The 61,178-nt window shown below is 34.2% G+C and overlaps 2 protein-coding genes across 4 annotated transcripts; both read right to left on the minus strand.

Annotated features, from left to right (window-relative positions):
• Window positions 1–8,017: 8,017 nt before the first annotated feature.
• On the minus strand, window positions 8,018–30,959 carry LOC112010638 (uncharacterized). The gene is made up of 15 exons (XM_065778284.1): window positions 30,595–30,959; window positions 29,620–29,693; window positions 23,524–23,601; window positions 18,429–18,504; window positions 15,958–15,965; window positions 15,717–15,818; window positions 10,924–11,013; window positions 10,758–10,832; window positions 10,603–10,635; window positions 10,392–10,472; window positions 10,030–10,092; window positions 9,804–9,866; window positions 9,277–9,345; window positions 8,680–8,718; window positions 8,018–8,597 (listed from the first exon to the last, which is right to left on the minus strand). Exons 1-15 carry the CDS (start codon window positions 30,635–30,637, stop codon window positions 8,388–8,390), a joined length of 1,104 nt encoding a protein of 367 aa, XP_065634356.1. The 5' UTR covers window positions 30,638–30,959; the 3' UTR covers window positions 8,018–8,387.
• Window positions 30,960–33,297: 2,338 nt separating this feature from the next.
• Window positions 33,298–42,733, minus strand: LOC112010643 (bifunctional TH2 protein, mitochondrial). Of its 3 annotated transcripts, none has more exons than XM_024042989.2 (7): window positions 42,333–42,730; window positions 39,840–39,948; window positions 37,823–38,113; window positions 37,260–37,674; window positions 36,525–36,791; window positions 33,628–34,241; window positions 33,298–33,514 (listed from the first exon to the last, which is right to left on the minus strand). In XM_024042989.2, the coding sequence occupies exons 1-6, from the start codon at window positions 42,647–42,649 to the stop codon at window positions 33,829–33,831; spliced, it is 1,812 nt and encodes a 603-aa protein (XP_023898757.1). In that variant the 5' UTR covers window positions 42,650–42,730; the 3' UTR covers window positions 33,298–33,514; window positions 33,628–33,828. The 3 variants fall into 3 exon arrangements, with proteins under 3 accessions (XP_023898757.1, XP_023898756.1, XP_023898758.2); XM_024042988.2 differs by having other exon boundaries at window positions 33,628–34,244; window positions 42,333–42,726; XM_024042990.2 differs by lacking the exons at window positions 33,298–33,514; window positions 33,628–34,241 and adding an exon at window positions 35,589–36,184 and having other exon boundaries at window positions 42,333–42,733.
• Window positions 42,734–61,178: the final 18,445 nt, after the last annotated feature.

Genomic DNA, 61,178 nt, shown 5'->3' on the forward strand with positions numbered 1-61,178 from the left:
CCTAGTCTACCTAATGTACTTGCGCCCTCCAAGCTCCTACTACTAATGAACTTCTCGGAGTCATGTCTTCTCTAACTTTCCAAATCCCACAATACCCTTGATTGCATCCGCCAAGTCTCACCAGCTTCTTTTGGCAAATCCCCCAAACTTCCTAAACTCCAAAACACTTTCTACACTCAGAAAAGGAGAAGAGGCTACAATGATTTCTTACTAAAGATGAGTAGCTCTCTCTCTCTAAAAGATGGGTGTGTGTGTTGTAGAAAATCTATTTAGGATTTTTCTCTCTGAATGACCTCTTATATTTTTGTTGGTAATAAGGGTATATATAGTATGGGTGAAAGACAAGAAAGTCACACTTAAAAAACCTCCAAGCAGAATGTTTCGCGAGTACCTCGCAGGAAAGCCTTACTCACGAGACACTCACAAAAACGATAGTTTGGCATGACTCTTCAGCTTCTGGCATGTGCATCTCACATGGCTCTTTCGCGGGTTAGCTTCTCACGAGCTTCTCACGAAATCGACTTGTTCTTCAATTCATGCTCGATTCTTCACTAACTGAATACTAAACCCAATACAATAAAATCTCACAAAATACAAGGAACAAAATTAAAGCAAATACAACACTTTTTGTCATAGAATAATGCCAACATAAAACATAGTTGTAAATCACAACTTTACATTAACAAACTAGGGTACAACATGTCTGCGGTACTAAAATTAATTGATTCATAAATATATTTTTTAGGTATATTTTAAATATCTTTGGAAATAATTTATATTTATTTAGGTTTTAAAATTAGGAAAAGTTTTTTCTCCAAACTAGAGTTTGGAGAAAAACCCTTCAAATTCCTCTTATATCTTTTTATTGGATGTGAATTTTGAAAATCTAACCGTTGGGTTGTATATTCTTATTATATTCTCCATTATTGCAAAATTTCATCAAGAAGATCAAAGATCAATAGCTATGCTATCAATCAAATATTTAAATTTCAAGTTTTTGTGATCTTATTATGCATAAAAAATAATTTTATCGATTGAATAGTAAATAACATCCGATTTAAATGAAATTTGACATATATGTTAAGAACAAAAAGATCATGCAATTTAACTGTTAGATTTTAAAAATTCACATCAAATAAAAAATATATGAGGAATTTGAAAGATTTCTTTCTAAATTAGTTTAGAGAGAATCATTGTTCATAAAATTAAGTAACAACAACAAAATGCTTGAAAACATATATGAACATATATATTATTTTTATTTCAATTTAATAAATAAAAGATTACCATATAATAATGTCATTCATCAAAAACAAAAACATTGAGTATAAGGCTAACCAAATAAATTACCAAATACTAGAGAAGAAAATAAATAAATGAATGTTATATATATAGATAGATTAAATGCATTTTTTCTACTTTAATATAAAAAATTTGCATTCTTAAGTTTTTTTTTTTTTAAAGGATAATGAATGCTTTCTTTAAAGATAAATAAATAAAAACAGAGGGATGGTTAAGACTCTGGCCACGCGGCGTGTTGGATAGGTGGGAGGTTTGAAAAGCTATTTTCAAACTTATTAAACTTATAAAAAACTCGTGGTGGAGGCTGACAAAATGTAAAGGTGAATCCAACTCAGGGTTTTACTGGATACTTGCGTAAGCTTAAACTTATAACTTCTTGTTATGGAGGTAACGTTACTTTATTTTTGTTGAATCCAACGTCGTGATATTCTTAAGTTAGGGTATTTAGTAACTTTTTGTTGGGTATGCAAAACAAGTCAGTTTAAAATTAATTATATATTTGCAAGTATATTTCTTTTTGTAAGTCAGGTTGTTGAATACCCAGAGTTGCATGTGGCACAGTCATGGTTGCTCCAAATACAATTTACAAGTGAATTCTCTATTCTTTTGAATCCTTTAAACATTGGTGAAATCATCATTACCCAAAAATTGATCCATCGCTTCTAGAACACTTTAATATAATTCTGTTTTAAGTTATGGACACACAAATTAGTAAACAGACAGTGGCAGTGGTTGAATGTATCCTATTGTTTAAATAATAGATCAAGCATGCAAATTAAGGTTACTTTTATTAACTGGTGCGAAGTGATTGGATTTGATTTACAAAGTAGGGGATTCTCAGAAATATATATATAAATATATTTACAAAGTAGGGGTGGTCCCTAACAAAATTTAGGTCACATCCATTAATATTCCAAGTGCGGACCCAACTGAGTTTTGATTCACGTCCGTTTCTTTAATCTTTAAATTTAGACTATAAACGATATTCCGCATCTCAACTCTCAAGGGATTGGGGGGGGAATTAAATTGGATCCAAAATCAACCTAAACTCAGTAACATCGTTGTAAATTGTAATCAAGTTTTCCAGTATTTAATTCCAACCATAGCAGAATGACATTTCTCTGCCTTATTAACAATGGGTGCGGCCTCTCTCTCTCTCTCTCTCTCTCTCTCTCTCTCTCTCTCTCTCTCTATATATATATATATATATATGTGTGTGTGTGTGTGTGTGTGTGGGCATGCGTGCATATGCACGCACTTATTGCCATCTTGAATTGTATGGTTAACGATTCTGTAAGTCTCATGTGGTGTTACACACACACACGTGAAATAGTTTATTGTAGAGATAGGTTAATTGAAGCACACCTCTGATAAAAGATGTGATTGAAGTGACACTGGTGTGGTGTTGACTAAAACCTCTTTAATGCTAAAGTTAAAAAAAAAATTCAAAAAAAAAATCTAAAAATAAAAGCTTTTATTTTAAGGTAAACTCACATATTTTGAAAGAATTCACTTCCATACGTCAATTTATGCATGTGATCTAATTTATTTTAGGCTTTGGTGGCATTATGATGCCCCAAATTGATTGGATATTGAATTGAATTAATTGAGTGTGTGTTATGTGGGTGTGTGTTAAGTCCCATGTTGAACGAATACTGAGTTGATCTAGGATTTACAAACAACTATAACAAGCTTAGATTGTTTCTAAATTAGTCATTTTGGAGTACTATAGTGTAGATGTGACTAGTGTTTTTTCTTCAATCATTACAAATGGCATCAAAGCCATCTTGGTAACCCCGTGTCATCTTGGAAACATTACCCCACATCATGAGCCTTAAAAAGGGTGTTAGAGATTTAAGTGGGAGAAATCGTGATGCCTTGCATTGTTTGGATATTGAATTGAATTAATTAGTTGAGTGTGTGCTAAGTCCCACATCGGGCATGTACTAGTTCAATTTGGAAGTTATAAGCAACTATAAGCAACCTCAATTATGACTCAATTAGTCCTTTTGCGATATAGTATAGATGTAGCTAGTGTTTTTTCTTGAGTCATTACAAGCATGATTTTTTAAGTCAACATTTTGAAATTATGTAAAATTAAAGGAAAAATAGAAATGAGTGACCATAATATATGCCACAAATTTTTTAATTATAACGGCTAGAATTTTCTAAAATGCCAAAATTTACAAAACTCATACTGTGAGTTTGAGTTCGTATCAGAGACATACTTTGTGGCAAAAATAAAGAACTTTGTTATAATAGTTTGAAGACTTACAAGAGTATGAAAACATTAACTTTTATGATGTTTTACCATTCAATTAGATTTGGAAACATGTACGAGCTCATTGAGGATGAACAAATGAGAACCAAAATCTAAACCCCATCAAAAAAATGTTCAGTGCTTATTACAATGATTTAAAAAACCTTTAAAGATCATAATGGTAACACCGTGCTCCTAAAGCTATAGAAATATAATGGATCTTGTACAAACACACAAAAGTCCACACATATCATGGTTTCCACCAAACAAGATTTTCTTTTACACCTAACACTAACAATTTTCAAGAAATTTGTTTCAAGACAAAGAACTTTAATTTACCACAAATCACTATAAAGTTTGAAAGTAGGAATGGTTGTTATAAAAAATTTAAAAAAAAAAAAACAAAAAAAAAAAGCTTTACTTTTGCTCATTTTTGTCCATGTTTACTTTGGCTTTTAGCGGGCACTAAAGACGTAATGTGGGACACAACTCAGAAGTAAAAAATCCATGTCTGAATGAACGCACAAATTGGTAGTCAACAGGGCATGCCTACTGGTTTATCCATTAATTAAATTACGACTTTATATTCTAGTTTTAGTGCATGTAATCTGTAAGCTAAATTTTCTTGAAGACAAACTTATGATGGCTTAAGAAAGTGACTCTTATTCTAATGACTTGACAATGATGTTGCACTAAGACTGGCTGCTCGATAACATTGACAAAAAAAGCTTTACTTTTGCTCATTTTTGTCCATGTTTACTTTGGCTTTTAGCGGGCACTAAAGACGTAATGTGGGACACAACTCAGAAGTAAAAAATCCATGTCTGAATGAACGCACAAATTGGTAGTCAACAGGGCATGCCTACTGGTTTATCCATTAATTAAATTACGACTTTATATTCTAGTTTTAGTGCATGTAATCTGTAAGCTAAATTTTCTTGAAGACAAACTTATGATGGCTTAAGAAAGTGACTCTTATTCTAATGACTTGACAATGATGTTGCACTAAGACTGGCTGCTCGATAACATTGATCTGGGACACACTATATGTCAAGCCACCTCTGGGATTAGATAAAAGTGTTTGCTCTTTTTTGGGGTAAGCGAATGAATTTTACGCAAGAACCGGAACAATTAATCACATCAAGAAGACAAACACCTGAAGCAACTTTATGTCTCTAATGGGTAGTTTTTAAAGGGATTATTATTAGAATCCTTAGTATAAAATTTCTAAAATCTTATCAATCTATTTTAAAATAAGTAGATTAGATTTTATCATATCTTCAATAATTTATATAAATGGTGATAATAATAATTTTTTTTTTTTTTTTAATGTTGATGACAAGTAAAATCTCTAGTCATTTCAAAATAAATGAATAAGATTTAAGAATTTTACTATTGGAGTTACCTAAGAACTCTAGAGGCTTAATCCTTTTTAAAGTGATTTTAGCTAATGAGTAGTTTTTACATTAGGTAAGAGTTTCTAAAATTTTATCCATCCAATTTGAAATGAGTGGATTATAATTTTTTTACATCATCAGTAATTTATAGATATCAAAATGAGAATGGTTAGCATTTAATTTAAATGTAAATGATGTGGCAAAATCCAATCTACTCATTTTAAATTGGATGGATAGAATTTTAGAAACTTTATAATAGAAAAAACCCTAATAACTATAGAGGATCATAGTTTAATAGGTAATGAAGAAAAACATTAATCCCACTTGTAATAATTTTTTATTACTTATGGAACATTGGTTGTGCTTTTCTCAGTGCTGTTTATCTACTCCCCCTTGAACTGTTATGTGATACTATGGCATTTGAAGACATCATTTATAGAAAGTTAAAACCTACCCCAGCTCTATACTTCTAGCTATCCCACTTCTTTACTGCGTCGGCTGTTGGCACAATTACATATGGTTTTACATATCCAACAATGAAAACTAGACTAAAAAATTTCATCATGATGTATGTGAAAAGGCATGCAAAACAATTGAATATTTGGGGAGCAAGAGGCGTGCACGGTGCACTGATGTGGACTTAGAAACGTAATCAAACTCAGTAGCTCATCAGCATTATCATTGGAAGAATTTGGCAGTGGCGTCTATAACATCAAACATGTTCAACTTTTTTGGTTTCCCTTTTGTATCGGATAATTCTACATGAACGACACCAGACAAAGCTTATCCCACTATTAATAAACTTTATATGAACCAAGCTTATGCTTGATATTTTAAACCCATGATGACTATGTATCAAGCTGGACCTTTAAGTTTTTAGTTTTAACCTCAAAAATCTAGAAAAAAACTAATGGTCTAAGGAAAGAATAACTTGCCCTGGAACCTGTTCTATTATTCCTGGGAGAAGATGAATTAAAGCTTTTGACCAATACTAGAGGGCTTAGTTCTGAATATTTTGGTCTAAGAGAAAGGTACTGTACCTCCAATTGGGTCATGGAGCCAATGCATATTTAAAAGCGGAAGTGCAATGCTTTCACAAGCAGTTAGGTTTAAGGTTTACTTCAACTCAAACCACATTGTTTATGTCTCTGCTTGCCAAAGTATACTCGTTCGAATCATTGATAAGAAAAGTAGTCCAAAAGAAAACTGCAATAAATCAAAATAATATCTTTTTTTTTTCTTTTTTTGTTGAGGAAGATCAATATAATATTTAAAAACTATAACTTAACATTTATTGCTATTACGCTCATGTTAAGCCACAATATTAGCATAGCCTTTCAGTCAATTTGGTCCATTTTGGACTAATTGGGCCCTAAATTAATTCTTTTTAAAGGTTGTCTTTTCAATTTAGAACTAAAAAAAAATCTCTTAATTTTTGGGGTTGAAAAATATGAAATTTTATTTTATTTGGGCGAAACTTTTTAGTTTTGGGCTCAAAAAATACAAACAAAATAGATATTAGAAATTTGAGATAAGGTATCTCAAAAAAACAAAATTAAAGGTATGGTATCTCAAAAAAACAAAAAACAAAATTAGAGATATGGGTCTAAAAAAGCACTAAAAATGATAAATATTCACAATTACCTTAAAATTAAAGTTTCGATAATATATGCATTAAACTTATATTTGGAAATTATAAAAAAAAAATTAAAAAAATTAAAAAAAAAAACTACAAGTCTAAACTTATTTAATAATTTAAATTTAATGTAACATGTTACATGTGTTCCATGGGATAGTGATATACATTTTTTTTTAATATTCTTTTATATGTTCAAACTAATCAACTGATTATGGTATAGTTAAAAAAAATGTCCTTTTAATAACATCTTCTTCATTTATAATTTTATATAAAACAATATTATAATTTTGTGATTTAAATATTTTTATTAAATTACGTTTTTCATGTATATATTACTATGTATTGTTGTTGAATGCAATATATTATATGTTTCATTACATAAAACTTATAAAATTAGAAAATTATTTTAAATAACACATGTTGTGAAGGACCAAAGGGAAAAGCAATCCTGGAGTCCCACATCACTTGGAAAAGCACATAGAGATGTGCTTATAAGGAGCAATCTCCGTTTAATGTATAGCAACCTTGGGAGGAGAATAAAACTATGAGGGTCTAGGACTTAATGGATAATATCTATTACTAGTTACATGTACTATTTAGGCAACAATTTTAATGAAAATACGTATTTTCTTTTTAATGTTTATGTGGACAAATGTACAACGAATTGGTCAAATTATGTAAGGTTGAATTTAGTTTGTGATCTCCAATCCGTCTCTAATTTCACTCAATCAATTTTTCTAATTGTTGTAAGTGTTGGTGCAGATATCTTCACATGAACGCTTGACCTTCAGTGAACCGAAAGCAGCTCAGTACAAAACCTTAAGGGGCACAAGGTCACAATAGCTTCACGAAATGTACAATGTTCTTCCATTTTGATGAAGGCAATAAAATAAGGTTTTTAAACCTTTTAGGAACCTAAGTGCACAAATTCCAATTTCCAAGTCTGCCAAGTATTCGTGGACTGCAGTCAAATATTCCAAAAACTTCTCTCCTGGTCAATTCAGCGGTGAGATTCATTGGAATCAAGTGTTAAGTATGACAAAATTTAGCATTGAAAGACTTACCCATGTTGTTTGTTTTAAAAGGCAAGTAAATTGGCCATTCAATGATAAATTTCATCATACTTAAAACTAAAACAAACAGCTAGGAAGACATTGAAACAAAATAATAACTTTGAAGGATCATTTGTGCATTTGACTAGTACAAGGGATTAAATGTTGTCGAGGTGAAATATTACAGTGAAAGTATATTTTGCCCTTTAATTCCTTTTCAAAAAAGGTTTAATTGACTACACACCTAAATTATAGAATTTAAATTTAATTTTCCCTTTAATATTTTAAAATATCTCATCATTTTGACGTGACTTAAGCCGTCCACGTAGTTAACAATTTGCATACATATTCACATCAAGCTGAGACGAACGATAACAAACAATTATCTTTATCACGGGGTCGAAGCTACATAAACAGAAAAGTAATATACTAAATTTTGGAAGCCTCTCTTTGTTTGCCGGACCCTCTCTCTCCAGTAGCCACCATTCTTTAGACCAAAAAGGGAACTGTATAATTTTAGTTACACATCAAGAACCCTAATTAAACGTTAAAATGTAAACAGCTCTACAAAATTCAGTACCCAGTCCTGTTTCCATTAATTTGGCATGGGCACAACCTATATTTAATGGGGGTCTCAGGCCAGCCACAAGTAACCCCTGAAATCTTCTCCACAAGCAGAGTCCAATGGTAAATCTTTATATAGATGTTCTAATTGGGATCAACACAATAGATCCTGATTATTGTTGACTACTTGAACGAGTTTGTTGTAACATTGCATTTGTCGCACTACGTGTTCTTGATAGAAATGAAGTACTAATGCTAGGAAACCTCAGCCCGAACCGACCATAACTTGAAGCCCCACCATTGGTGTCTTCTAAAGCTTGATTCCCATTAGAAACCTCGTGATTTCTTGAGGCCTCAACCACTTCTGAAATTCCACTAATGTCCTGAAAACAGATTGAAAACATTCAAGATGGTGGACGCACAAGAAAAAAGAATGCAAATCCAAAAGTAGAAGTGCATGTTAACCTGGAGACCGGAGACAGCATTCTGCAGTGGCCGTTTAACCTGAAAAGGAACACATCAGGAAAGAGGAACAGAAACTGAAAGCCATGAAAAAGGAATAATTCACTTTATGATGTTCAAGTTGCTCTAAAGGAGGGGCAAAAGTTCCAAAGTCATTCTTTGAAGAACACTTGGGAATTTCACATCAGTGATAGGAAACAAGAGCCATAAGGGGAAGGAAAAACTATAAATGGGTTCGAAAATTATATACATATATACATCTTCAACAAATTAAAAAAATCCACCTTGCTAATGATCAAATCCAGACCTTTTTAGTAGTACTTTTTAAGCTTTCAAAACCAAATATACACATTCATCTAGGCAAATTTACTCACACACTTAAGGGACATGAACCCCCAAATCTTAGCCACCACCACAGACTTATGGGGGTGAAGGTGTCCTATGGACAAAAGAAACTTAACAATGATGGCCAAAATTCTAATTTGATGAGAATCTTCGCCATCATTGCCCATAAGAATGGAGATATGTGGTGTAAACCAGAACTGAAAGGCTGCTCTTTCAGCCTTTACTCAACCCAAAGGAATAGAAAAGTTTTGGAACCTGGTGAGATCCATTGGAACCTGAGGAAGGCAGAGGTTCAGCAGATAAAACAGGGGGCAAAGATGCGCTCTGCTCAAGCACAAGAAGTAGAATAAAGTTAGGACATCATTTCAAGAACATAACAAGCACATTAAGGGTGGAACAGAATCGGGGCAAGACAAGTGAACAATGTATTTGACATCATTTTAATACTTTTCTATCTGTTGAGATGATTTTCTTCATCATTACTGTTATGTCCAGAACAGAGGAAAAGATTAAAGGTCATCAATCAACCTCTTGCATTTTCAAATTCAAGCAAAGACAGATTATAAAACAGCTAAATCAAAATGAAAAACCAAAAAGGAGACCTTCCCAGATGTGCCCAAGAAAGTTGGGGTTTCTTACATCCAGAAACGCTAGAGGAGGTTAACACTCCCATATACATATACAAGTGGTTGTGGATGTGTGTCAGAGATAAGTATTAAACAATAAGCTCTGATGACTTAATTTTAAATGTTATCTAATCGAGTGAGTGGACAAATTTTTACCCTTGATGAGGGCGAAATTGGTGGTAGTTCAAGAGCTGGCCTGTAGGAACTGGATGGTGCCACCTACATAATTTAAAAATAAATAGTTCATATGGGAGAGAAGAACTATACAATCTATAAGAAATTAATGAGATAAATACCCAAGCTTTATGCGTTTGTGTGTGTATAATATACAGATGAATATACTTACAGAGAATGCATAATCAAACCAATGTATATATCATACCTTTGAAGAGGGAGTAGTAGGTGGCTGTTCAAGAGCTAGCTTGGAGGAACTGGAAGGCAATGCCTACAGATTTTAGAGATCACAATTAATATGAGGCAGAAACACAAACTGAAAAGAAAATCTGATATTGAGATGTGCCAAAACCAGATGAGTAAAGATATTTCGGTTAACAATAATAAAATTCAGATACTGACTATTAAGTGAAGGACATAGTTTTTTTTTTATAAGTGAAGGACATAGTTGACTTAGTGTAATATGAGATAGTACAAATAAGCAACAGAAGTCTTGACATATAATCATTAAAGCAACAGACATGTGAAAACAGATCTGTAAATATCATATGGAAGGGGTTCAGTTCATGCCTGAGCACTTTCTGGGGTTCTGCTATTTTCCAGGTTCCGGGCATAATGACACAACCTCCTTACTCCTTCATTTGTAAGATCCTAAGCAGATAATCAGAAGCAATGACCATCAGCACAAAACATATTCGTGGGCAGAAAATAACACCATATGGAAAAGTTAACACATTATTTTTAAAGGGAATCTAAATAATGTTGGCCGCATAATAGCTACCTGTTTCCCTTCTATTCTACTAATCTTAGTTTCCTGAGGCACCAAAAGAAAAAATATTAGACTTAAATATCACATCCAGGAGAACACTTACAAACATGATTGAGCTACAAAAACAAACCCTGAAAAAATAAAATAAAATCTTGAAGAGGACTCACCAGAGTCTGTACTGCATCATGGATATTTATAACATCCACGCCGACAAAATCCGTTCTTTTTCGTAGTTCAGAAACCTAAACAGCTTAATAAATGCTGTGTAAATAAAGTTGAAACAGAAAACATAGGACTACCTAAACTAATAGCTAATGTCTGACTTGGACCCACCTCCTGTTGTGTTTCAGAAGTAATTTCTGCACACTCATCCAAGGTAGAATCCATGACGTCCATTCTTGAAGATAGTCCCCTCTTGGTGGCCTAGGAAAATTAAAATCACCACTATGTAAGAAATCAGGCATGTCTCTATTTCTCATATTAGATAAAATAAACAAGATATTCCAAATTCAAGACAAGAAAATCAGTTTTGGGGAATTTGTTCAAGTAAATTGCAAAGTATAGAATAGCAGTTATTAGAATGTTTAAGAAAGTTATGCGCTACTTAGATGACAATGATAAGGATCTCCACCAGCATATCAAGTTCACCATTAATACACTTAATCCTTTTGACAGGTTACACTTGGTTTTGGAATATTGTTTAGCTTAAGTATTGTTTTAAGATGTGTTTGAACCAAGTGCACAAACAATTCCAAGCCCCAAAAAACAAAATAAATTTTCTTGCAGAGAAACTTATAAAATAAAAATAACCATTTGATAATCATTTGGCAGAGGTCAGGCCTTGGTGTAATGACAAGTGTCTTCCACCAAAAGCAACAACTCATAGGTTTGAGTCAGGGAATCAGCCTCTCCAAAACAAATTAAGGGTAAAGCTTCCTACCATGACCTCTCCCAGACCCTGCAAAAAGTGGGAACTTTGTGCACTTGATACGACCATTTTTTTTAATTTGATAGTCTTCTGCATCAAAGTATCATCAAAGGAGGAAAAGGTGGATGACATGTGTTTGTTACCATGTGACATTATCCAAATTCAAACACCAAATTGTAAAAAATACAAGTGGTTGTTATCCCCTACAATTTTTGTTCTTTATCACCATAATAATGTTTTTCCAATTTTACCCTTTTTATCTCACTTTGAATATTGACCCATACCTTTCAAATTTTACCCTCTTTATCTCACAAATATATTCTATCTAACCCATTTAACATATATATTTAACTATTTAAAAGCAATCACTTGCATCTTTTCCAATCTCTCATTATAGTTTCATGTTTTATATTTATCCTGACATATCCTTTTCTTTTAGATAAATACATCTATCATTGTACATCCTTTTAGATTTATCCTTTTCAATTGACTTTCCTCAAAATGATACCTAATATTTTTAAAGGAAATTTATTGACATGATAAAAATAATAGCATAAGATTTTGGCATGATTGTTAGAATGGACTCCTTCCTCCAAAGAATGTATACCCTAATTTGTTTGAATGGAAGCTTTAGTTTCTAATGCGTTGGACTCTCAATTGGATGGGGCGGTTAGGAGTTGGAATTTGAAGTTTCACAGAGATTTTCATTATTGGGAGATGGGGGGTGTGTTTTCTTTCCTTGATCATATCCATTCTCATGTGCCTGCGCGTGGGGCAGGGGGGGAGGTCACGGGTAATTGAATGGGAGTCATAATTTTGATGTATGGTCTTACTATAAGGCTATTTGTGGAATCATTGCCCATTCTTTCCCATGGAAGGGTATTTGGTGTGTTAAAGTGCCAAAGAGAGTATTGTTCTTTTGTGACAGCAGCATTGGGTAAGATTCTTACTATTGACAACCACGTCAAGAGGGGTGTCACTAGTAAGTTGTTGTATGTGTCATCATAGTGGGAAATGGTGAACCGTCTTTTACTTCATTGTAATACTGCTTGTGCTTTGTGGAGCAAAGTGTTTATAGGATGTTTGGGATTCATTAGGTGATGTTGGGGACCGTTGCAACTCTATTATTTGGTTGGCGAAAATGGTTTTGGAGGCATTCCTTGAATGTATGGAACCGCGAGCTCGCATGCTTGACATGGATTGTGTGAAAGGAACAGAATACTCATACATTTGAGGATGTTCACAGACCTTTGGATCAATTGAAATCCTGGCTAATTATACTCTTTGATTGGTTTCGGGAATGGGGTTTTACTCATTGCTCTTTCTTTTTAAGGTTCCAAAATTCTTTTAGATCTTCCATTTGATCTTCTTGTAATTTTAAGATAGATTTTTCATTTTCAATAAAATTTTCATTACTTATCAAAAAAAGAAAATAAATGGTCTGAACAGCATAATGCAATTTTTTTTAAATATAATTTATATAATTTACAGAAATTGAATCACTAACAACCTGGTGAAGAATTTAGGATACCATACCATAGCAAATTCACTCCCCATAATTACTGAGACCCTAATCCCAAGGGTAGCACAATCAACTAAAACCATGCTTATTGAAGCAAAGGTCACAAGTTTGAATCTCCGCTTCCCCCTCCCATTGGGGCAAACTTAGTTATCAAAAAATATATATTATTTTGAGATCCTGTATAATAAGTTAGAATTACAATGACAAGACTATAGTACAATCTGCAAAATCACATACTATACAATAAAAGTTGTGACCTACACTGGGTAGTTGCAACAAATAGATGTTCTCTTTTTTTCTTTATACCTTTTTCCTCCTAATTCCACATGGACAGTTTGTTGCCCCTTTATTTTATTTTATTTTTTTATAGGAAAGAAAATTTGTTGCCCCTTTATTTGACACACTTAAAACTACATGCTTTCATCATGTGGTGCTTTATATGTATAATTATTAACATAGATTGCTCTAAGCAAAATTCTATTGCCAAGAAATTTAAAAAAACTATTAAGTTAACAAGAAATTTATGAGACCAATTGCACCTGGGAATGAGTATAAATTGCCATCAGGAGTGAATGCCCCTAGATTACCCAACAACTGGTTATAGCAGGTGAGGTCAGTTGCTCATAAGTTTTACTGGCTAGAGGTGAGTCTAAATAAAATGTGCGTACTTGAATTGAAAACATTAAGATGGATAAGTGGAAATACATGAAAAGATAGGATTCGAAATGGGGAAATTCATTTAAAGATAAGGGTGACCCGATGAAAGATGAGGGAGAGTCACTTGAGATGGTTTGGTCTTATTCAGAGGAGATCAATTAATGCACCAACAAGAAAGAGAGACGTTAAGGGAACATAAAAAGAAAGAGGAAAACGAAAAATAATTTTAGTATTAGTTAAAAAGAACATGTCAATTAAGAAACTAAAGAATATGACTTTGGATAGAATAGAATGGACAAAAAGAATACATTGGGCCAACCTTTTTTGAAAATCATTCGCTGACACCAAAAATTTGAAACTAAGGCAGTAAGGCTTGGTTGCTATTCCTCTATTAACAAAAGTTCCTAAAAGTTTAACTGAAGTTTCAATATTTATTTAAAATTATTTTTATATAAGTAATATTTACTTTAAATTATTTGAATCAGCGACCATAAATTTCTTTTTAATAAAATAGTTCAGTCTTAAACATCATGCTTGCACTTTTAAATCAACTTAAATGTTATATTGTCATGCAACATGCTTTCACCACACACTATAGGTACGTGAAAATATTAAATCTATTTCAGTATTTTCAAGTAATTTAAATATTATTCAATTACCAAATTTCTTCAGAAATTTATAATAAGTTAAGTTTCATTATTTATTTTAAAATTTTAATAATCTATTATACTTCTCGGTTTCGATAAAACTTGGTATTACATGTTCTTTTGCCATGTAACTTAAAACAAATTTTGTTCTTTTACTTTTACTATCTATTTTATTGTTCAATTTCACTATGGTATTGAAATATAATACTTCATTTTGTCATTCAAAGCTAAGATACAAACCTATTTGATGGCATTGGTGGTAAAAGAGAACTGCCAACAAGGTTGACCAGAATGGAATAATAAAGAACAATCACAAGCAAAGTCATAATAAAGAACAATCTCAAGTTTTTCATGGTATTATGAACAGCAGCTTTCATTAAAATAAAATAAAATTGACAAAAGTAGTATAGAGTATCGCATTTTTACAACTTTTTTGTTGTAAAAATTTGGTCAACTGTAAAACTCAAGCAAAAATAGGTAAAATGTTTTACGCTCAAACAAAGGGTAAAACATTTTACATATTTCTCTCAGCCTGCTCTCTCACCCATCTGCTACAAACCACCCATCTCGCACAGCCACACAAGAGACCACCCATCGACACCACCCACCATCATCAGCGTCGACACTACCAAGTACCAACCATCATCACCAGATTTCAGGAGAGAAAGAAAGTGGGTTAATGAGCCAAGAAGTGGCGACTCAAATTTCAGGCAAGAAAGAAAGTGGGTAAGTGGGTTTGGGATATGAGTGATTGCTTTGGTGAAGTTTAGCTCTGGGTTTTGGTGGATGAGGGAGCATTTGTTGCGGGATTATTGCGACCAGGTTCAAATTTGGTTTGGATCAAATAATGGAACTGGGTCTTTGATGGGTCAAACCAGCGGCTTGTGAGGTTGATCGACGCAAACACCTCTACCACCCATTGTGATACAACGCCAATCTGGGTTCATGGGTGGCAGGGTTTCTGATATGGGTTTTGGGTTCGTGGGTTTTTTTTTTTCCTTTTTTTAGGCATTCTGATTTGAATTTTTGGATGGTTGGTAGAGTGGATTTGGTCGGATTTGTGCTAATCTGGTGGTGATTGTGGTGGTTAGATTTGTGGTTGACTCTGGTGGCTGGGTTTGCAGCGGCTGGATTGTGCTTTCATTTTTAAGAATTTTGGTTATGCCAAACACTTGAAATTGTCTTCATTGAAAATGTTTTACATGTAAAATATTTTACTTCAAAACAAACGAGTGTAAAACTAGAAAAATTGATGTATTTTTATCGTTGAGATAATATAATTTGGTGATTCTTTCACACTCATAATGTTGATTGAACAAGTTTAGATGTTATTATAAAGGCCAAACAAAAGGATCAGAAGCACAAAACTTACTGAGATTGATGAATATACACTCTCAAGCTGTTTAGCTATACTATTGCAAGCATCATTTAAACCACGCTTTGACGCAAACATCAAATCAGGGAGTTTCCAGCCCTGCAATCATACAACAGATGCACTCAAATGTTCATCAGTAACTAAAAGGAAGACGTGCTACTAAAGATACAAATTAAAGTACATCAAATATTTTTTATGAGAACAGGGAGGATGGAGAAGGGGGGGAGGGCATGATTACATCATATACTAGGAAATAGGAATGACAAAGATACAGAATATGGGTACAACACTAAACACATTTTAATACAAAAATCTTTAAAAATTAAGGTTTTTTTTTTTTTTTTTTTTTTGATAATTTGATAGTTACAATATGATAGTTACAATAATTTGAGTTTCTTTTTGCTTCACCTATTATTATATATATAGATATATAGATTATTAATATATATATATATATAGATTAGTGATGGGGACAAATTTTTTCAGGTATCGAAGCTATACACAAAGTATTCCTATGACAAGATCCAAAATATATTATTTTCTTTTATATATGTATAACACAAATATTTCGGTCGTTTTAGTCTTTACAAAACTTAAAATAATTTTTTTTCTTCATTGAGTTAGTTTGTAAACTGTGAATTATCTTTTAAATAATATTAATTAAAATTAGTATTTTTAAACATTTTATATCAAGATATTTCGTTGAATGATTTATCTATTACACGATTAATTTGTATACACTAAAAATTTTAAAAAGTAAGAAACATATCAAATTTAATCAATTTAAATAATAAACATCATTTTAAGTTCCTCAACATATACAGGTCAACATATATAAAACAATAGTACAGCCTAAAGAAAAAACAATTTTTTTTTCCTATAGATAACAAATGCAATATGTATAGGTAACTCCTAACAAAGAAATTCCCAATTTTCATTTCTTATTAAAAAGTAGTGTCTATATCTCTAATTCTCCAATTAAAAAATAAAATAAAAGTTTTTAATTTTTGAAAAACAAAGAGGACAATCCAAAATCATTATAATAATAATTGTTTCTAAAAAAAATCATTCTAATTCATCGTTTTAGGAAATAGCCTTGTAAAGGACAGATAGTCATGGGCCTTGCTTTCTCCTTTTGTGGGCTTGGAATTTTTTGTTTCTTACCTTAGCAGCTTGGGCTAACTGCTTATTGTAATGTCTACGGATCCACTCACATATTCTCCGTACCCACTTTAATGGCATGTTTGGATGTTTAAAAAATGAGGGGGAGTAGAGTAGAGGGAGGGAAAGTAATGCAATTACCTTATTTGGAAGTTTTTTAAAGAATGAGGGGGATGGGTTTTGAGGAGTTTGGAGGGGTTTGGACTCCCTCTAGTCCCCCAATTTTAATTCTCCCAAATTAGAAAGATTTGGAGGGGGAGTAGAGTACATAAACTATTTACCAAGTAAATTATCTAATTTACCCTTATTATATTAACAAAATTATACAAGGGGAAGGGCTAATTACTCCCTTCCTCCTTACTAATTTTAAAAACATCCAAATAAGGTGGAGGTGAATCATTCTCTTCTACTCTCCTCCCCACTACTCTCCTTCCCTCTGCTCCCCTCTACTCTCCTCCCTCTCTGAACTTCCAAATAAGCCATTAGTTTTTGAAAAATAGTGTGATGGGCCAGTTTCTCTGGGGCCTTCTGTTTTGTTTTTGTTTAATATTTTCCTTTAATTTGTTTTTTTAAATGGTGTTGAACCGAAGGGCTAACAAGTAGGGCAAACTCCATTTCTTTACCAGCCCAAATTCAATTATATTAATTCAAACAAAATTATATTAAAGTCGGTAAGACAATATGGTTATTAACACAAAAAAAAAAAAAGGCCTTTTTCCTCTATGCCGTAAAAATTAGTAAAAGTAGTAAAGAACGTTATAAATTAACTGGTTTATAATCTCTAGTGTTTTCAGCAGAAAAATTTAAAGCTCGAATTTCCCAACTTCCATATGATAAATAAAAAAATGGTAAAAGAGAATACATTGAGAGAGAGAGAGAGAGAGAGAGAGAGAGAGAGAAAGAGAGAGAGAGAGAGAGAGAGAGAGAGAGAGAGAGAGAGAGAGAGAGAGAGAGAGAGAGAGAGAGAGAGAGAGAGAGAAAACCAATTTTAATTCCCCCAAATTGGAGAGATTTGGAGGGGGAGTAGAGTACATAAACTATTGACCAAGTAAATTACCTAATTTATCCTTATTATATTAACAAAATTACACAAGGGGAAGGGCTAATTACTCCCTTCTCCCTTACTAATTTTAAAAACATCCAAATAAGGTGGAGGTAAATCATTCTCCTCTACTCTCCTTCCCTCTACTCCCCTCTACTCTCCTCCCTCTCTAAACTTCCAAACAAGCCATTAGTTAAAACTTTTTTATATATAAGTCAAAATCAAAGGATGATATTCTTAGTTAAAACCTCATATAAATTTTTAATTCCAGCCAAGGTTATCGAGCGAAGACACTATATTGATGCTCATTCATCTGTGCCAATATTTATGTTTCATTTAATGAGGTAGGAAATGATATAAATGTCCAGCATGAATTTCCTTGATAACGCTTGATAAAGTTTAGCTGGAACATAAGAGTCCATCAACATTATAAATAACAAAATCTCCATTTTTTCTCAAAAAAAAATCTCCACTAGCATGTGGGAGAACACATATAACTGTCTAACCTCTTCCACTCGTGGTCACAATTGTAATGGGCCCATTTGATGCCAATGACTGCAACTCTTGCCGTAGGCTGTTAACCTGGAGAAGTCAAATATATGATCATGAATTACTTTTTCAATTTCTAAATAAGTCTTGAAGAAGTACAAGGTATTCTAGTTAGTTAAGAATGATAAGCAGAATTGACTAAAAACCAACATCTTGAGCTTAACAAAACCTGGCTGTTTGAAAAGCGTCTTAATGCAACTTTTATCACTCTCATTAAAAATAAATAAATAAACAAAAACTGACCTTTGGATGTGAAGGACTTTCACCCTATTTGTTTGTTAGCGGGCAGTGGGCACTATAAGAATCATCACTAAGGTCCTAGCTAATAGGTTGAGAATGGTGCCAAACAAATTCTATCAGGCTCTCAAAATGCATTAAAGGAAAGTAGATTTTAAAATTAGTTCTAATTACTAATGGATGTTTACACAATTGACTGAAATCTGGAATACCAAGGGTCTTATGCAAATCAGATTGAAAACAGGGGTGTGAAACCCATATACACAGGAAGTGTACACCGGAAAGGAAGTGCAATTAAACTAGAAAATTACAGTGATAAATCACGTCCAATAAATGGGAAAAGGAAAATAATCTTGTCACCGTTGCAATTCAAACAATGATATAACAAACAACAATTTTAATGTAAAACTGTCCTTTCGTTCCTTTAAAGCTTCTAGTATTCCTTCCTCTCCAAATGCACCACATTAGACAACGAGGGAATGCCTTCCAAATTTATAAGTTTAGATGTCAACCAAAGCGGTCTTGCTAACAAGCCAACATATCTATGACTCCTTTCAGCATCACCAAGTGAACCCCAAAGAAACTAAACGCTAGTCCTCAATTTTCTGGCAATAGGGCAATGGAGGAGTAGATGATCAATTGTCTCCCAGTCTCTTTTGCACATACAAACACCAATTAACCACAATAATACTCTTTTGCAAATTGTCTATTTTTAAAATTTTCCCCAGCGCCACAGTTCACACAAAGAAAGAAACTCGGGTTGGTTCCTTAGACTTCTCCAAGGGAATGTCAAAATGCCCTTAGGAACTAAAACTCTTGAATAGAACTTAACCTCAAACCTCCTTTGTGCAGAAGGCATCCAACAGAGCTTATCTTCTCCATTACCCAGCACTGCAATAGCATAAATTAAGTCCACAAAAACTGATAAGGGCTCTAGCTCCCAATCATTTACTTGTCTGGTGAAATTCCAAACACAGTGCAAAACATCACTATGGAACTACATATGATCTGCTACAGAAGCCTCCCTGTCCTCTGGAGTGATACAAAACCAATTCCAGGAAAGCCTCCTTCAAAGGAAGTGTGTCGCACCAAATGCCATGCCAAAATTTAATCGTGGCATCACTATGCACATCAAATCAAATGAAATGTGAAAAAACCACTCCTAATGTGATAGATTTGCCGTTGGAGGGAGGGCGTTATACATGGTCTAGTGGCACTAACCAACCTTCTATGTCTAGGATTGATAGGGCTCTAGTGTCACATGAATGGGAACATCACTTTCCGGATGTGATCCAACAAATCCTTCCACGATCTGTTTCTGATCATTTCCCAATTCTTTTGGAGGTAGGGGGTATGGCTAGGGGGAAAAGTCATTTCCGGTTTGAGAATATGTGGTTGAAGATGGATGGGTTTGTTGATAGGGTTGATTCATGGTGGAATCGCCATTCTTTTTCGGGCACACCTAGTTATGTGTTTGCCAAAAAATTGAAAGCATTGAAAGATGACATTATTCAGTGGAATCGTCAAGAGTTTGGCAATGTTGGGCGCAGGAAGAAAGAATTATTAGGGGCTTTAGAGGTTTTAGATGCTAAGGAAGGGGTTCTTGGACTCCCTGAGACGGAGAGAGATGAGAGAAATGGTGCGAGATCGCAAGTAGAGCATCTTCTTTCTCTAGAGGATATCTTGTGGAGACAAAAATCAAGAATGTTGTGCATTAAGGAGGGAGATAATAATACTAAGTTCTTTCATAAGATGGCTAATTCTCATAGAAGGTTTAACCATCTAAGTTTCTTAGAAATGGATGAGGTGATTTGTGAGAACGGAGCAAAAGTTGCTGCTCAGGTTGTTCAATTCTATAAAACTCTGTATCAAGAGTCTGAGGAGTGGAGACCCTTTGTGCAAGGACTGGAGTTTGATCAAATAGGGGAGTTGGAGAGGGGCTGGTTGGAGAGGAGGTTTGAAAAAGATGAGATTCTATCAGTGGCCAGAGATATGGAAGGGGATAAAGCCCAAGGTCTAGATGGCTTTCCTATGGCCTTTTTCCATCACTGCTAGAGGGTAGTTGAAAGAGACGTCTTGGCAATCTTTGAAGAGTTCCATCAACATTGTAAGTTTGAGAAATCTCTTAATGCTACCTTTATAGCTTTGATTCCTAAGAAGAATGATGCCCCCAACATTCGTGATTTCAAACCTATTAGTTTGGTGGGAAGCTTATATAAAATCTTGGCCAAGGTTTTGGCAAATAGACTGAAAATTGTGTTAGATCAACTGATATCTGAATCTCATAATAGTTTTGTGGGAGGTAGGCAAATCCTCGATTCAGTTCTTTTTGCCAATGAGTGTGTTGATAGCAAAATGAAGAGTAAGATTCCGGGAGTGATTGGCAAGTTAGATATTGAGAAAGCTTATAACAATGTGAATTGGGAGGCGCTTCTGAAGTTGTTGAAGAAAATGGGCTTTGGGGAGAAATGGTGTAACTGGATTTGAACCTGTATCTCCACAGTGCAGTTCCCTGTATTGGTCAATGGGTCTCCAGCTGACTTCTTTGGTAGTTCTAAAGGATTGAGACAAGGCGATCCGTTGTCTCCCTTGTTATTTTTAGTTATGATGGAGGTGTTTAGTAGGACAGTGAAGAGAATGGAGAAGGCAGGTTTAATTAGTGGCTTTAGGGCGGATGGTAGGAGGGGTAGAGGGGAATGCGTTTTCCACTTGCTGTTTGCGAATGATACTATCTTGTATTGTGATGCAGAGGTGGAGCAAGTCCTTCATGTTCGATTGCTGCTTCTTGGTTTTCAAGCTGTGACTAGTTTGAAGGTTAATGTAGCTAAATGTGAGATGGTTCCTATAGGGGAGGTAAATAATGTGCAGGCTTTGGCAAAGTTTTTGGGTTGCAAGGTTGGGACCTTGCCAATGTCGTATCTTGGTATGCCGTTGGGAGCGTCCCATAAGTCCCCTTCTATTTGGAACTCTATTTTGGAGAAATTTGATCGGAAGTTGGCAGGGTAGAAAAAGTTGTATTTATCAAAAGGTGGTAGGTTGACACTGCTTAAAAGTACGCTATCTAGTCTTCCCACCTATTTTTTATCTTTGTTCACCATTCCTACACGTGGCCAACAAATTTGAGAAGCTACAAAGGGACTACCTGTGGGGTGACTCTAAGACGCATTTATTGGGTTGGGATAAGGTGTGTGCCTATTGCCAGTGGTGGTTTGGGTATTAGAAAATTAACCACTTTCAATAAAGCCTTACTGAGAAAGTGCCTTTGGCATTTTGGGATCGAGGAAAATAGGCTTTGGAGGAGGAGGAGGGTGGTAGCTTTGAAATTTGGGGAAGAAAAGGGGGGGGGGGGGGGGGGGGTGGGTTAGGGAAGAGTCAAACTCATGGCAAAGCCACTCCTTAGGACCATGATGATAGCAGCCACTCCTTTTATTTATTTTATCAGTACTCTCCTATTATGTTTTATAAGTCCTAATTGCATCATACTCCAAATGAGCAAGCAATATCTGCCTTACAGTTGAAATAAAATCTGCCTAATTGCACCATTCTTATATGTTATTGAGATATTGGTGTTTTATTTATTTATTTTATCAGTACTCTCCTATTATTATTATTATTATTATTTTTTTTTTGATAGGTAAGAAAAAGTATATTCAAAAAACTGCTAGATGTAAAAAAGCACCAGCATAATAAAAGAACAAAAACGAAAAACAGCAAAAACATAAAAAGCGCTAATTATAGAGAAGAAGAGAGAGAGCTAAGGAAAAAGGAATAGAGTCACTAGATGTGAGTCCCCAAGCCCTAGCCCAATCAAAAAGGGAACTAGAAAAGAGAGCAAGCAGTTGGTCTTCAGATCTATCCAAATCCTCAAACGTTCGCCGATTGCGTTCCCTCCAAATACACCACATCAACACAGCGGAACTTGATTTCAAATGTAAGATGAATGCTTTTCCAACCAATTCCACCAACTAAATAAACAACCTTGCACTGTACGTGAGGGAACCCATGAAATCCCAAAAATTCTAAAGACAAAACACCACAACCGATAAGCCTTTCCACAATGTAACAATAAATGATCCATTGTCTCACCGTAGCAATGACACATAATGCACCAGTCAACGAAATCAAAGCCCCGAAGTCTCAAGATATCTCCCGTGAGGATCCTATCCCATGTGGCTGTCCAAACAAAAAAAAGAGACATGCTGGGGTGCCTTAACTTTCCATGTACCTTTCCAAGGAAAAGCAATGGAAGAAGAGCCATGTAACTTATGATAATAGGAGTGAATAGTGAAATCCTTGTATTTTGTCAAGTTCCATCTCAAACGATCACCATCAATCAGAGAAGGTAAATTAGATGCCAAGAATCAAACGAAATCATCCACCACATCTGCCTCCCAATCATTAGGACCCCAAATGAAACGAACATCCCAAGTTCTCCTGTTCCCTGCTCCTTGACATATTAGAGAAGATTCTATGGATGCCTCTCTGTTTGCAGCAAAATTGTACAAGGTAGGAAAAGCCAAATGGAGAGGAAGATCTCCGCACCACCTATTTGTCCATAATTTCACTTTATTCCCCACCCCAGCCTTATACTGGACATTATTGTTAAATACTTCCCAACCCATCCGGATACTTCTCCACAAATCACACCCATGAACACTCTTTCCCAACTTGGAGGTCCACCCCCCCCCCCCCCCCCCCTCTACCAAAAAAAAAAACACTATTAAGTGGGACAATTCTTTTTTGGCTGTTGAAGACACCACTCTACTTCAATTAACCAGCCAACTTTACTGAAGTAATAGAAGATGAAGGGCAAACCTGAGCCATTAGAGAGTCATTGCGTGGTTTTTTAACTGATGAGGAAGAATCATCTTGTTTTATTTGCTTCAAAACAATCTGCATTAAAAAACAGAAATTATTATAAAACCTGAAAAACACATTAAAAAATATTAATAATTTAACACAATTTACATCCATAAAGAAAAAGGAAGAGTGTTAAAGAGAGCATATTATTTGAAAGAAGAAAAAGACATTGAAAAGCCAGACTGACAATCAGCGCATTCTATCCCTGTGGTAAACACAAGCCAAGACTTTGGAGTACCCTAATACCTGTAAGAATCATGGCTACGAGATCTAAATCACATCCAAAAACTGTGGGATCCTATGAGGCTCAAGAATAAATGAATAAATCACAACAATGTCCACCAAACACATGTTATCAAGTTCCCCCCCGTTTTTTTTTGGCAGCATGTTTGAGATATCATTACTGGTCCTGGAAGTAAAAACCCTGATTCAGAAGAATAATGCAAGCAGCTGCTTGGTTAAGTTAGTCAATTGGTTTTGGTCCGTTTTGAGTATAAAGACTCATAATCATTTAATTAATGTGTGTGAAACCATAGCATGGTTAGAGAAGAATATCTCTTTGGAAGCCTAAGGCTAAGGCAAAGCCCAAGAATAAGTGTCCATTGTTTTTTTTTTTTTTTTTTTTTTGATAGGTAATAACAAACTTTATTGATAATAAAAGTACAATGAATTTACGATAGTAAACTCATTGCACAGAAAAGAATACAAACAAATCAAAAAGAAAGACTACTAGAATTAAGGAATTCAAACAAAGAATGACAACGCATAAACCCCCAAATACGGGACCACTCAAACAAAGTCCTAAGTAGCAAGGACTTCACATAGTCTACAAGTCTCTCAGTTTCCTTAAAAGTTCGGGCTTTGCGCTCCTTCCAAATTAACCACATAAGACACGCTGGAATCATATTCCACACATTTGAAGTGTGCCTCCCCAACCAATTCCACCATGCAGAGAGAAGAGAAACAACATTCTTCGACATCACCAATTGAACCCCAAACAAACGAAGGACTTCACTCCACAAGGTATGAGCATACTTACAATGGATCAATAAGTGATCCACAGTTTTCTCTTCACATCGACAAAGGCAACACCAATTAACAAGAGGTAAATTCTTCTTAACAAGGTTGTCTATAGTAAGAATCCCACCCCTAGCAGTTGTCCATAAGAAGAAAGTCACCCTTTTAGGTTCCTTAACACACCAAATGCTCTTCCAAGGAAAAGACACCAACGGGGCTGCTAGCAATGAAAAATAGAAAGAGCGCACATCAAAAACTCCAGTACGATTCAATTGCCATATCATGATATCATCACCCCCTCTAGGTAGCTTGGATGAGATATGCGCAAGAAAATCATAAAAGATCCCTGTCTCCCAATCTTGAAAAGCACGATAATTGCGTAAGTTCTAGCTTCTACCACTCCCATCCAGTGCACACTCAACCATATCAGAAATCATAGCTACCTTATCCACAGCAATAGCAAACATTGCCAGATATAAATCCTTCAAGGCAGTAGGGCTACTCCAAGGGTCATACCAGAATCTGATACGAAAACCCTCACCCGCTGCATACAACACATGACCAAAGAAGCTCTCAGCCCCCTTCCTAATGTTCTTCCACATACCACATCCATGCGTCCCTCTAACAACTCTAGTACACCATCCCCCACTAGCCTCCCCATACTTGGAAGCTATAACTTGTCGCCATAAACGTGTGACCTCATTCGCAAATCGCCATAGCCACTTTCCAAGCAGAGCTTGGTTAAACAGCCCAATCACTGGCCATACAACTTTCTCCCAAGCAACAAGTGAGAATTTAAAAACATCATTAGATCTCCCCCAAAGGAAATTCCTCTGAATCCTCTCTAATCTGTTCGCCACATGTTGTGGAATAGTGAACAAAGATAAATAATAAGTAGGGAGACTTGATAAGGTGCCCTTCAATAAAGTAAGTCTACCCCCTTTTGACAAATATAACTGCTTCTAACCTGCAAGCCTTTTTTCCATCCGTTCAATGATAGGGTTCCATATTGAGGAATCCTTACAATGTTCCCCCAAAGGCATACCCAAATAAGACATGGGTAAACAGTCTACCTTACAACATAAAATACAAGCCAAGGCATCCAAGTTCCCAACCGGCACAATCTCACTCTTACCAACATTATGATAGCTTCAAAGAAAATTAGAACCATACAAATATGTAATAATTGTTCCTCGGAAGCATCACAAAAGAGAATAGTATCATCAGCAAACAAAAGGTGAGAGATATGCAAACCTCCACCTGTATTGGGGCTTGCTTGGAATCCACTAAGAAAGCCTCCATCTTCTGTCCTTTTCAACAACCTACTCAACACCTCCATTACCAATAATAATAGGAGTGGAGATAAAGGATCCCCTTGGCAAAAACCACGAGAGGTGCCAAAGAAGCCAGCTGGAGACCCATTAACAAGCACTGAAAAACGAGCAATAGAAATACACATCTTCATCCATCTCCCCCACTTCTCCCCAAAATAAGTGTCCATTTTAGTTAATTAGGTTTTTATATTTTATTAGGTTATTCTAGAGTCAAAGGTATTTTAGAAATTTTACAATTGTATGGGCCATAGTTATAGGCCATGGGTTTTATTTTATTAATAAGTCTTATTTAGTTTATGGGTCTTTATGTATGGACTTTCGTTTAATTCAAATAGATGTCCAAGTACCAGTAGGAATCACTCTTTATATAAATTATGCTCAGTGAATTCAAAGGAGATAGAGAGTTGATTAATAAAATTGAGTGTTTTGAGTAGTGAGGCACATTGGCCTATGGCACCTTTCTCCTCTCTTTCTCGTCTTTCTTCTTCTCTTCTTCTTTTCTTTTCCCAGATACTGTTCACATTGCAGTATTGCTCACAGCACTGTTCAAAATTACTATTCACATATTAGAAAAGGATTTTATTTCCTACTTTTATTTCCTTCTCTTTTCAACCATAAGTCCATTCTTCTATCTTACACCCTAATCCTTCTAGAAAAGGTTCTAAACCCCAAATGCCATAAATCTTCTTAAACTTAAACCCACCACAAACACACATAGGCAAATTCCTCAATTTGTCATGTTATGGTATAGCCGTATTACTCCCAAAGGATTCCAAGCCTCTTTTGATGGTCTTACTTGAAAGAGTTAAGCCTAAGAATGAAAGAATCAATTTCCTCTTAGGAAAATCGTTTCTTCATGGTGAGACTCCAAAGAATTGAAGGACAAAACATTTAACATAAAGGATCAATTTTTATTATTATTATTGGTAAGCCAAACACACACCCAAGGTAGTCAAAGGAAAAAGGCAACTTTAACATGCCAAGGCCTTGTATAGCCCGAGGCAAGACTCAAGAGGTAACAAAAAGGCACTAGCCCAATTGAAGCTAGGCATCAAATTTTAAATATAGTTTTTATACATATAGAACTTAATCATATGTCTATAATGTATTGAAATATTATAATCAAGTGTATTGACATCTGTTGCATGAAGAAATTAGGTTAATTGATTTAAACATAAGCTTAACACAATTTAGGCTCTATTAATTATTCTAACAATAGGTTTTACAACAAGCTTCAGTAAATTAATTAAATAACAATAGGTTTTACAACAAACTTTTATAATTTTTTTTTTTTTTTAACAATAGGTTTCACAACAAGCTTTTGCAAATCTAATAATAAGTTCTACAACAAGCTTCTATAAATAATTAATCTACTGATAGGTTTTACAATAAGCTTCTATTAAAATAAATAAATAAATAGAGAGAGAGAGAGAGAACTATCAACTAAAGCCTAAAAAGCTATATGATTGAATAAAAAAAAAATCTAAGTGATGAGGAAATAATAAAGAGGTGATTCAAAGAAAGGAGAAGGTTTTTTTTGGGGGGGGTGAAATTCTGGCACTTTTTAGAGCAACAGTTTTGTTGTTTCATTTTCTTCATTTTGATTTTTCACTGTCCCTTTGGGAACAACTTATCTAGCTTTTTGCTGAAAAACTTTTTGTGGATAATGTGTGTACTTGTACTTTGAAAAAGTGAGATTTTAAAAAGTTGTACATAAAAATTAAAAGTTGAACTTATAAGCTTAAGCCAAACAGACACTCAATATTTGAGGGAGGGTGAATTTGAATGTGGGTGTCTCCGCCTCTCNGGGGGGGGGGGGGGTGGTGGGAGAGAGTAAGGGGAGGGATAGAAAGAAAGGGATGAAAGAGACCTGCCTGAGAGAAAAGTGAAGAATTAAAGAGAGAAGAGGTAGTTGCTCAAGAGGTGAGAGGTAGAGAATAGAAAGAATTGAATCTCACCTTAGCACACTGAACATGGTTTTAAGGTGCTCACCTTGCTTCCCCAGGCTCTAAAGGCAAGAACCTCACCAAAGGTGCCTCCCCCTAGAGCCTTAGAAGTTCCTTAGTGCACCTCGCATCACCCAAAGCCTAGGCAAGTGCCCAACTTGCCTTTGACTACCATGCATGCGCCAATTGATCTTGAATTGAGATATAGAGCTTGCCAATAAATTAAAAGGGGGAGGTGCCGGTTGAGCTAGAGCTCATTGCCAACATAAAGGATGAGATACTGAGAACATGTCCACCCAAGGATTTAACTCTTGCAACATTTCCTACTTCTATTATTCCACCCACAACTCAAGTAATAATTTTAAGCTTTGAATTGAGAACCTAACCCAATCACTATAAATGAGGTTACACAATTATGGCAACAGGTGATTGCTACAAAATATGGAGAGGAATGGGGTGGTTGAACTTTGGGTGCAGCTTGTGACAGAGTATAAGGCAGGTTGGGAGACGTTGCAGAAATTTGTGTATTTTGAGTTGGAGGATGGCTCTTGTTTAAGGCTTGGCATGATCATTGGCATGGAGGGCAAGCTCTTGAGCTGTTTCTGACTTGTATGCCTGCTTGCTTGATCAAATTCCCTATTCCATTCAGTCCTGGATTGCCTAGTAGGTGGGGTAGGCTAGCTCTAGAATGTGAGATTTCACAGAGGTTTTCATGATTGGGAATCAGCAATAATACTCAATAGGCTCTTTTTATAGTTCTTATTTACTCCAATATCCTGAGGAGAGGGTGTTATGATAGGATGCTTTGGAAATTGAAAGTGGGTGAAGCCTATACTGTCTAATCTTATTATAAGGCTCTTCTAGGTGCTTGAGCTAACCCTTTCCCGTGGTAGAGGGTATGGCAAGTTAAGGCTCCAAAGAGTTGTTTTTTGCATGGACAATGACATGGGGAAAAATCCTTGTGGTAATATTATCAATCGTGGATTTACCTTGATTGGATGGTGTTGCCTGTGCCAATGTGGTGGAGAAACAGTAGATCATTTGTTGATTCATTGTGAGGTAGCCTATGCTTTATGGATCCCACTTTTTAGAAATTTTGGAATCCAATGGGTGTTACAGAGGAGGGTGATAGACCTCTTGTTTGGCAAAGGAGGGTGATAAAACCAGCTATGTTCAATGGCACTAAATATTGGGTTATTAAGAATAAACATATTCATAAAATGAGTATAGCTGAAATGATAATGTTAAGATTGATAAGTGGAAATACATGGAAATATAGAATTAAAAATGAAGAAATTCACTTAAGGATAGGTGACCCTATTGATGAAAAGATAAGAAAGAGTCGCTCGAGATAATTTGTTCATGTTTAGATAAAAGCAATTAATGCACCGCGTTTGAAAAAGTGAGTTGAATTAAGTTAAGGGAACGAAAAATATGTATGTTAAATTAAATAAGTACCAAAGAGTATGACTACGTGACGGGAAAAAAATGCATGTAGATGACCCTAACTAATCTATTGCAGATCCATAACCAACTCTAAAAAAATTTAAGGCTAACGGTTATTTGTTGCTGTTGTTGTAATTGAGGCACTTGAAAGACAGATCTCAATAAGCAGTTTTTTTTTTTTTTGGAAGTAATTGATTAGGAAAAAGAGGACATCAAGCAAGTGCATGAGAAGTGAGAAATCTCACAGCAATTTTTAAGATATATAAAACAAAAACAAGAACTTGCATGGTTATACATCACAAAAGTACCTTAAAAGCACCAGAGACAAAATCAGATACAGTTGACATACGCCCTTCTTTTGCAAGTACTGAACCAACAATACCTACAAGACATGAGGTAAAGTAGTTGGTTAACAAGGAGTTTCTTTCGTTTCAAACAAGCTAATATAAAAGTAAATTAACTATTACATATTTCAATAAAGAAAATATACCCAGTTTGGCTACCATTAAAGAAAACATAGTATCACATCCAAAATAACACTTCATAAGTTCAGAAATTCTGGCACTTTTTAGAGCAACAGTTTTGTTGTTTCATTTCTTCATTTTGATTTTTCACTGTCCCTTTGGAACAAAACTTATCTAGCTTTTTGCTGAAAAACTTTTTGTGGATAATGTGTGTACTTGTACTTTGAAAGTGAGATTTATTTGAATGTGGGTGTCTCCGCCTCTCTTTTTTTTTTTTTTTTTTTTGGATAAATAAGATAGATTTGCAACCTATGCATCCCCTCCATGAGAATTGCTCTATATTATCAGGTCAAAACCCCAATTGGTTTTTGTTTAAAACACCCAATCACTTATTCGACAACAAGAAGTTGAGCTACCTAGAAGCCAAACAAACACAATAGGTGCCTTGAATTTTATCAGGCAATAATAAAATTCCAATTCAATGATTATTGAATTGGCAACACACAACAGTCTTCACCAGCTCCCACTTTTGGTGTGTATATATATATATATATAATAAAATAAAATAAAGCAGGTAATTGTAGTGAACAGTAACTCCATGATCAGTGATCAACCGAACCGAAGCAACACCACCATAGTAACACACTTCTTTTTTTTCCAATCCAGTCACACAAAACATACACTCGAAATTCAAAACCAACCAATAGGTAATAGTTTATCAAAAACCCTAACTCCTTCAAATTACAATAACTGAATTAGAATTTTTTTTTTTTTTTTAAAAGGGGGAGAATCGGAGAAAAAGAGAGAAAACAGACTGACCTGCACCAAGAAGAATGACCACCTTCCCAATCGGTAGAGCCATAGCCGATTTGGTAGTGTGGGAGAGAGTCGGTGAAGTAGTAGAGACTAATATGGGCGACAACGTTACGGCATTAAATAATGAATCCTCTCTCTCTCTCTCTCTCTCTCTCTGAAATTTAGAAGAAGCAAAGCGTAAGCGTGGGTTGAAGTTGAAGTGACAAGAAAAGAGCTCTCTCTCTCTCTCTCTCTCTCTCTGTGTGCGTGTGTTTGAAAATCTCTCAATCTGGGTGCGTAGAGTGAGAGAAGTGCAGCGGGATAGAGTAGTCGCTGTTCACTCTTCAGACCCCTGCAGGTGGCGTCGTGACTCGTGTGCGAATTGTGTGTGTATACGCGAATATACCTTCTCTACTTTTTCTCCAAACTTACATAAATGCCCCTCTTCTATTAAATACCCTTTTTCTTTTTCTTTTTCTTTTTCCCCTTGCACAAGTTTTTTTTTTTTTTTTCTTAAGACGTGAAAGTGGAAACTTAACAATGCAAGACAGTACTAAAAATTAAAATGCTAAGAATCAAATTAACACATTTGAAAGGATGGAGACCAAATTGTTAAAATTTAGTGTAAAAATTAAGAACCAAATATGTAATTTACCTAACAAAAAATCTTATGTAAAAATAATTTTTACATTTTTCTGTATTTTTTAGTATTATAAAAAATTAGATAAAGGATTTCTCTTATTTAGTTTGGCCTAAGATAGAGTTGTTTTCTATTGAAATTTTATGGAGAACAACTCTATTTCACACAATACTAAATAAAGAAAACATTTTATATCTCACGTGCAGCTAAAGAATAGAAGTTAAAAAATAGTTTTTCAACTCATTTAATGGCAACTACCAAAAATAGGAAAATTTGAAAATTATATAGCTTTATAAAAAATCTTGTTTGAAAATGATTCATTTTTCAAAAAATAGTAATGTCAAAACAAATACTAAAAATAGGAAAATTCGAAAATTATATAATTTTATAAAAAATGCTGTTTCAAAATAATTCATTTTTTCAAAAAATATTAATGTCAAAACAAACATAACCTAGTTCTCATTTTAAATTTTTGGTAGGATGAATGGATGATCATGATCCATCCAAGAACTCAACAAGACTACAACTTACCTCAAATCTTTTACTAATGTACGCGCAATAACTATTTTGGATTCAAACTAGGACTCTTGCAATAGTTATGGGTGGTAGAAAAAAAAAAAAAAGTTAATTTCTATCCCCACAGTCTAATTTTGGGATGGCAATGTAAAAAAAGTTAAAAGTTTCGTTTTTTTTTCTTCCTCATATTGGATGTTTGAGATTAAAAGTCAGCTTTTCAACTTTTCTTCTTAATCGTTCATAATTATTGCATGGATTGTAATACCTAGCCTAGGTATTGTGCTTGATCTAAATCTCACCTTATACACACCTCATTCCTATCTAAGCAAACATCTTCGATAAAGGATGATGAAAAATGGAAGTTTGCCTTTGTTTTGTGTGGTAGAAAAATGGAGAATAGAAAATGGGATGTGTGGAGTTTTTCACGTAGTCCCACCAAAAACCATCCTCCCAATTTGGTAGAAAAAAATGGTTGAGAAAGTACCGTTTATGTATAATTTTCTATCATTTCACTTTTCTAATTTTTTTTTTTTTAAAGAAAAAAAACATTTCCTACTTCTTTGAATTCTGTATGCTATTTCCACACAGCATGATGCTGTTTTGACAGAAGTAAGAACAAAATCACATTTGACTAAAATGAATTTCGATCTTCATTTTGGGATAGTGCAAGTCAAAATTTTGAATATTGCTCGAATTATGGAAAATCAATGAATTTGTTAGTAACATGCTTAGGAATTGGGTTCCCAAGGGAATTCAAGAGGATTCTAGAGGGCTAAATTTAGGACTGGAAAGCCTTGAGGGTTTGGTTGTAACTTAAAAACGAAACGCGATTAATGTTTTATGTGAGATTATAGTTCAGTCCTCGGGAAATTTCAGGTGCAAAATTGGAAAATTGGAGTAAGAATAGGTTATGAGGGTTCTTGAAGGAATATGCAACTAGGGTTTTGGATTGCATGTGTGAGCTTCGTTGATGATAAATCATTTGAAATCCTCTGCTCCCCTTTCAGCTCTCTCATCTAATAATCGTTGATGGAAAGTTAAGGCCTGCCCCTAGCTCTGTACTTCAATCCCACGCCTTTACTACCTGGGCAATGAAAAGCAGACTAAAAATTTTTTATTGTGGTATTGTGAGCATTTGGATTGCAATTATTCTCACGGCACGTTTTCAGTTTCACGTTTTGGACCTTTTATTTTATTTTTTCAGGCGTGAGAAGGAGCAAAGCGGAACTGTGCCGCTACTGTGCGGATACTGTTCACATGAACAGTAGCCGCAGTTGTTGACTTTTGTCCATGAACAGTGCATTTGTGCACTGTTCACGGACCCACAAATTTCATTTTTTATCAACTTTTTCATTAAAATGGGTCTCACGGTACTATTCACACATTTAAAAATTATTTTGTTACAGTGTTTTCAGTTTTCAGTTTCAGCAACAATAAGTTCAATTCAAACGGACCCATTTTAACTCCAATAGGGTCAAGGAGCCAATGCATATTTACAAGTGGAAGACTGGAAGTGGAAGCTTTCATAAGCTGTAAGGTCTACTCGTTAGAATCAGAGATAAGACAAGAAATCCAAAAGAAAACTGCAATAAATAATAATATAAGCTGATTTCATCATATGCAACAATTTATATAAAAAATACATATCTTCTTTAAGCTGCCATTCCTCCCAAACATGGAACAACAAAAATGTTTGAAAATAAGGATATAGCGCTTGAAATGTTTATATGGACAAATGTACGTAACAATCTTTGCTCTGAATCATTGCTGCCAAAAACCTCTGAATACCTGAAATGTGTGACTCTTAAAATATTAATAAAAGGAGAACAATAATATGATGAAATGAGCTAAGAGGTAATAATGTCAGCAAAACAATAAGAAACTGAGGAAAAGGCAAATACCACGTTTACACCATATGCAACCGATATACCAAGATCACATCTTGAATGATAAGACCCTGAAGAAAAACAAAAAGGGTAGACAGAAGCAAATGGGTGGCACGTAATAAAATTAGCCACCAACTTGTATCTTGTGTTGCATTATATATAAATGATCCCTTCATTCGTCATGAAGTCGAGTGCATGAGAATGAAAAATGTGATTCTAGCAACCCAAAATGAAGGCATGTATTTCAGCCCAACTAGATACTGTGTAAAGAATGCCAGATAGCCCCTTCCAACTAGAAGACTCTCCTTCACCACATTCTTTCTGTTTCTTAACTAAGCCAGGGAACAATGGGACAAAAGAAACACCAAACTGACTTGCCACTCTTCTAAGGCTTGAACTTGACCCAATCACAATTCCTATATCTGCCTCAAGCAGACAAAGCAAGTCACCAATTGAGTCTCCAATGTAAACAGTCAAGTTCCTTCTGTCATTGCTGCAATTATTTAAAATATTCTTAAAAGCTTGAACTTTGTCAATGGGAGACTCAACCTTCTTATCAATCTCACCAGTGGAAATGGATTCTATAAAAGTGAACTCATTTGAATGTATATTCAGCTCAAGTAAATCCCCTGCTTTATAGAACAAAAGAAAAAAAAAATTATAAATAACCACATAGAGAAATCGTAGACTAAGCTAGCAAACTGATAAGATGCCATATTACAATTAAAAAGGAGTTGGAGTTGGGGATGCTAAGTTGAATTGGGATTGTAAAAATGACAACAATACCAGAGGGTCCAATTTCCACTCAATATATCAACAATAGTCCATGTCATCGGTAGATTGTAAACACATGAAAATAGCTGACAACACAGGTAAAAATTGAAATAACCCCATTTATGATAGGATGAAGCGATAAATCGAACATCAGAAGAAAATCCAACGTGACTTGATAACCACCACCACCACCACAAAAACCAGAACAACAAGAAGAAAAGAGAATGTGAACAAACACACCTTATAAAAAATGTGTCCCATCTCCATATGTACAAAATACCAGTAAATGCTCCATTGATTTAGCTTTATACAGTCCACAAACTAAACCTTACATTGTTTCCACATCTTGCCATGTCATATCAGGAATTTACAAACCTAGGTTCTATAGAAACAAGAATTAGTGTCGTGTTTCAACATAGGAACAAGGTGTCAGATGTAACAGTTCACAAAACCCCCCAGCACAGTAAAATGTAATACTTAAAAAGGGTCAATGAAGACAAAGAAGAGGGAAAATGTAAAAACACTAATCATCTAATCAAAAGTTATCTCAGAATCACAAGCTCAAGCTTATTGCGGGGAAGCTCAATGATATCAATGTATGCACCACATAGAACAAAGCTGTATTACATTCCAAGCCTTGATTTTGCTATGCCCGCCAGAATCCTTTCCAATGACTAATTATGTTCTTTCTTTGATAGGTAAGTTACGCACATGCTTAGTGAATCTTGAACCCACAACATCATCCTCCACCTTGCTCTTACAAGAGGAGGCGTAATTTGAGCTAGAGCTCTTTGGTTCAATGACCAAAGTTCTAGCACAATTCCTTCCATCATCTATCTTACACACCTAAAGGGATGTAAATTAAACATCTAAAGAAAATTACATATATATTTTTACATATATATATCTAAAGAAAATTTCACACACACACACACAAATATATATATATATATATATATATTTGGTTGGTAAGTTATATGCACACCTTGTGGGTCTTGAACCCAAGACCTCACTCTCCACCTGGCACTTGCAAGGGGAGGAGGTAGCAGTTGAGCAAGATAAACCCTTAACTACCTCTAATTTACAAATCCTACATGACAGCTATGCAATCCCATCTTTCTACCAGGAAAACTTATCCCTAAGTTGTTTTACTTCCCCTTAGCTGCATGACAGGGATCGCTCTTCGCTTTAATGAGAGTTACTAAGGGGTTTCTTATCTACATCTTTCATAGAGTTTTTTTTTTTTTTTTTGGGGATAAGCAACAAAAAAAATTATTAAGAAGAAATCAGACAAAGTACACTGGGGGTGTACTCAGTGAGAAGAGCAATCAATTCAAATTACAAAGCTCAAACATATCTAAAAGAGAAAGAGAAGCAGGAGAATCAAACGCGAAACTCTAATCTAATAAAGTACAAAAGAAAAGTGCGTAAAGATCAAGAATAGTCCATTCACATCCCTCAAAACTTCTAGCATTCCGTTCTCACCAAAGGCACCAAATAATGCAATGTGGCACTGCCTTCCAGAAGGCTATATTTCTATGCCTTCCGAAAGAACCCTGTGAAGCTGCAAACATATCAATAACTCTCTTCGGCATAACCCATTGAAGCCCAAACAAACAGCAAGTCTTTCATAGAGTTTTTGATTTTTGAGGTCATCTTTGTATGTAAACAAATGTTCACATTTCCAAACTTCTGTACAACATTACATACTTCACATTTGCAAATTTCAGAGTGCCAACAAAACTTTCACAATTTTTCCCTGATAGATACCCCCTAAATAAAAATTTTGATAAGACCCCTGAAATAAAATTTTAAGACATGGACAAGATTATCCTTGGTGACATGTATATGAAGGTATATCATGGGCTCTTGCTAAGACAAACAAACAAAATATATCTCAAAGGAAAATACTCAATCTTTTTACACATGCAAAACAATATAGGAGCCAGACAATCCTATCAAAACAAAAGGGATCAAGTAAGCAACTCAACTGACTTCAGACTTGAGTATAAGCAACAGAGGAATAAAACCGTCAGTAAAGTATTACATGAGAATCTAATTTCCACAGCATATAATTTCAGACCTAACATATATGCAAAGAATATCATATTCAAAGATTCTAACAGGTAAGGACATACCTGATGAAAAAGCTGACCTAATGAGATCACCACACCAACAGTATGAAAGTACATGGACCTTTGCATTCAAATTTACATTCTTTACAACTTTCTGAAAGAAAGTAGTACAACCATCTTGAAGAATAAGACGTTCACCAGCTCGTTTTATGTCTTCATGATTTAGACCCTTCAGTACCCCAGACTCTATAACTCTATCATTCGCCCTTTTCTCAAAATCCGAGAGTTGTTCAAGCGCTTTTCGTAGATCTTCATACTTGAATTTATCAACTGCAAAGCCACAGAAATTGAAAGCCAAAAATATATATGAGCAATCAAATTCAGGCAAATGCTTCCAAGAAAGTTTTCGAAATTTTAAACAAAGAGTTCATACATCAGTTTGTCTTTGTTTTTTGGAGAATTGCAGAAAAACAAAACAAAACAAAATCTTGTACTGGAAATAAAATACTGGACCTTATATTATGGATTTTATTACGGAGATTATCATCACTTTACACAAAGAGAAACTTAAATGAATATAAAGAATATCCAAGTAAGCCCTGGATATATATATATGTGCAAAGTGTGAACCTCTCTTTCTCTCCTTTTTCTTTTTTAAGACCATGTCATCCCCAAAAAGAGCACAAATATTTTACTAACATATAACTTTCAGAGGCAAAAATTCTTCTGCAAAGTTATTTTCTTTAAAACAAAGATACCCATAAAGTATCACACAATAAATGCAGTAAGACATTAAACCTTTCTCAGGGGGCATAATGCTTTCTATGCATTGCTCAAACTCTTCTGTGTACTGCCTGGAAAGAAGGCCCCATGTGTTCCTAAGATCAGCTGATGACATCCGAGGAAGTTGATTTTCAGGTTGACTCTGATCAGATTTTGGCGCTGTTACTATTGCAATTTCTGCCAAAATGGCAGAGGAATCAACAACAGTGCACGTCAAATCAAAATCAGAAAATAGCATAAGGCGGTCCTCTGCAGGGTTATGCTCTTTGGTCAGAGGAACAACAGTGGGCTGAACAACTGGCTGAGCAGAGAAGAAGTCTATTTCTAGTTTCATGGCTTGGTGATAGAGCTTTTCAATGATGTGAAGCTCTTCTCCTGTCAAAGAGACACTAAGTTTATCGAGCAAGTCTTCAGTTTGCACAGCTGATGCCTAAATTCAAAGATAACAATAGTTGAGTTGTTGATGTAAAGAAGGCCATTTAAGTAATGTATTTTCCTCTGAGACTGTAGTCAGCAAAGGGTAACCCGATTAAAATAAGATACCAATGAAAAGCTCACAGCTCCAAAGGGTGACAGACCTGAAAACCTTCAGATGAATAATTTTCAATCCACTTCCTGTAAGGGTGACTGCCTTCATGAAGATCTAAAAGTGCCACCAACTCCTTCCCCAGAGAGGCATACAACCTCATGCAAGGTGTCATGGCACCCAGAGTGTATGCAGCAACTTTTGTCTTTTCAAAAGGAGTTGCAAGTTTACCAGGACCTTTTACTCCTTCCACTTTCCCAGAGGCTGTTGCCAACAAGAAATCTGTGTACTTCACTGTTGCAGAGTTAACAGAGCCCTCTTTTGCAAGGTCTGAACCCCATTCCTGTATAAGCCATATATTCAGACATTGAAGACAATAACTTAGGTAGTGAAGAGAGAGAGCGAGAGAGATTTATATGCAAACAAAACGGGAATTTATGACATAATTTTGTAGAAAAGAATTTGAAATTCCATAACATTTGATGGGAAAAATCCATCATTTGGAAGATCCAATAGTTAGTAGAGCCAGTATTCTTGAATAAATTGAGATGTTTGAGTAAGTGCAAGAATTGGAGCACATATTGCTAATTACTTCAGAAGAGTTGGATGGGCACAGCAGCACTTGAATTAGAAATGCCCCGTTTGAGAAGAACATTTCTTCTATAAAACATATCCCACTGCACCATCTTTGTGCTTCTTTGATAAAAAAAAAAAAATTCACACACACGTCCAAGAAAAAAGAGAGGAAAGAATGGGAAGTATATAAGAGAAATAATAAGCTTCTATCACATGCTCTAACAATTGTTCAAGAATTTATGGACAATATACAAACAGGGATCCCGTCCATGAGAAATCAATATTAGGATGTAGAGAAATCAATGTTAAGATTTTTTATTTTTTTTATTTTATATTATAGGAATATTATTTTTTAATTGAGATATGACTTCGAGTAGAATTGAATTGCAAAAAAGAATACATGTGACCAACCTTAACTAGTCTGTTAAGAATCCATAGGTAACCCGAAATTGTTGTGACTAACGCTTGGTTAGTTGGTTGTATTGAGATAATTAATCCTATTACCTCAAGCCTTTCACTTAGGTCAAATGTAGGTTGCAAACCTCCAATCAAATTAGTCAACTAAGGAAAATTAATTCAGAACATTTTCTTCTCTTAAGAAGTTCAATGCTTGAAATGGTCCACGAAAAATGTCACATTACCAAGCTCTGTATATATAATTATTTCCTGTCTTTGTTTCAGCAGGAAAATAATTAATGAGCACTGGAGTATGTGAGAAGCATCCTCTCTCACATGTTTCCCTTGTTATTCTACTTCTACTTAATACACATCTATGTTCCAATAAATTACAAGGCACCTTTGCCTCTATATTTCTAACCCTTAAAAGTTGCTTTCAGATTTTTTACATAAAAGTAAATTATTCAACAAGGAGAATCTGTATCAAATTTTGCACCAAAGAAAAATAAATCATATGTGTATAATTCTTAAATATATGGGACAAAGTTTCACCCATTTTTATCAAACCATGTTGATCAATTTGCCAACTTATATCAGCCACAATTTAATTACGAGAAGTTCCAAACCTAGGGCCCCCAATATGCTGAATCAGCCATCAAATAAATAGAGTCCTGAGAGTAATGTTCACATATACTTTTTCTTTTTCTTTTTTTTTTTGTTTTGAGGGGGGGGGGGGGGGGAGGTTGGTTCTTTCTCCTAAGAGTAAACCACTAATTTCAGATCCACTTTCAAATACCATGATATGAAAATGGAAATGTCCATGCTATTAATACAAAAGAATAGAACCCTCTATAATATTTACAAAAGCAATAGTTCAACAAAAGCTCCAAAACCACTTTTTATCTCCACTATATTTCCCACACTCACAAAACTAGAACCTAATATAACTATCCGTCTAGTTAAATCTATCATATTTTACCAACCAAAACACAATGAAAACATAATGAATAAGATTTGGCCTCCAATTTTCTTTTGCTAACCTACATTTCTTGGCAATTGAGAAGATCATAGACAGAATAAGATAAAGTTTATTTTACCTGTACAAATGAATTATGCATTTTCAGCTCCTCTAGAACTGCCTTCCTCAATTCAGAGATCGAAATTTTTGCATCATCATCATCTGCACACTCTTCTGCTAACTCATACCTATAATCAGTGAAAAGATATAAAAAAATAATAATACTAATAATAATACCATAAAATAAAAGAGACATAAATATCCAACAAATATATAGCCCAACCCTCCAGTCCTTGATAAAAACAGGGCAAAAAACAGATAAAAAGTTATGCAGGAATTTAGCATGCTACTAAGACTAAAACGTACCTCAATTAGTAGAGGTACATATTTTAAAACCTACATTTGGTTGCTGAGAAAAACTGACAAAAAGAATTGGGGGAATGAAACTTATTATCATATGGTTTAAGTCAACTTAAACAATTCTAACTCACCCACATAAACCTATCAATCAAATTATTTAGTTGAGATTTAACAATACTTATCCTGAACCTCATACAATGAATATCCTATCATTTGATCTTTTCTTTAATTTTCCCACCTTTCCTCAGCAACTTGGGAGAGCATAAAATTCAAAAAAATTTCATCTTTTCCTACACTTTCTCAGCAACCAAACCAGAGGAATAAATAACATTAAAAAAAAAAAAAAAAACTAACATGTTTACTCATATACTCAGGAATGAGAACAGGTGAATTAATTTCAAAACCCTTTTTTTTTTTTAAAGCAAAACATTCTGAATTTGTGATTCTCTAAGTGATATAAGATATATATGTAAGATTCATACCCTCACTTCATTGTGTTTTGCTAAATTTTGTTGCAACCAAACAGACCCAAAAAATGAATATTTAGATGATCATGCCTAAAAAAAGCAATTACATGGAAGAGCACAAGTCTTTAATCAATCTGTAGATCTTTTTACACTAATCATTTAGAATATTATATTCGTAATGTTAATTTCCTCATCTCCCCCATACCCACTATGTAAATTAAATTACATATTCCGAACTTTTTCCTCAAAGCAATAAAAAATTAAATATATTGATGCACTAGACTTGTTGTCATTAATGTCTTATTCAGTTATTGAATCAAATTGACTATTTTAGCTCAGTGCTAAAGTTACACCATCTTTTCCTACACTTCTCAGCAACCAAACAAGGGAAAATTTTTCCAGCAACAGAATGGGTACTGAACAAATCTAAATGTGAATATCCACACCATCTAAAATCAGCTATTATTCCTTATTTTAATTTATAATTTTTTCTTTAGATAATTCAATAGTTGGAGACAGGGGGATTTGAACCCTAGATGTCTCCATTGGAAACACAAGGAGGTGTCAACTAGTTTAGCTCAAAGCTCATGACAGATATTATTCCTAATTTGGTGGAATAGAATTTTTAAATAACTTGGTACCATATACACCCTTGGATTCAAGGAAATTAAGCAACTATTTGGGTAAGCTACTTGAAAACGAATGTTTTGAAAAAACAGAAATTTCAAAATATGAGCTTTGAAAATGTGAGTTCTATTAACACACTTGAGCATTTGGTAAAATTTGTGAATAGTTCTATTGCTCTAAAAATTTATGGTTCAAAAAAATAGTTTTGCTTTATAATGGTGTTCTTTAAAAGCATGCCATGAGCTACAATTTTAAAACAATCGTTTTATCTGGTTTTTAAATACACAATTTTCTAAAAAATGCAAAGACAAAATGCCAAAGTTTTCTGCATTATCATTCAAAAATTGCTAGTTTTCCCAGAAGAGATTGGGGACCAAACAGGCTCTATGTATATAAAAGAAAGTAATAAACTTCATTGAACCTTAAAATAAGAAAGTACAATGAAAACAAGGCACATAGGCAGAGTGCTATAGAGACAATACAAAATAGAAACTCAGGATCTACATTTGAACCATTAAATGGATCAGCAACATTTCAAGGAAACCCCAATATGCCCAATTCTTATTTGATTGACCATCTCCTAACATTGAATGGGCAAGTAAGTACTTCCCAAAAGCTTAATTATACAGTAAACTTACTAAAACCCCAATTCATTTCAAATACAAATAAAGCAATCAGCAATCAGGATTCCACAACGATATATTATTCCACTCTTTCACAGTTAGTTCTTTTTCTTCTTTACCACACTTTCCTCCCAACCCAAACACACCCACAGATTCAAAATCCAATAAACCCAATTCCACTATCACATTTTCTTACCAACCAAACAGACCCACATGAGAAAAAGTCCCCCCCAACCAAACAAAATATAATCATATTGCTAAATCAAGCTTTGCAACCAAAATAGAAAAAACAAAAGAGGAGAATATTTGATTAACCATTCCATTGCATCAAATGGGAAAGTAAGTATAATCCAATTCAAACCCAATTCCACACTCACATTTTCCCACCGACCAAAAAGACCCACATACCAAAAAAGCACCCAAATACAAAATAAATAAACAAAATCAATGATATAACCAAATCAATGAAAATTAAAAAAAAGGAAATGGACTCACGCTTGAGCAAAAGCGCGGAGAAAGTAGACATCTTGAGCGATGTAATGGCGGAAAGTTTCGACCCTGAGATTCCCAGAAGCCAAACAGAGAACGAAAGGCGTGTAGAGAGCGAGCACCGATTCCCTGCGGAACTTGATCCAGAATCGTTTGGCCAAACCCACCTCGGAGTCCACTGCTGCCACGGACTTTGCTGAAGGAGGAGGAGGGATCGCCATTGAAGTTGGCGAGTTGTTGAGTCGAGAAGAGGAGAGGAGGCGAGTTGAGAGGTAGTGAGGAAGGGGTTTGATTGGGGTTTTTAGGGAGAAGAGGAAGCGCATCAGATCAGAGAGAGAGAGAAGAATAGTGAATAGTACTGAATGTTGAAATTTTAGGTGCCAATGTGACGTTGAAGTACAAGTATAGGCTGTTTACTTGCTAATCAACTAAAGCTGTATGGGATCTTTCCGCAATAACGGGTAAAGTGTTATTATGGTTTCACGTGTGTTTTTTTATTAAGTAAATTGTAAATAATGCATATTAAAATATACATAAAAATAATAGTATTTTAAATTAAATTTATAATACATTATATAATCAGAGTATAATACATAAAGAAGCCATTTTGGTTTCTCCTCTACCTATTATTTTTTAAATAAAGTTTTGTTATAAATTTAATTATAGGTAAGACCATAACTAGAATTTTAAGAATGAGGAGACCAAAGTAATAACATATACTAACTTCATCACATGCTCTGCATGTACAATAAGACTCTTTTTATTTTATTTTAAATTTAATATAATTTTTTAATTTGAATTTATCTATTGTTAGTGATGTTATACTAGAATGGATTTTTAAGAAACTAAAATTTAGGATTTGACATTGAGGAAACGGTTGGGTTTAGCGTGTGCTAGTTTTTAGGAAAAAAAATGTATCAAACGTGTGTGAGATATATTTAAATAAAGAGTGTGCTAATTTTTAGGAAAAAAATTTCTCAAGTATTTTTTTTTTTAATTTTGTTGAATTATAATCTAATTAGATTATGGGTATTTTTGACCGTTATAGCTAACTTTTTGAATCCTCTTAATATACAAAGATAAAAATCTATCCCATTTAAAAGTGTTACATGAAAATTATGTGAAAATTTTGGGGGCCATCCATATATATTTTTAAGATTTTAATTAAATTTAAGGGTAATTTTTAATTATTGAAAATTTTAGGAGGGCTAAAGCTCCCTCAAGTTAATGAGTAGTTTTGCCCTTAGTGGATTTATCAAAATTTACATCTAATAGAAAGCTATTGAGCAGAGTTGTAGCCATTAGCCACGATCAAGTTTGTAGTCAAATTTTGTCTATTGGTAAATAGGTTTATTATATGGGAAACTTTTATCTCTCTCTCTCTCTCTCTCTCTCTCTCTCATGCTTATATTTCATTTCTATTTTAGTTTTCAAAATAATATATTTTTCATTTTTATTTCCTATAATAGTAATATTGTTTTTGAAATAATAGTTTTTGAGTTCATTAACATGTCATTTGGTCACATTGTTGGCTTTTCTTCCCTGAAAAATTTTGTCATTGTCGAATTAAAAATAAATAATATATTATCTCAAATCTTACTTCTTCTTCTTTTTTTTTTTTTTTTGGTCTTGTGTGACTTATAAAAAAAGTTTTTATCTATAAGTCACACAAGACAGAAAAATAAGTAAGGTATTGAGATAAATTAATTGTAAGGAAAAGTACCAAACAAGATATATATATATATATATATATACACACACATATACATACATACATATATATATATATATATTAGCCTCTAACACACTTGCACGTGCTTAAAAGCCCTTCTATTTTTTTTAGATAAAAATTAATAATTTGCATCTATTATAATTTAGAAATATATTTTTTTTCCAAACAAATAAAAAGGATAAACTTAGAGATAAGCAGTTTTTTTTTTTTTTTTTGAACATGAAGGGAAAAAAAATCCTAAATTTTAGAAGTTTTTTTTTTTTAATTTTAAATGAAATTTGTAATTTGAACATTTATGACCTTATTTATAAATGAAGTGACCCTTCATTAATGAGGGTATTTTTGAACCATATAAAAGTCCAGTTAAAAGAGGAGAATCCTTTTGTATATAGTATAAATTAGCCTTTGAGCACGTGCGTGAGCGTCTGCTCAAAGGCTTTTATATTTTTTGGATAAAGGTTAATAATTTGCATCTATTATAATTTAGAAATATTTTTTTATTTTTCAAACAAATAAAAATGATAAACTTTAGAGATAAGCAGTAACTATAATTTCTTTTTTAAACGTGAAAGAAAAAATCCTAAATTCTAGGAATTCTCTTTTTGAATTCAAAATGAAATTTGTTATTTGACATTTATGACACTATTTCTAAAAAAAAGTTCATTTTCATTAATGATGGTATTTTTGAACAACATAAAAGTCAAGTTGAAAGAGAAGAATCCTCTTACATACAGTACTAGCCTCTGAGCATGCGCTCACATGCATGCTCAAAGGCTCTTCTATTTTTTTGGGTAAAAGTTAATAATTTGCATCTATTATAATTTAGAAATATATATTTTTTATTTTTCAAAAAATAAAAATGATAAGTTTTAGAGATAAATAGTAACTATAATTTCTTTTTTGATCGTGAAGGGAAAAATCCTAAATTTTAGAAATTCTCTTTTTGAATTCAAAATGAAATTTGTTGTTTGACATTTATGACCCTATTTTTAAATGAATTACCCTTCATTAATGAAAATATTTTTGAACTATATAAAAGTCCAATTGAAAGAGAGGAATCCTTTTATATAATATATATATATATATATATATTTCCCTTCTTACTCTTTAGTTATCAAAATAAATTAAAACTTTAAAAAGAGTTGATATCTATAAGTCTCATGCGCGCACGTACACACACACGAGTCTAAATCTTCTGTCTCATTTTATCTGCTCCACTTTATATTCTGCTAATAAAAACATTCCATATGTACACCTATTAATTTTAAATTTAATTTTCAATATTTTCTTATTTTAGTTTCCTAAATAAATAAATAAATAAATAACCTAAACCACCCCATCAACCAACAACCACTAGCCACCACCATTGCCGCCACCAGTTCTCCACCACCAGCCTTTGTCGATGTCATGAAAGGCCAACCATCACCTTCGACCACTTGCCACCACCACCACCACCAGCCACCAAGATTAAAACCTAAACCATCCCATTAGCCACCACTACCATAACCAATCCTCCACCACCCACAACCTTAGCCAACATCGTCAATGTCCAACCACCACCCACAACCTTAGCCGACGTCATCAATGTCCAACCACCACCTTTGGCCACTAGCCACCACAACTACCCCTCTTAATCCCACCAACCACCAACACTCCATCACCAAAAAAACCCAACAGATCTATAGACCACCAACGCCATTCATATATTCTTTGAAAAATAAATAATAAAGACATATATGAGAGATTTGGATCTGAGAAAGACAAAGTCTTTGTCTCTCTTTTGTATGATGATGGTTCCAAATTTGTTGGGTTTTATGGAGTGATGGTGGTTGGTGAAAGGTGGAGAGATTGGCTTGGATGTCCGACGTGGTAGAGATTAGGCGATGGTGGTTGCCATGACCAGTGACTTCAAGGATGGCAGTTGCTGGCATTAACCAAGTTTGGTGGGGGTGAAGGTTAGCGGTGGTAGGAGGGAGGCGTTTGGGTTTTTTTTTTTTTTTTTTTTTTATATTTTATTTTAGGTAGGTAAAAAAAAAAAGTCATAATGGTAAAATTTAATTAATTAGGTGGATATGTGGCAAGATTTTATTGGTGGAGTATAAAGTGAAGCAAACAAAATGAGACAAAAGATTTGGACCACACACACACACACACACACACATAAATATATTATCTATGAGATGGTTCGAGTTACACTTGATATAACTCTATAAAACTTTCCAATTTTTTAGACCATTGATTTTTATGAGATCTAATAGTTAAAAGTAGTTAACTACCATATTAGCAAAATTTATTTAAAAGTGTTTTATTGTTGGTCTTACCTTATTTATTACAACCATTGATTTCTCTCACCTTATTTATTTAAGGGAAATTACACTTTACCACCCTAACTCATAATATACTTTGCACTCTAAACTTTTCGAATGCACGTTTTGCACACTAAACCATGACTCTTGTTACACTTTGCACCAAGATGTTAAGGTTGCTGTTAACTTGATGCTAGGTGCAAAGTGTAACAATGATCATAGTTCATAATGCAAAACGTGTATTCAAAAAAATTTAGAATGCAAAGTATAATTTAAGTTATAGTTTAAGGTGATAAAGTGAAATTTCTCAATTCATTTGTTTATGCAGTCAAAATGAGAACATATTTCTCTAGATTGGTATAATTTTTTTTTCATCCACTCTTTTTGCTATGGCGACTTATGGCATAACATCAACCATCACTTGTGATTATGAATGCATATACGTACACATATATTGATGCTACTAGGATTTGAAACGAGGGGTAGGAAGGGGTACTGGTGTCATCATCTGAATTACTACAAATGAAGTGTTTGCTGGTACTTTTCTTTTCAATTAATTTATCTCAAGATCTTTCTCATTGTAAAGTGTTGTGCGACTTTATAGATAACAACTATATATTTCTTCTTATCCAAAAAAAAAAAAAAAACTATATATTTCTTCTTCTTAAATTTTTGTTCTTATCCCTAAAGTGAAAAACCCTGAGAAAATGACTAATTTCAAACCTATTAGCTTGTGTAATGTTATATATAAAATTATTTATAAGGTGCTCGTAAATAGACTGAAACAGGTTTTTCCCCATATAATCTCTTCTACTCAAAGTGCATTTGTACCTGGCCATTTCATCACAGACAATGTATTGGTGGCTTATGAAACCTTACATGCCATGCATAGCAAGAAAAAGAGCAAAAAGGGTTCAATAGCATTGAAACTTGACATCAGCAAAGCCTATGACAAAATTGAGTGGTCTTTCCTATAAGGCATTATGCAAAGGATGGGTTTTCTGGAAGAGTGGATTAAAAGGGTGATGAGATGTGTTACTACATTTACATTTTCTGTGCTTATTAGCGAAAAGCCTTTTGGTAATATTCACCCATCTAGAGGAAGCTGTTAAGGAGATCCTCTTTCACCATATCTGTTTCTTTTGTGTGTAGAGGGCTTTACTTCCCTGTTGGAAACGGCAGAATTGGAAGGGCGTATCCATGGAGTATCAATTTGTAGACGAGCACCAACAATTTCTAACCTGTTATTTACAGATGATTCTTTATTATTCTATTGGGTAACCCATAATGAAGCTGAGGTAATTGCTGATATTCTTCAAGTTTATGCAAAGGCTTCAGGTCAGAGTATAAATTTGAATAAATCATCAGTGTACTTCAGTAGTAATACTTAGCGTGACAAAAAGGTAGAGATCATGGAGACTTTGGGTGTTAAAGAGGTGGAGAGGTTTGAGTCATATTTAGGGCTACTTACACTCATTGGGCATGCCAAGTACCAAACCTTCTCTTTCTTAAAGGATCGAGTATGGAAAAAACTACAAGGTTGGAAAGGAATGTTGCTATCAAAGGCAGGCATGGAAGTACTTATCAAAGAGATGGCCCAATCTATTCCCACTTATACTATGGGAGTATTCCAGCTACCAATAAAATTATGTGATGAGTTAAACTCTATGTGCGCAAGATTTTGGTGGGAATAGGTGGGGAATGAAAGGAAGATTCATTGGAGAAGTTGGGATAAGTTAACTATAGCAAAAAAAGAAAAGTGGAGTGGGGTTCCGTGATTTGAGAACTTTCAATTTGGCTATGCTAGCCAAGCAAGGATGGAGGTTGCTGCAACAAAAGGAATCGCTTTTATACAAACGTTTTTCAGCCCAGTATTTTCCTCGGTCTCATTTTCTGGATGCTGTTGAATCGCCTAATTTCTCCTATGTTTAGAGAAGTATTATGGCTGCTTTACCTATTCTAAAGGCAGGTTACTGTTGGAGGGTTGGAGATGGGTCCTCAATAAAAATTCAAGTAGACAAACGGATTCCTAATCATCCTACAAATAGGGTCTTTTATCCAGCTAATGTGGATGTGGGAGAGTGGTTTGTGGCAGACCTAATTGAACTAGACATGAACTATTGGAAGCAAGACCTTTTCATGAAAACTTTTCGTAGTGAGGATGCGGAGGCCATTTGTTGAATCCCCTTAAGTCGAAGGCTTGTGGCTGATTAAATAATTTGGATGCATAATAGAAATGCGAGATATTCTATGAAGTCTGGATATTATGTGGCACAACAAGTCCTAAAGAATGAGAATTAGGCAGAGAGTTCTAGGGAGAATGATGAGCAGAAGGTGTGGAAGGCTTTATGGAAGATGAAAGTTCCAAATAAGATTAAAATCTTCGAATGGAAAGCTTGCCATGGGATCCTGCCAACCCAACTCTCAACAGATAGATCCCAAAATACACACACATACACACTAAACAAGTCTAATCAATTTTATATTTCAAAAACAAGTTAAGACAGTTTAGTGAGCATACATTAACATATATATTCTTTGTGATGTCCAAATCACATTGTACATGTACATGTATCAAACGTAGCAAAGAATATTGCATGTTGTATGTGAAAAATATCGCAAAATTGCATAAGTGTTTACATGTTATGACAATTTGAGATATGAGAAGATCACTTTAACTCACACACAATCATAACTATTTGATGGGGACTATCACCTTCAAGGTATATCCTATAACTCCCACATCTCCAAGAATACACGTTTGCAATCATATATAAAGCATTTTGATCTTTTTGCTTTTTATTTTTCTTTGCTTATTTTTCTTTGAGCAAATCATGCATGAACATATAAGAGAGAGAAAAGAAATACTCAATGATGTTAAGCATTTGACATTACACTTTTGCTATGCTGGAGCATACGAATTTCATTTCATGATTGGTGGGCAACAGTGGTAAGATACTTATTTATGCATTTTTCTTAAGATTTTCTAGCCATTCCCGTCAAAAAGAGTGATACGAGTGTTAAGTACAAGAGATTATTTAATCTTACTCATCACAAATACGAGCCATAAAGCTCCCTTGCTTAGTTGTGTATAACGATGCTCATCTAAGCTACAAAAGATACAAAGTTTAGAAAACTTTATTTTAATGGCCATTCAAGGTACACAAGTACAAATGTACACATACACACACTGTTTTTGTATTTTTCAATTTTTTTTAATTTTTATATGAAAAACAAAATAAAGCAAAACTGAAAAGTAACCAAACAAAAACATGTTAAACAAAATAAAGCAATGCATAAAACTAGATTGACTCAAAACAATAAAGCAAAACACATAAGTAATGCAAAATTACACAAGTAATGCAAAAACAAAAACAAGAAGGGGAGAGAGAGAATAAGTGACTAAATCACTTGAAACCTTTTTCCTTCCACACTCTGAAGGAACCTTTCCTTTGAGCAAACCCTTGAATCGGTGGCGAGGGGGAAGAATTAAAATCGTTCAAGTTCGAAAGGAACACGAGGGTTTTAAGAAGATCTCCAAGAGGAGCAAAAGAGGATGGAAGTAGATTTTGATCTCTTGACGGTATCATGCTATTGCTCTTTTGAGTGGCTAACCACTTATAACAATTAGGTCGAGTATGTTCAGCTGTGCCACAGTGATGACAGGAGTACTGCTTTTTCTGTTTTGGCTTTTGAGAGTTTCCCTTCTTAGCCCTGGAGTTTTTAACCTCTTTCTTATCTTGCTTAGGGAGTGCTCCTAAGATAAATTTACCCTTATCTATGTTCTCACTTGCTAATTCATTCTTAACATTATTGTTCTCAGTTTCAACATTATCAGCAAGAGGAACAAAAACAGTAGTACTAGTAGAAGCAATACTAGGAGAAGAGAAGTCATACTTTAAACCGGATCGATTGAAAGCAGATTTTTGAAGACTGAGCATCTTATCGAGCTTAGCACTTGAAGTCCTTTCTAGATGAGCTCTGACTTGGAATAGTTCTACCTCAAGCTTCTTGGTCTTCTCAGCCAAGAAAGTATTTTCAAATCTCAATGCTCTAATAATCTGATTGGCTTCATCAAACTTTGTAGAGATTTCTTCTCACTTAAGCTCCACATCACTAAGTTTCTTGGTGGCCAACCTATACAACTTCTCATGCTTTTCTGAGGCCTTGTATAACTTTGCATAGGCTGTGTGGATGTCATTTTGCTTATCCATCTTTTCAAACCTAGACTCCACCAATTCTTCTTCTTCATCCACATCTTCAACAATATCTTCAGTAGGATTTACAGTGGCAGTGAAGGCATTTAGGATTCCATCATCCTCATTATCAGAATCATCCTCAAGCTTAGTGTCACTCAACACAGCAAGTGCCTTGCTCTTTCCAATGGTCTTGAGATACAAAGGGCACTTTTGTTTCTTGTGACCGAAACCTTGACACCCAAAGCACTTTGGTCCTAAGGGAAAAGTGTACCGATCGCCATCCCTAGCATTCTTCTTCCCTTTGTCTTGGCTCTTAGACTAAGAAGAACTCGACTGTCTACGGTCCTTGTCGAAGCCCTTTACATTCGCATTCTTTATGAACTTCTTGAATTGCCTGGTGATGTAAGACTTCATCTTAGAATCTTCATCATCAGTATCACTGCTTTTGGCCTTTAGTGCCATGCTTTTGTTCTTGCTCGATTTCCAAATCCTAGTCAAACTCAACTCATAGGTTGTGAGAGACCGCGCCCCGGCCCGTTTTAATGAATTTTGGGCCAAACCCACGTGAATGGGTGGAGTTGTGTTATTGTCTCTCAAAATGGAGGTTCGACTAGTTATATTTTTCCCTTTAGATTAAGGGTTTTACAATAGAGTCGCCACTTATTTAATTGTTGGAATAAATAAGAAAACCATAATTAAAAAATTTATCATTTTATTAATTTGAAATTGAATTTACATTGAACATAGGAAATTACATGACTTTGGCCCTAGATACAATCTAAGATAAAGTACATGGCTTTGTTTTCTAGTTACAATCTAGAAATTGAAAATTACAAGGATAAGCATTTGATCTACTAACCCTTAATCTAAGTTCGGAGGCTATGTTACAAGGTGGGAAGGTGTTAGGCACCCACCTTACTCGGTGAAACTGGTCTTCTAGACTATGGTGGCCAACATTCATATCACATCATCCAATATGTCAATCAATTTGCATGTTGAATTTGATGTGTGTGTGCATGTGATAAACCCTAATTCAATTTATTAATCACTTCATTTGGATTGAAAAATAAATTCTAGTGAATGTGTGTGGACGGTGATATCCTAGATTCAAGGACTTGAAAGAATTATGAAACAAGCATGTTTTTCATATTTTTGATGTGAATTTAAGATCAAAACTAGTGTTTATGCATGAACAAGTGATGAAAAATCAAGAACATGTGAAGAACACGTGAAGAACACATAAGAATATTCAAACATATTCAAGAGGATTCAAATAATTACTATCATGTTTTAATCTTAAATTTTCATCATGGCAACACAAAAAACAAGTAAAAGAAATAGATTATACCTTCATGCAAGATCCATACGGTGGAGGAGGAGACTCTTGGTGGAGGTCTTAAGGGTGGAGGAAAAAAGAAGAACTAGGAGAGTGAGAGTGAGTCTCACTTAATACCTTGAGTCTCAGGAAGATCAAGATATAACAAGACTACTCAACTTCACTAGAACTCAAGAGAGGAGAAGAGAGGGGATTTTTTTTTGTGCTTTGAAATGAAGGAGGGGAAGGGTTTATATAGTAGTGGTGAATGAAATATGATTGGAATGCTATTTAATGAGAGTTGACAAAGAATTATGAACTTAGACCTCATTTTAGCCTTGGGGAAAATCTGGTGCATTAAATAGAAAGATTGGTGGGAGTGAGGAGCAAGCCAAAATTCGGTTTTCTAGTAGTTACTGTAACAGCTTGTAGAGTCAATTTCGAAAAATCATATTTGACTTAATTCTAACCGGAATTGCCTCGTTCTTATACTTAAATTGAAGCCCCGGATGTCTAGTTTCTGGAAAAATTAACCTCATTCACAGATTGAAAATATTCTGAGAGATATTGATGAAATTGTAAGCAAAGGTCATTTAATAGAAAATTGTTTTAGCACAATTAACATTAATAGGTCCCAAATTAGCTCCCAATTAACATTAAATGGCTCCAATCACTCCCATTTCAGACTTAATTGGTTCCAAATTTACTCTAATTAAAAGATAATTGTACAAATTACTCATTGAATAATTAATGTTTAACTATCTAATTAATTAGGTGTATACAACCTCACCATAAAATGTAGTTCTAACCAATCAAATTATGACACATCATTGATCTCAAATTGATTACACCTATAACCAATTGAAATCAATTGTTCATAATCACATATAGTCGGACTCAATTTGTGATAGTACATCTTAGCCATTAAAACTTGATTTGATGATAACTTTCAATCGGGTGGTCCGATTAGGACTTATGACCAGTCGATTTGATCATTACAACATCAAGATCATTTTGGTGAAATGAGTCCAATGATCTAATAGCTAGAATCAAGATGCATATTTCTAAAGTGAAAGTACCCTTTTACCCTCCATGTGAGGTTAAATGCGGGTTGCAAAATGGGGTGTCAACATAGGTCTGTAGATTGCCAACCAGCTCTGTCAAAGGAATTTTGTCAATTTCCTTTGATTCCTCAATGGTAGTGATCTTGGCATGGAATCTCTTGGGTTGAGATCTGAGCATCTTTCTCATAATCTTGAGTTCAGAAATAGTTTCCCCAAGATTAAAGTTGAGCTAACTATGTCCTTGAGTTTGGCATAGAACTCATCGAACAACTCATCCTTCTCTATCTTGATCTCTTCAAAGTTTGTAGTAAGCCTCTGAAGTTTTGGATCCTTGACAGCCTTGGTTCCTTCATAAGTTGTTTGGAGAATGATCCATGCTTCCTTAGCAGTTTTAGTAAAGGATATTTTCTTGAACTCCTCATTTGTGACAGCACTGAATAAAGCATTCAATGCCCTGTTGTTGAAGTTTGCCGCCTTGATCCTAGCATCATCCCAATCGGCCGACGCTTCCGTAGGCTTGGTCCAGCCTATCTCCATAACTTGCCACACCTTTTCATCTAATGACTGCAAGAAAACTCTCATGCATACTTTCTAGTATGCATAGTTAGCGTCATCAAACAAATGAGGTTTAATAAGAGATTTTCCTCTATCCATAACAACCAAGGGTTAATGGATCACACAGCAAAGATTAAAACCTAATTAGAGTGTGCCTGCTCTGATACTACTTGATAGGCCAAGAATGTATTAACCCATTATAATGAATTAATTGATTAATTAGCCAAGTTTATTAATTAATCAAATTAACATGCAAGATGCGTGGTAGCATAAACAAATCACCAATTAAACTAAGTATGTAGCAGAAATTAAATTGATATGGTGATTTGTTTACGAATAGGAAAAACCTACACGACAAAAACTCCACCGGGTGATTTTAAGGTCACCACTCCCGAGAATCCGCTATTATTAAAATAAGCGGTTATAAGTAAAGGAATCACAATACCTTATACCAATCTACAGTTAAACCCTTACCCAATACTCCATTGGACTTGTTCTATAGTGACAATCTCTTCTTTTCAAAGTATGGCTTCCAGTACATGACTAACTAATTGCGCGGATCCCAGTACGTGACTTGATCATCAACTTGAGAAGGATATTGGTTGCAAAGTTCTTCAGTTCATCACATGATGAAGATCATGAAGTTGCTTGTCACAAAACTCTACAATGTAAAAACACAGCAGCTTCTTAAAGAGGAAGAAGAACTAGGGCAAACTAGGTTTCCTGTCACACTTTTCTTCACTTGTGAAATTGTGCTCTTATGCAACTATGCGTAACCTTTTACGACCCTTAAAATAATCTTTATATATGTTAAGGGTTGTAAGAAAAGAAAACCCAAACATACATTCACGGATTGAATGAAAATCAGCTTGAAAAACTGAACTTCATAAACCTCGATAAATAGCCATCTATTGAGCTAGTGTCGAGTCACAGGCTTTAGCAGCTTTTAAATCTCGATAGATGCTAGCTGTCGAGCTTTAAAATTTGGCGCTTCATCACTTGATTCTTTGACAGACTTGCATTGCTTTAACACTTGAACTTGAAACCTTGTTTCCTGAATCATTAAACACATCCTAGATCTACCCAATTACAAGTAAAGTTTGTTTTGTCAAAGAATTAGCCAATTATATAAAATAGTGACATATGTTCCTTAACATTGAATCACATATGTCCTAACAACTTGACCAGCAAGATATGTTGCAGCTATTTGGTTATTTAATGAATAGTCTAGAACCAGAGGAGGTGGAGTTATTCTTGGTGCAAGCTTGGATGTTATGGAATCAAAGGAATAGTGTGATGCATGGTGGGAAGCTCAAGGATCCTGGATGGCTAAATACAAGGGCTGAGGAATGGTTAGAGGAGAGTGCACAGGCACAACAACAACTTTCTGTCACACCCAGGGAAACTGGAGGAAATGTGTGGTGTCCACCACCTCATCCTTTTTTCAAACTGAATTTTGATGCTGCCATAATCAAGGAGTGAGGTAAGTCTAGATTTGGGGCTGTGATATAGAATGAATAAGGAGAGGTAATGGCTGCGCTCTCTGCTATAGGGCCATTAGTTTCGGGGAGTGAAGAAGCAGAAACATTGGCATGTAGAAAAGCCGTGGAGTTTACTGTTGATGTGGGTTTCTCTAAGCTAATAATCGAAGGTGATAGTATTAATATTATGAAAGCACTTTCTTTTCCAATCCCAGACCTGTCAGTTGTTGGGAATGTGGTTGCTAATATTCAATGGCTCATCTGTGGGCTAAGGAGGGTGTCAATCAATTTGGTTAAAAGGGATTGTAATAAGGCAGCTCATGTTTTAGCTAGATATGCTAGAAACTTAAATGATGATTTGTACTAGATAGAAGATGCACCTCCAGTTGCATTGGAAGCTATGTACCAGGATTTAGTTTTAATGAATACATGATGGTTTGTTTCATTCTCCCAAAAAAAAAAAAAAATTTAAATTCAAGAATGACAACATTTTCTAGGGGAGAGAAACCAACAATACCACCAATCTACATGTTAATGAACTCAAAAACTATTATCTCTTTCATTAATTATTTTTTAGAAGGTTTCACTAATTATTTAACAAAGAAAATTACTATAATACGAAAAAAAAAAAATATCATTTTGAAAACTAATTAAAATAGAAATGAAATATAAACTTTAAGTCATTAACTAAATTTAGAGAAAAACCTTATATAGAAAACTTAAAGAAAATCTTTATGAGAGTACTCGAGTGGTGAATTCGTGGGCTTAAAGCGTGATGTACCCAAAATTCTTAGGTTTAATACACTATTTTGACTACGCTATTAGTTGGCCCATAGGATTTTCATAGTAAATAAAAATTTTTGAGAGAGAGAGAGAGAAATTTCCCATAAAATTAACTAATTTACCAAAGGACAAAGTTCCCATTAAATTAACTAATTTACTCAATATCCACTATTGACAAATCCACTATTCGAATACTTTTTTTTTTCCTTATATCCTCCAAACTTATAAAATTTTCAGTATATCAAAATTTAATAATTATGTCATCAATCAAATGTTTAAATTTCAAGTTTTATAGTCTAAAATTATGTATATAAAATATATTTATGAACTAAATAGTAAATTATGTATATAAAATATATTTATAAATTTAATAATTTGACATGCATGTTAAGATAAAGAATGTGCAATCTAACAATAAGATTTTCAAAATATATAGCTACGTTAGTTTTTTAGTGAGAGTTTGTAACCAAACTTCATCATATACCAAAATTATATGAATTTTTTTTTTTTGGATAACAAATAAGGACAAAGTTTGGCTATACAAACTTGGTTATAGCCAAAAGTTATAACTTCCTTTAAAATTTTTTAAGATTGTTACATAAAAATCTAACCATTGGATTGCATGTTCTTTATTCTCTTAATATACATGTCAAATTTGTGTCAATTGAATATTATTTACTATAAAATCCATCAACTTATTTTTCTGCATAATTATAAACTATAAAAACTTACAATTTAAACAATTGATTGATAACGTAACTATTAATTTTTTATTTTTTGAAAATTTTGCAAGCATAGAAGATATAAGAAAAAAAAAAATGCAATCTAATGGTGGATTTGTCAAAATTCATATCCAATAAAAAGATGTTTAGCGAAATTGTAGTTTTAGGCTACAACAAAAATTTTATAGCCAAATTTTGTCCAATAAATAATAGTCAGTGTAGATTCCTTACATGGACATGACCATAGTAGCACCTTAATTACTTACAATCAAGATCTCACACTATATTTGCTAATGAGCTAGGTGAATAGGATACAAGTGGGCTTGTAATACTTGTATACCTAAAAGAATCAAACCTTTCTTTGTTTATTTTACAATATAATTTTAGTTTACTTTTAAATGAAGCAGTCAACTTTCACATGCCCATCTTAATGATGTATTTCCAATTTTGTATTAAAAAAAATGAAGTATTGCAATTGCTTTATATACTTATATTTATGTAGGAACTCACTACCATTGCATAAGTACTATCAATAATAGAACCCAAGCATTTTGAACTTTGCTAAAAGATGATGAAAGTTGAAATTGAAGTAATCTCCAAGGAGATTATCAGACCATCTTCGCCAACCCTAACCCACCTTTGCCATTATCAGCTTTCCTTTATTGACCAAAAACAAAATCCCAAAGATAATTCTTGCATATTCTTCTACTCAAAGAGTGATGGTGATGTTATTGCCAAATCTAATAAGCTCAAGCAATCGTTGTCTAAACTCTTAACATCTTACCACCCTCTAGCAGGGCTAGAGGGTAGAGCTAGGTGAATAGGCTACAAGTGGGCTTGTAATACTTGTATACCTAAAAGAATCAAACCTTTCTTTGTTTATTTTACAATATAATTTTAGTTTATTTTTAAATGAAGCAGTCAACTTTCACATGCCCATCTTAATGATGTATTTTCAATTTTATATTAAAAAAAATGAAGTATTGCAATTGCTTTATATACTTATATTTATGTAGGAACTCATTACCATTGCATAAGTACTATCAATAATAGAACCCAAGTATTTTGACCTTTGCTAAAAGATGATGAAAGTTGAAATTGAAGTAATCTCCAAGGAGATTATCAGACCATCTTCGCCAACCCTAACCCACCTTTGCCATTATCAGCTTTCCTTTATTGACCAAAAACAAAATCCCAAAGATAATTCTTGCATATTCTTCTACTCAAAGAGTGATGGTGATGTTATTGCCAAATCTAATAAGCTCAAGCAATCGTTGTCTAAACTCTTAACATCTTACTACCCTCTAGCAGGGCGCATCAAAGACAATATTTCTGTAGACTGCAATGATGAAGGAGCTTACTAATTACTATCATGAAGCACAAGCCAAGTGCCAGCTTTCACATATCATTGCAGATCCAAATCCTAAAGAATTGAAGAAATTGCTCCCATGTGAACCAGATGATGCCACACACTATGTAACCCTTGCTATTCAAGTTAACTTTCTTCACTTGTGGCTGTATTGCCTATATGGATGCCTATATGGATGAACCATTCCTGGTTGGAAAGAGAGTGGATGCCTATATGGGTCGCCTGGGGGATGCCTATATGGGCCGCCTGTCTCAACTCGTCTTTACAGAATAAAGCTTTTTTCATAGACGCCAAATGTGGGTAAGTAATTGAGGCATGGGTTACCTTGAAAGATGAAGACATGATTAAATTTGAATGTGATGATGAGATCCTTAATTAACTACCTTTCCATCACCTAGATTAATGCTTAATATTTTGGTTTGTACCTTTGGGTTCCAGTTAACTTATAAAATCTTTAATTGTCAAATAAGAGATTTGCAATTGACAGAATAAATTAAACCTATTGTTGTAAGTACAAATCATATCGATCATGCATGTAGGAAATATTTAAGCATGTATGTAAGAGTTCTGTATGTGACAAAACTAAAAAAATTGTAGCTTTTTAGTTTGCCTTTGTTGTTAACTAAATTAGCAGATGGCTCATCTCGTGCCATGTGCATTACGCATTTTGAAACATTTTATGAGAAATTATCTAATGGCCCATGTATAAGACTTAGCATGTGTAATAATATTTGGGAAATCAAGTTCAATTATATTACATATGATTAGAAAGAGAGGGAATGCAAATGATTAGATTTAATTTAACTATGAATTTGAGCTTATTCATAAGACTATAACTAAAAAATAAACCTATTAGGGCTTGAGGTGGTAGAGGTTATTATTTAGAACTTTGTTTGTACAATAAGTTTAGTTGAACAACAAATTTCATCACTTTTTTCATAACTCTCACTTAAAAAAAAAAAAAAATTAACGTGGCCACATTTTTTGAAAATCTTATCATTACATTACACGTTCTTTATGTTCTTAACACGCATGTCAAATTTCGTGTCAATCAGATATTATTTACTATTCAACCTCTAAACATATTTTTTAAGTATAATTTTAGACTACAAAAACTTAAACATTTGATTTATGACATAACTATTGATCTTTAATCATTGATATTCTAACAACTTTTTTTCACTTATGATTAGTACTGTAACTTCATTTTTGCATAGAACCATCACTAACATTGCTGGGATTGGACAATGGGACTGCCTTCACCGTGGTAGCTATTGCTGTGTAGAGCACAAAAGCGATGTGGGCCAACGAAGGCTTTGAATGGGAGGACACAAGACTCGAATCCAAAAATTTCTCTCTTTGCTGGCTTTTAATCTATTCATTTTCTCAAATTCTCTTTTTGTCAAGAAATGTTTTTGATTATGATAGAAAGTGGCATTTTTGGGTTTGGTTGCTAAGAAACTTAGGGAAACTGAGGTGAAAATGGAGTTTTTTTTTTTGTTTTTTTATTTATTTTCTAGGCTATATTAAAAAAATTTGTTTTCTTGAAGTTCTAGAGCCAATTTCTACAAATTTTACAAATGCCACATTTTGATCTTATTTTCTTTGATTTTTTATTTTATTTTTATATTTTATGTTTTTTAACGGAGAAAGCCTAGATATGGGTCACGGAAGCTTAACAAAGTTGACCTCAAGTAGGTAAAATGCTAACTTTTGAATCATGAGTAGGCAACGTGAAATTGGGCTTAACCTCAAATGGGCAATCAGTAATTTCCTTTTCTTTTCTTTTTCTTTTTTTCGAATCGTCAATGCACATTTAATAATGAGAATCCTAAAACTAAAGGCAAAAAAATCCCACAATTATGACATGCCCAATTAAAAAACAAGCAACACCCAATGACAAAACCCATTGTTTAGTCAATCATTAGAGACGTCTCAACAACGCCATCCACCACTGATTAGCCCATTTCACAAAGCAATCTGTCAATCTATGTATCCTATTACGGGTTGACGATGATCAACACATTTGTTGAGCTATTGATCCTTGAAGAATCTTTCAACCACTACACGACTCTTGATTTTATTTGGTTGGGAGCAAAAAGTAATTTGTATCAAATGATACAACGCCATCTGTATCAAAATTCAATAAATAAGAGACATGTGTGCAATGCAAAAACAACTACCCACTAATGTATTTCATTTACTAGTGGGGTAGTTATTTTTGCAGATATCTCTCACATTTATTAAATTTTGATACCACTGAAGTAGTATTATTTGATACCAAATACCTTCTTGGTTTGGAAGATGAAGAAGTGGACAGATATAAATTATTTTTGTATATTTTTTTGGTAGAGAGAATGAAAAAGTGGAAGAATATAAAATTAAAAACTAGGTCTAATTACAGGTTACTCACCTGTGATTTTGCTTCAATTTAATTATGTTGCTTACTTATGATTTAAAATTTGGCACTTTACCAATGTGAGATTAGCTCAATTAGGGTTCCGTAACCCACTTCATCACTTTCTCCATTAAAACATAAAAATATAACAAAATGAAAGAAAATAAGATCAAATAAGGCATCTATAAAATTTAGAAACTTGGCTCAAGAGCTTCAATAGAACACAAAAGTCGCTCAAACATCAAATCAGCCACTTGAACAACATTTTTGCCTTTTGGTATTCAACAAAGAGAAAAAAAAATTAAAGAACAAAATTAGCCTAGAATTCACTTCTCTCTATCTCTCTTTATCTCCTTAACTCTCTATCTCCTTTCTCCAATCCCTTAACTCTCTCTCTCTCTCTCCTCCATCTTCCATAATCTAGACCCACTGCTAAGCTCCACTCAACTCCGATTATCAAGATATAACCACCATCTAGGGCGCCACCACACTACCAAACTCACGGTTGATCTACCATGGGCATGGGCAGTGAAATGACAAAGGAGGATAAGGGGTGTTTTTGGAGGCAGTGAAGAATTTGGGGCATGGGCAATGGAAATTGGGGATTTGGGAAGGTCGTATTGGGGGTTTGCAATTTGAAATATCTTTAAGAAGAGAAGAAGATGAAGATTATTAGAGATGCAATGATGGAGATAGAAGCAATGGCTCTTCTTTGAACTTGATCCTCCAAATATTATAACACATACTAAGTTTTATACATGGGCCATTAGATAATTTTTGTATTAAAATGTTACGAATTGCATTGCACATGGCATAAGACATGATAATTTAGTTAACAACAAAATCCAACTAAGAAACTATGAATTCCTAGTTGTGACACATATAGAACTCTTATAATTCATAATTAAATATTACCTACATAGACAAT

The sequence above is a fragment of the Quercus suber genome, unplaced genomic scaffold, assembly GCF_002906115.3.
Source record: "Quercus suber isolate HL8 unplaced genomic scaffold, Cork oak 2.0 scaffold_177, whole genome shotgun sequence".
Taxonomy (NCBI): domain Eukaryota; kingdom Viridiplantae; phylum Streptophyta; class Magnoliopsida; order Fagales; family Fagaceae; genus Quercus; species Quercus suber.

What these genes read in the sequence shown, in the direction of transcription:
- LOC112010643 (XM_024042988.2), bottom strand. Translation starts at nt 42,649, where the DNA reads ATGCGCTTCCTCTTCTCCCTAAAAACCCCAATCAAACCCCTTCCTCAC. An exon ending in TGCATAATTCATTTGTACAG is followed by an intron (nt 38,114 to 39,839) that starts GTAAAATAAACT and finishes TGGCTTATACAG; the next exon opens with GAATGGGGTTCAGACCTTGC. An exon ending in ATTCATCTGAAGGTTTTCAG is followed by an intron (nt 37,675 to 37,822) that starts GTCTGTCACCCT and finishes CTTTGAATTTAG; the next exon opens with GCATCAGCTGTGCAAACTGA.
- LOC112010638 (XM_065778284.1), bottom strand. Translation starts at nt 30,637, where the DNA reads ATGGCTCTACCGATTGGGAAGGTGGTCATTCTTCTTGGTGCAG. An exon ending in TTGTCTCTGGTGCTTTTAAG is followed by an intron (nt 23,602 to 29,619) that starts GTACTTTTGTGA and finishes TTTTTAATGCAG; the next exon opens with ATTGTTTTGAAGCAAATAAA. An exon ending in CTACTACTCCCTCTTCAAAG is followed by an intron (nt 9,867 to 10,029) that starts GTATGATATATA and finishes TAAATTATGTAG; the next exon opens with GTGGCACCATCCAGTTCCTA.